This window comes from Cupressus sempervirens, chromosome 3, assembly GCF_028749045.1.
Source record: "Cupressus sempervirens isolate cs-2001-9-10 chromosome 3, ASM2874904v1, whole genome shotgun sequence".
Classification (NCBI taxonomy): Eukaryota; Viridiplantae; Streptophyta; class Pinopsida; order Cupressales; family Cupressaceae; genus Cupressus; species Cupressus sempervirens.
The window spans coordinates 981602947-981675035 of record NC_143120.1 but is presented as its reverse complement, the minus strand read 5'-3'; the positions used below and the strand labels follow the sequence as shown (position 1 = coordinate 981675035).

The window sequence follows — 72089 nt, the reverse complement described above, 5'->3', positions numbered from 1 at the left end:
AATTGATTGAGAAGTTTTAAAGGTAAGGATAGAGTAAATGGGAAAGTTTAATAAAGGGATTGAATTAGTTATGATTCAATGGTGGGGATTCAATGATCATAAGAGGAGTTAAAAGTCTTAGAATAGTTTGTGTTGATTGAGTATTGAGATTCAATGTATCCAAGATGAAAGATGATTAGATGGTTGTGATTAAGCAACCTAACATTAGAGAATATAGTTAAGTGGAAAAAATCTATCTATTTGAGAGATGAACTAGATGGTTACAAATGTTGATCAAAGTCATTTATGAAGGAGAAGATAGAAGAGGATATCGATCATAACTATATTACAAGATCAAGAAAGTGAAGTGAAAAGTTTGTGTGTTAGTGGATCAACCAACGAAGGGGAATAAATTGGGACAAAGTATGAGTGAAACAAAAATTTTAAATACCAAAGGTAGTTGCATTTTTATCAAACCTTTTCATTAATAGTTTCTAGCAGTTGTAGTATAAAATCTCTTATTGAGTGGACTTAACAATCTTATTTGTAAATCATTTTTAAGATGGCATTCCTTTGAATATTTGTAAGTCCTTTAGAGTAGACCACTCAATTGAGTAGTGATAAGGTCTGGATTATCTTTGGTGTAAATCCCCTAACTAGGTCACATTAACAATGTGCATATAACCTTTAACAAGGTTGACTCCTAACCAAACTCACTTGAGAAGAGTGAAAAGTTTGGATTGCCAGTCCCAAATGGTTTTTACCTTAATAGGGATTCCACATTAAAAAAGAATGTGTCAAAATATGTGGATGATTGTATTGCATGTTGTTTTATGTTTATTTTATGATTATTGTTTATTGTTTATTGTTGCAAGTCAGTAAATGAAGTATACAATTAATGGTTAATTTCTCTGATACTCGATATAAGCTAACAATTTATTGGTAAATATTGAATTGGATATTATTGTGAAGTTTAAATCAAGTGGCCGAGTTTGTTTATTGGAAGTTTAGGTTGTTAAGTTGTTGAAATTTGGAAAAAGGACCTAAAGATAACTAATTCATCCCTCTCTTGGTTATCTAACAATTATTACTTATTATCTCCTATTAAGACACATTAGGACCTATTAGAACCTATAACACACATTATGACCTACTAGGACTCCCTAGGTCCCCTTAACACAAACATGTATCATAATTACCTAGAAAAGTACTATAAGGGGTCCCCATGTGTCATTGAGTAATATAAGACTTTTTATACCTAATAACACCTATTACATCCTATTAAGACCTATTAGGACCTATTAGAACATATAAAATACATTATGACCTAGTTGGATTGCATGGGTCCTCTTAACACAAATATGTATCCTAGTTGCTTATGTGTATTATATGGGGTCTCTATGTGTCATTAAGTAATATAGGACTCAGTATTACCTAATGACACCTATTACATCTTATTAAGACACATTACAACCTATTAGAACCTATAACATACATTATGACCTAATAGAACTCCCTAGGTCCCATTAAGACACACATATATCCTAATTACCTAGAAGTGTACCATAAGAGTCCCTATGTTTCATTGAGTAATATAATACTTTTTTTATTACCGAATAACACCCATTTGTTGAGATAATGGGTATTGCACACATTGCATAATATTGTTATATTTTATTTTGTTATGTAATGTTGTGCCTAGATGGACGTGCAACATGTAAAGATTCCCATGGAATATTCTTGATGAGTTGTATTGTAACATTGTGATAATATTTCATGTAATTATTTAATATTGGGGGAAAAGAATTAAAAGCCCAATATTAAATGTGGGGTCAGTGGGTTAGGTAGCACATGGTTTTAGCACATGGTTTATGTAATACCACTTAGTGGTTTTGTGGGACTTGCTACTATATAAGCAACCACAAGGGTAGTTGTTGTAGAGAGAGAGTGACAAGGAGAAGACAAAAGGCAAGAGTCGAGTGGGACAAGGCTTGACAGGTTAGCCAAGGGAGCATTTGTGAAGGTTGAAAGCATGGCATGGGATGTGTGGATTCATGCTTGTTCACATAGTTTGCTCGGTTGTGGCTATGGCTATGAAGGCTTCCATGGTTGTATGGAAATGGTATTTTTGCTGAATAATACATGATGATGGATGCTTTTGGAGGTTGGGTTTTTTCCCTCAACGAGGGTTTCCCAAGGTATATCTTGTGTCACAATTTTGTGGGTATGTTGTCTATTCTCTTGCATGTGGATTTTAATTTCATGTTTATTTCAGATCTATTATGGGTTATGTGGAAACGGTTATATTCTTTATTGCCAAGTTTCCTTACAAGTGGTATCAGAGCTATGGTTTTATTATTGTAACCCTAGATTGAATCCATGGGAATGCATGAGAGGATAAAAGAAAGGGCAAGATATATGAATGATTTATTGCAGATCTAAGGGTTTTGGGTTTGTTGTTATGATGGGATGTTAAAATATTTGGGCATGTGAAATTGTTGGACAAAAAGATTTTTTCGGATGTTTCATTTAAATGAGGGTTTTGGGGGGTAGCTTGCAGAAATGACCTCCTGGGTAAAAATAGACCTCACCATTGGATCCGGGTCGACATTTTCATAAATTTTGATATATAATATGCCCTAGTTTGGCCATGTTCAGAGGAAATGAAAGAGTTTTTTGGTTTCAGCCCATGATGGCCGTCAAATTTAATCCCGTCGGAATTTTCGTCACTGAAAAAAAAATGAAAAATCGTACTGAAACTGGTAAAAAGACTGTCTTAGTAAAACGGCCATAACTTTCTCTCAAAATATTGGATTTCAGAGTTCTTATAGGCGTTGGAAAGCTAATTCAGAGCACTACAAGATGGTGTAGGTTTAGTTCTATCGTTTTGAAATTTTTTCAGGTTTTAAGAGCCCTAAAGTCAGACATTATTTATTTTAAGCACAGATTAGGGCATAACTTGGGCATACGGAGTCAAATTTTGGACTTCGAGTAGTCAACGGAAAGCTCTTGGAGAGCTCTACACATTGGTTTATATTTGGTGCAAGTTTGGCTTGATTTATTTGTTGATATATTGATCTAAATAGTTTATAGACATATTTTGACTATGGTAACATTATGAGTTTATGGCATTGGAGATTTAAGATTTGATGTCATTGTATAATCAGTTCATATTTCAGATTGGTCTCATGATGATATGGTTATCAGTGTTTGGTTTTGGATATGCATGATGACTTGTTGGATCTACAAGTTGTGCAGTGTTGTAAGCGGTCTATACTTACAGGTTGCATTTATAGCTTGGTTATGGGTTGTCTTTGCCCATTGATCTTTCATTATTGATGCATATTCAGATTGGTGGCTTGGATTTGGGTTGTCTATGCCCTAAGTCACATGATTTGCTGAGTATTTCTTCATGTAGAAGGGATGAGATGTTGTTACCAGGTACAATCATGGTGGAGGATTGTGGTTGACTATGCTGACAGGTTGGACATATTGAGAGCCAGATGCTCGGTTCATGGATGTGATCATGGTGTCATGGATTTTGGCATGACATGATTGGATATACAGGTACATCCTTGATGTTTATTAGCTTGGATTTCTGATTTGGTTATGGTGGTATATCTTCTTGGTAGAGGATCATGGTTATTTAGTTTCTTTTGAGGAGCTCATGATGTGCACTTTGAGTTCTTTGATGGTTTGATGTCTTGGTTGATTCTCATGGATAGAGGATGGTATTTTCATCATGATGTCATGGATAGCTTGGATACACTATTTAATGGGAGCTTGTGACGGTGATGGGGTGACAGTGCAGGATTAGTCCCTGGTTTGGTTTATATGTCCCTGGTTTGGTTTATATCTTCTTGGTTTGGAGAGGATGGATTTTATGATGCCATAGGTGACTTGGTACCACGGTTAAGTGGGAGTTTTTTGGCATTGATATATTTATTGAGTGTTTGCAGATGTTGGAGGTTTGTCTTAGATCCTGTTGATGCAGAAGCGTCTTTGACATTTGCATGGTGCACTTTTTATCTTCATGGTGTATGAAGATGGTTAGATCTTGAGGACTCATGGAGTTCTTGGTTATCTTCATGGTATGTGGAGATGGTTCTTCATGGTATGTGGAGATGGTTTTCTTCATGGTGTGTGGAGATGGTTGCATCTTGAGGACTCATAGGGTTCTTGGCAAAGGTGTGGTTTATGCTTTTATTTGGCATGTTATCCTTGGTATGAGGATGGTTTCATTATTATGTCATGGTATACTCTTGATACGCGTTTAGAGTTGTGACATGTTATGGTGTGTTCATATGGAGCATGTTATCTCTTTAGTTGAGATGGTAAGATCATGTTGTCATGTTTATGTTCCTGAGGCCATGGTTGAAACTTTGACATTGATCTTGGTTTAGTTTCTTTGTATTGAGTACACTGATCATAAGCTGGATACTTCATGATATTGCTATGTTGCATTTGGAGTTGGCATGGATTGATTGGTTACAGGTGCTCATCGATACTTAGAGACGGTGGTGATGCTGATTTCTCTTGGATTAGAGAAGTATTTGTTGGGACGATTGATGGTTTCAACAGGAAGTTTGAGGGGCAATCACCTGATATGGACTTGAGAGGAGATTATTCTTAGATGAGTCTTGGTTGGAGACTTGGGTATCTTGATGAACATTCTCATTCTCCACTCTTGGTCTACTTAGCAGTTTGCTACTTGAGAGGTATAGCCCATTGTTTCTCTCAGTTGCATTATATTTATGCTTGTCTTTCATGGATATGGATCTTGAACTACGGCACATGAGTTAGTTCTGGAGGGTTCATTTGAGAGATGGTTTAGCATTGGTTATCTCCATGTGCATATGTTGTTATGCTGGTTGAGTTTTGGAGATGGTTTTATATTGGGCATATTCCTTGGATTAGGAATGGTTATTCCTTGGTTTAGGAATGGTTTATGAGTTTGATCTTCTTGTGAGAGGCTTACACCCATGATGAGTTATATGGTATGGTTTAGGTGTTGTTGAGGCTTCTTGTTGGGGTTTTATGGAGGAGATCATACTTGCACAGTTTACATCTAGAGGTGTGTGTAGAAGGACATGATACAGGTTATGATTTGCATGGTTTCTCTGGTCTTGGTTATCTTCCTAGATGTTCAGTTTTTCCTACATTGGATTTGAGATTGGTTGGAGATTGTGATCACTATTTTGTGCTCATGTATGTCATGTGAGAGATGACATGGTTATTCCTTTATCTCTTTCCTTTGTTGGTTGTGGTGAATTTGGGAGAGCATTGAAGACTTTTTATGAGAGTTGTTCTTGTAGGATATCAATTTATGTATTGTGGATGTCCTTGATACTACATGGATTCAGTTCTTTGAGATGTTGTTGAGTGGATTGGTTATAGATTTCACATTATCTTTTGCAGTGGGAGCTTCTTGGTATATATGTGGCAGGTATTGCTCTTGAGGCTTGTGATTGCAGGTTGCAGATTGGATATGTCGGTGATATAAGATTCACTTTTTATACCTTTAAGGTATGGATAGTTGGATGGGTTTGGCACTTTACTGTGGGTGCTATTTCAGCTATGGATATTTTGACAACTACGGATACATGTGATTACCTTTGGATCAGATTTTTGTGCTTGGAATTTTAGTTGGTACAGGATTTTATGATCTTCTAATGCGACAGGTTGGGTGGCTTTCTCTTTGGATGGCTTCTATGTATGTCCAGTAGCAGTGGCATAATAGGAGGTGAGATCATTCATGTTTGATATGCTGGATACTTTGATTTTTTTGCGGGTACCAGGATGGAGCACTTGGTGTATTTTGATCCATGATGGTGGATGTGCTAGGAGGGATTGTTCCCTTGTTCATTTATGTGGCTACGGATTGACCCTATGCAATGTATACAAAAAGTGGGAGATTGTTGAGATAATGGGTGTTGCACACATTGCATAATATTGTTATATTTTATTTTGTTATATAATCTTGTGCCTAGATGGACGTGCAACATGTCAAGATTCCCATGGAATATTCTTGATGAGTTGTATTTAACATTGTGATAATATTTCATGTAATTATTTAATATTGGGGGAAAAGAATTAAAAGCCCAATATTAAATGTGGGGTCAGTGGGTTAGGTAGCACATGGTTTTAGCACATGGTTTATGTAATACCACTTAGTGGTTTTGTGGGACTTGCTACTATATAAGCAGCCACAAGGGTAGTTGTTGTAGAGAGAGAGTGACAAGGAGAAGACAAAAGGCAAGAGTCGAGCGGGACAAGGCTTGACAGGTTAGCCAAGGGAGCATTTGTGAAGGTTGAAAGCATAGCATGGGATGTGTGGATTCATGCTTGTTCACATAGTTTGCTCGGTTGTGGCTATGGCCATGAAGGCTTCCATGGTTGTATAGAAATGGTATTTTTGTTGAATAATACATGATGATGGATGCTTTTGGAGGCTGGGTTTTTTCCCTCAATGAGGGTTTCCCAGGGTATATCTTGTGTCACAATTTTGTGGGTATGTTGTCTATTCTCTTGCATGTGGATTTTAATTTCATGTTTATTTCAGATCTATTATGGGTTATGTGGAAATGGTTATATTCTTTATTGCCAAGTTTCCTTACACCATTACATCCTATTAAGATGCATTAGGACCTATTAGAACCTATAACACACATTATGACCTAATAGGACTCCCTAGGACCCCTTTAAGACAAACATGTATTTTAATTACCTAGAAGTGTACCATAAGGGGTCCCTATGTATTGTTGAGTAATATAAGACTTATTATTATCTAATAACACCTATTACATCTGATTAAGACACAGTAGGGCTTATTAGAACCTATAAAATATATTATGACCTAATAGAACTCCATAGGTCCCTTAAGGCAAACATGTATAGTAATTGCCTATATGTGTACCATATGGGATCACTATGTGTCATTGAGTAATATAAGACTTGTTATTACCTAATAACACATATTTTGTCCTATTAAGATGTATTACAACCTATTAGTACCTATAAAATACATTATGACCTAGTAGGACTCCCTATGCCCCCTTAAGGCAAACATGTATCCCAATTACCTATAAGTATAGCATAAGAGGTCTCCATGTGTCATTGAGTAATATAAGGCTGGTTGTTACCTAATAACACCTATTATGTCCTATTAAGAAACATTAGAGCCTATTAGAGTTTTTAGAGTAATAGATTTTTTTCTTATTAACTAAGTCATATTAATTTAATTATTAAGTCACTTATTATCTCTAGTTTACTTAAGATAAACTTTGGGTGTATACTAATTAAATTATTTTATTAATTATTATAATGCAACCTAGGTTAGTTACTTATTATGGTTATGATATCATTTATAAGGACGATCTCTCTTTGTAATTAAACATTCATTCACTTTTGATTATAGTAATTTCTCCTTTTGCTCATCAAGAATGTCTCATTTGTGGATTTAGGAATTCTAGCCTCCATAGCTTTTGCTTCTCTCTTTCTGTGACAAGTGTTTGCATGTAGGTGATTCTTGGGAGCTACGGGGTTGATTTTTCATCAACTTCATTATGGTATCAAAGATGCCCTTGTTCTATTTGTGAGAGATTTGGCATCGATTTTAGATCTATGGCTTTCAAAGGATTTTGTATCGGATATGGGGGGAACTATTTTCTAAGCACCTTGAGCCCAAATAGACATCACCATTGAGATCATAGTGCTTGCAAATCCTCATTTATATATAAAATACATCTAGTTTGGATGTTGTTGAAATTTGAGGCAAAAAATTGCACCCAAGTCATATTGACCTAGGCATGCAAAACAAGGTGACACTTTTATTATTATTTTAAAAATATATATGTTGCAAACTTATTTTACAAAAACAATTCTTGTTTTGTAAAATTATTTCCTCTCTACGAGTCCGCACTGGCTTCACAATTTTTTGGGGCAGATTTTGTGGCCCCCTCAACTTCCACGTGGACTTTTTTTGGGGTCTTTTGTGCCAATTTTTTGGGATTTTTGGCTTTGACTGCACATGTGATTGGTGTGGGACTCTAAAGGTGTTTCTCTCTATGGTTTTTTAGCAAATGTGAAGCTGCGTGAGGTAGAACTGGTCCCCTTTCTATGTTGTATTCTATTTGGTATATGTGGGTCTATTAGTGGGAAAATAGTCAATTTTTCCTTTGGTAGGCCCTCCCTCACACCCACTTTGCACCTTATTTTCTAGGCATTTATTGCCTCTCTTTTTCAACTTGGAGACCACCTCTCTTCTGACACACACATTCTTAACATGTGCTATGATAGGCACAATGACCATGATGAAGATTTTTGTAGGTCATGGGGAATTTTTCTAAAACAAATGTTATTTGTTGGTTCCAAGCATTCCAAATTAGTGCTTAATCTACATGGTACTATTAGCATGAATGTTGATGTTATTCCTTTTGGTAGAGTATCCTAAGCATTGGAGAGTATTGACATTTTGCATTCATGACTGTGTTTGTCATTGATGTCAACATAGTAGTAAGTCTATGAAGACTGGCATAGTAGCAAACAAAGATCATACATGTATGGATAGAGTTTTGATGTACAAGTGAAGCATGTTTAAGGACATGTTGTATCTTGTATCCTAATGATGGGGTTAAATGCGTAGAGTCTAAGTCGATGATTTATGGAAGTTATAAGTGATTTGCAAATAGTAGTACAAAGATAGAGCGCATGGAAAATAGTTTCTAATGATCCTATTATATATTCTAGCAGAGATATAATCTGGTGATGCGCAATCAACCAATGAATTAAGACATTCTGATGGTGATTTCAATGAGTATGCAAGACCTAGTATCACATGTGTGAATTTTTTTATTACCTATGATTTGACAGTGTTATTGTAATTATGAATAAATTAATTATCTTGTTATAACTAATTGGGAAAGCCTCAAGGCTGACTCAAGGAATTATTTTGAAGATAGGATATAAAGGAAAGATGTTTCCTTGTTTGTAATGGAGAAATGTAATATATGTTCTATGTGAAGTGTAAAAAGGAGCAGAGTGTTTGGTTGATGTGTGTAAGCAATCCAAGGGATTATTGGATGCGAGATTTGTGATATGGTTACAAGATCAGAAGGAGCAGAGATCTAGTTGACAAGACAGAGAAAGAGGAAGGAATTGCATTCAATTTTATTATTCTGGATGGAATAATACATAGATCATTTGGATAGTGGGTTCATTGGTCTTTCCCTTGAATTTGTTTGGACAGTGGGTCCATCTACTTTCTACAACTCCTAATAGGGTTGGCACAACTTCTAATAGGGTTGGAATCTCCTAATAGGGATTCAAAGTATCCTAATAGGACCTAATATGTATTGAATGTTGTTATAGACTCCTAAAGAGGTTCATCCTCTAACAAGTAATATTTATATTAGTACATCATCTTATGGGTATCATCCCCATCAAGGTTTTCCCTCCGATCAAGGGTTTCCCTAGTTAACATATATGGTATTATTGTGCATGAATATCTTGTTGTGGTTTCTAATTATATTGTTCACACGGTTAAGTTTGATTAAGGTTGATAAGTTTGATAATAGTTGTATAATTGATTCACCACCCCCCTCTCAATTATATTCACGTGCTATATATTCTAACAATACATGGTGTGACCTTATGTGCTTTTCCTAATGGAGGCACTTGCAAAATTTGTCGCACCCAACTAAGGTCCCACTCATATTTTTTGGGGAATTTTGTTTAATGCATGCTTTGCCTTGTATTGCGGGCCCAACTCCACTTGGAGATGCACTTTGGAAAGGCCATGTGGCCCACTTAATTAAAGCAGTTTCTTTTTTAAAAGAGTGGTTTATTTGGTCCTCTAGGCAGTTATGATTGAACACAATTATGGATGGAGTTTTATTAGTGAACTATTCAATGGCTCCTTAGCCTCCTTGTCCTTTTACTGATTTTTTTTTGGCCATGGTGGTTTGTGACATTATTTACCATTCTTTGGTAGTTTCCCAATGATTTGGTAGATTCGGCTATTTTTTGGGGGTAATTGATAGTTAGACATGTTGCTTCAACAATTATCTACCCCATACAGTGGATTCAACTATTGCATTGGCTTGGATATTTTATGTCCAATTTGCACATTTTTCCTACTGCCCCTAGCCACCTTTGAATTCAACAAGCCCCACTCTCATATGAGGTATATTTAGAGGGGTTTTTTTAAGCATCTTTAAACCTTTTTCATGCATGGTGTGATTTTATGATCACCAAAATCCTTTTTCCAACTCTAGTTAAACAAGAACAAATGATTGTTTTTCAGGCTCATGGTATTTTTCCAACAAAGTATTTTTTTTGCTAAATTGGTAATTTTTCTGGCATTTTTTTGCCTCGACGACATTTGACCATCAAATTTATGCTCATCACTTGCTGACATGAGCACTACATCAACATCCTATCACACTTTTTGGCCCTTATTTGGACCTACCTTCACATTTTTACTCATATCTTGGGCATACAAACTTTTTCCGCAAATAAGATATCGCCAAAATTTGGTTTCGAGCCCATCTCAGTGGTACAGGTATTTTTCAATTTTGATGCTTTTTATGGAATTTTCTATTATCAAAGTTAGGGGTTCTATTTTTCACTTTGGGAGACATATCTTGAGCATTCGATCTTTGATTGGAGAATTATTTATATCATTGGAAAGATCTTTCCAAGTTCTTTTTATTGATGCTAGTTGTTTTTTCAGATTCTACTCTAGGAACATTCTATCCAATATTTTTCATTTTTGCATTCTAGTGGATATCTTGGTTGTTTCAGGTCTAGGGATCAATTTGATTGCTTCAAATGATTTGTCATGGGTTGTACTATATATTGTAATAGCCTTATGTCTCTTCTAGTCTAGTTAGACATCATTTGTATGCATTCTTGCAAATGCACTAAGATAAAGTTTCATATTCCATCTCTATTTTTGTTTCAAGAGTTTTGCCTTGTTTTGCCTTCTGATTCGAGCACTGTCATCTAAGAACACTCATGTAGATTATTGTATTCTTGGGATTCACCGTATATGGTGCCTTATTGTACATGCACTACTCTAATTAAAGTGTCATGGGGGTTGATGTTTTGCCTTTGTCATCTTCCTTTGTCCAATTAGTTTCCCTTCTATGATATTAGCCTTATGACATGTCTAAGATTGATCACCTCAGTACACACATATGTATTATTTTGTCCATCTTGATCATGGTTCCTTCACATGCAGTTCTATTGGCCCACTTTTCCAGTTGCATGTCACCTCACCCTTGTCTATATTAGGGGTTTTGTTGTTGTTGTTTCTCATGCTTTCTTGGTTCAATGGAATGAGCTATGTATTCAATATTTGTTCCTATATACTAGGTGGATGCAGGTGCTAGGTATTTATCATTATGGTGAGATGGATGATTTACCATATAAACACTTTACTTTTTATTTCTACTTTAGTGGCAGCCTTTCATGTTCAATTGATCAGCTCTTCAAGCTTTGGTGTTTCATGTCATCTGTATCTTCGATTTCATTTGTTTTCCTTTGTGTGCTTCCTGATTCAATGCAAATTATAGTCTTCTCTACCTGGTCAGATTCTATTTCAGTGGAGGTTCTTTAGATCACCAGTTACTTTTGACAAAGCTTTGTAGCTTCTACATGCTTCAGTGGTGTTCTTCATGATCATCTTTTGTTTATATCTTCTAGGGCATTCCCTAGTTTGGAGGTTTCTTTAGTCCTTCACAAGTTCTTTTTAGCATTATTTCCATCCCTTTTTGGAGTAGGGTTTTTCCCATGTGGTTTTCTCTATTTCTCCTCTTTGCAAAGATTTGGTTGTGCTTAGGTACCTCATCAGGCCTTGTTGTCAAGACCCAAATTTACTTTCAATAGTACTTTCTAGGTTTTTAACTACTACCTACGTTTATCTTAACGGGGGTATTAGAGTAATAAAAAAAATTCTTATTAAATAAATCTTATTTATTTAATTATTAAGTCACTTATTATCTCTAGTTTACTTAAGCTAAACTTTGGGCATATAATAATTAACTCTTTTATTAATTATTATAATGCAACCTAGGTTAGTTACCTATTAGGGTTTTGACCTCCTTTATAAGAATAATCTCTCTTTGTAATTAAACATTCATTCACTTTTGATTATAGCAATTTCTCTTTTTGCTCATCAAGAATGTCTCATCTGTGGATCGAGGAATTATAGCCTCCATATCTTTTGCTTCTCGGTGTTTGCATGCAAGCAATTCTTGGGAGCTATAGGGTTGAGCTTTCATCAACTTCAAGAACCTACAACACACATTATGACATGGTAGGACTTCCTAGGTCCTCTTAACACAAGTATGTAGCCTAATTGCCTATATGTGTACCATATGTGGTCTCTATGTGTTGTAGAATAATATAGGAATTGTTATTATCTAATGATTCCTATTACACCCTATTAAGATGCATTAGGATGTATTAGAACCTATAACCCATGTTAGGACATTGTAGGACTCGCTAGGTCCCCTTAACACAAACATGCATCCTAATTGCCTATATGTGTACCATATGGGGTCTTTATTTATTGTTGTCTAATATAAGACTCATTGTTACCTAATGACACCTATTACACCCTATTAATATGTATTAGGACCTATTAGCACCTATAGCACACATTGTGGCCTAGTAGGATTCCCTAGGTACCCTTAAGATAAACATGTATCCTAATTGCCTATATGTGTACCATATGGGGTCCCTATGTGTATTTGAGTAATATAAGACTTTTTATTACCTAATAAAACCATTTATGTCCTAATAAGATGTATTAGGACCTAATAGAACCTATAAAACACATTATTACCTAATAGGACTCCCTAGGTCTCCTTAAGACAAACATGTATCCTAACTACGTAAAAGTGTACCATAAGGGGTTCCCATGTGTCATTGAGTATTATAAGACTCATTATTACCTAATAACACTTTTTACACCATATTAAGACAAATTAGGACATATTAGAACCTATAACACACATAAAGACCTAGTAGGACTCCCTATGTCCCCTTAAGACAAACATGTATCCTAATTGCCTATATGTGTACCATATGAGGTCTACATGTGTCATTGATTAATATAGGACTTTTTATTACCTAATTATACCTATTAATCTCTATTAAGATGCATTAAGACCTATTAGAACCTATAAAATGCACTATGACCTAGTAGGACTCTATATACGTCCCCTTAACACAAACATGTATACATCTTTGTCTTAAGGGGACATAGGAAGTCCTACTAGGTTGTAATGTGTGTTATATGTTATAGTAGGTCCTAATGCATCTTAATACGACATACTAAGTTTCATCGGGTAATAACAAGTCTTATATTACTCAAAAACATATAGGAACCCCATATTTTACACATATAGGCAATTATGATACATGTTTGTGTTAAGGGAATTTAGGGAGTCTTGCTAGGTCATAATGTGTTTTATAGGTTCTAATATTTCCTAATGTGTATTAATAGGATGCAATAGCTCTTATTAGGTAATAATGACTCTAATATTACTCAACAACACATAGGTACCCCATGTGGTACACATATAGGCAATTGGGATACATGCTTGTGTTAAGGGGACTTAAGTAGTCCTACTAGACCAGGATGTGTGTTATATGTTATAGTAGGTCCTAATTCATCTCAATAGGATGTGGGTGTTATTAGGTAATAATGATTCTTATATTATTCAATGACACATAGGGACCCCATTGGTACACATAGACAATTAGGATACATGTTTGTGTTAAGGGGGGCTAGGGAGTCTTACTAGGTCATAATATGTTTTATACATTCTAATGTGTCTCAATAGGACATAATAGGTGTTATTAGGTAATAAAAAGTATTATATTACTCAAATAAAGATGGGGAACCCAAATAGTACACATATAGGTAATTAGGATACATGTTCATATTAAGGGGACCTAGGGAGTCCTATTAGGTCATAATGTGTGTTATAGGTTATAATAGGTCATAATGCACCTTAATAGGTGTTATTAGTTAATAATAAGTCTTAGATTACTCAATAACACATAGAGACCCCATCTGGTACACATATAGGAAATTAGAATACATATTTGTGTCAAGAGGACCTAGGGAGTCCTACTAGGCCATAATGTTTTTATACATTCTAATAGGTCATAATGTGTCTTAATAGGATGTAATAGGTGTTAATAGGTAATAACTAGTCTTTTATTACTTGATGACACATATGGACCCTTTATGGTACACTTTTAGGTAATCAGGATTCATGTTTGTCTTAAGGGGATCTAGGGAGTCCTATTAAGTCATAATGTGTGTTATATGTTCTAATAGGTCCTTCTTAATAGGATGTAATAGGTGTTATTAGATAATAATGAGTCTTATATTACTCAATGGAACATAGGGTGTGTCCCTATGTTCCATTGAGTAATATAAGACTCATTATTATCTAATAACACCTATTACATCCTATTAAGACATATAAGGACCTATTAGAACCTATAACACACATTATAACCTATTAGGACTCCCTAGGTCCCCTTAAGGAAAACATGTATCCTAATTACCTAGAAGTGTATCATAAGGGGGCCCTATGTGTTGTTTCGAGTAGGCTTATTAATATCTAATAAGACCTATCATGCCCCTTTAAGATAGATTAGAACCTATAACACATGCATTAGAACCTACACCATACCTACTCTAACCTATTAGATTATAAGCTACAAATGGCCATTAAACCATAAAAAAAACACATGGATTCAATTTAATACATAAAGTCATCAAGAAACAACAAACTTATTAATAAATTTAATATAAGACCATTGAACCAATCAAGTATATACATTAAATATATTATAAAAAAATTGAAATATATTTAAAATAAATGAACATGTATAAAACCATCATTTAGCCACATGGATTCACTCATTTACATGTATATAATATATCTATATCTCAATATAACTTTAAAAACAATGTAAACTCATTTCAAAACAAAAAAGCACGTCAAGAAATAATATACTCATTGAACCATAAAAGTCATATGAATTCACTCATGTACATGTATATAATATATGTAGATCAAATATAGTGCAAAACAATGTAAAGTCATTTCAAAACAAAAAATTCATTAAGAAATATTACAATCATTGAGCCATCAAAGCCACATGGATTCACTTTCAAATTTTACTTCAATTTTGAAAGTAATCTTAGAGAGATACAAAAATAAAAAGATAGTCTAAGGCTCTTGATACATATAGTCTAGATACCCCCTATCTTTTATGATCTCTGAAAGTCTTTCACGCTCTTCAATAGGAAACGTCCACTTTTGGTTACCGCATCCTCTTTTTGGCATTGTCTCAAATTCCAATTTTATCATTATGACCAAGTGACAGTAATATAGAACTTTTTTGCCACATGTGTATTCAAAAAATTGAACTCATTTTTGTCAATCTCTTTTTGCTAATAATACATGCCTTTAACAATAACTTAACCAGTTGGATAAGATTTCCAATTATCATCCATGGTTAGTTCTAGCAACTTGTATTTTTCTTTAGTGGATCTAAGAAGATAGTAGTCCACGCCTTCTATATTCTCAAGTTTGACAACCACAATAATAGTATCATCTACATCCACACATGAATCTAATTTAGATATATAAAAATTAATTTAACATCATTCATGTGCATAATAGATCAATTTATTATTTACTATAAAAGTCCAATACATACACACATGTATATGTGTGCATATACATGTGCGTGCATGTGTGTGTACATACACATGTGCACACAAAAACAAACACATGTAACAACTAAATCAGAGACCTGTTCACAATTAGCAGAATATACAATATTGTGAATATTTATGTTTTTATCATCTTCTTCATAAGGAGGATTTCTAAATAACTATTTCATATCCCATTATGAAACATAGCCATTTGCAACACTCCCACATTTACTCATTGGATTATTTTCAACATAGTTATCACAAAAGCATGATTTATCTCTTACTTGAATCAATGGAGGCTTGTGTTGTCTTATATTCATTACTTGATGCATGCTTCTAATACCAACAATGGGTTGACAATTATATGAATTGGATTGATCAATATCTGTCAAGCATATATATATATATGATATTAAATTATCTATCAATAATAAAGAAGTAATTTATATATACAACTTGAAATTCATTAAAAAATAAAAAATTAACTTTAAATTATCTAATTGAATTCAACAATTTTACCTTTCACTTCCCAAAAACAATGTTTGTTATATTTTGTGTCATGACTAGCAAAATGAGATTGACACCATTCAACAGTTTTATTTGAATTCTCTATCGCATTTCCTACCCCAAAAAAAAAAAAAACTTTGAGTCATGTGAAACATTAAAAAAATGAAAACCAATATTTTTCTACCTAAAGTTATGTTGAAAATATAAGAGGAGTAACTAAGAGGGGAAGAGTGAATCAATTACCACTAAAATAATTCCAAATCCCTTTGATGTCAAAACAAACTTATTAACTCAAATCCTTGCACATCTCGGTTAGAACTAGATATATGTTGTAACTCGATTAACAAAGTAATCTTGAGATATTAATGTGTATTAACCTTTAGTAACTTAGTTTCCAAAAGATAAAGTAGTAATCAAATAACGCAAATACATGAGACACTGAGATTTAACATGGAAAATCAATTTGGGAAAACCACCAATGCAACTAGTTATAACTTTTCACTCTTCTAAAGTGAGCCATGTTAGGAGCCAACCCTATTAAAGGTTGAAACACACATTTTTAGGTGTGATCCTATTAAAGGATTTGAATCACCTTGTTAGGAGTGGCCTGGTTAGAGGTCTTAAGGAACTTCAATCTAGAAATTTCACCTTGCTAGAGGATTTACAAAATTATTGCTAAGTCAACTCTGTTAAGAGATTTCTTCACTACTATAATTGTTAGAGAGTAACAATGATTGACCTGATTAATAAAGCAATTGATTTGTAGATACATATCATTTTTCTACTTTATCCTCTAGATCCTCCCTAACCAGAATATTCTTTGCAGCTCATTGGATGTTCTGCTCTTACTTAGATATCCTTCTTTATTCACATCTTATCTTCTTCCACAACTTCCATATTTCAATCCACAACTTGAGCTTTCATATATATGAAATCCAATGTCAATTCATCTTGAATACCTTTACAAGTAAGCAATTAACATCCACTAAGCCAGCTTACATAAAAAAAAAAAAAACAAAACTATTATGTTGTAGGTAAGCTAAAACTAAAACTGGGTCACTCAATTACCACTGGGTTCCTTGGTAATCAACATGACTTGGCTTAAACTGAACCCCTTTGGTAACCAACTTGGCTCGATTAATACTTGAATCCTTCAATTGCCAACTTAGCTCAATTTGCACTTGATCAGTAAACTTGGCTTCTTCTAAAATTTTGCTTAGCTAATACCAGAGTCTTCTGAGCTCGGTTACTATTGGTAATGCTTAGTTAGAGTGTAAAATTTATGCAACATCAATGACGATATATAATTGAATAATTATTTTCAACAATCTTCCCCTTTGGATTTTATGGCAACACAATGTATCATAAGAAAATGAAACTTAGAGCAATCAAAATGATTTATAAGATTTTATAATACCCTTAGTTTCATTTTGATTCTTCGTCCCTCCATGAGAACTCCTTATGAGATTCTCCTTCTGACATCTTAACTTCAGACTCCATCTAATCAAGTTCTCCCTCAATTCTTTTGATAGATATCTCCCTCTTTGACATCAAATACCAAAGACTTGACAAAATGAGTTTATAATTTACCTTATGTATTGATTCATATGCAATGGGCTCTGACTTCTTTGCATCAACTTGATAGATCTTTAATATAGTTTGGTTGATACATCACTAATCTATACTCTAGTGAGCATTAGACAGGGTAATGACCCCTAGCTCTCCTTTGACATACAAAAATGCATCCTTAGGTAATGGTTTGCTAAATATCTCAGCAACCTGCTCCTTTGTGTTCACATATTCCAATCTAACCTCTTTATCTTGAACTAATTCTCTCAGAGAATGATACTTGATTACAATGTGTTTTGTTTTAGAGTGCATCGCTAGATTTTTGGATATGTAGACCAAGAGATGCAATTCTACTTTAGATCTAGTTTTAGACCGTGTTAGAATAATTAATTGTTGCATCAACATATTCTACCTCTACTATAGACTGAGAAATGCAATTTTGCTTCTTACCAGTCTATGACACTAGCTTCTTTCCAAGAAAGAATGCTCCTCCACTAGTGCTTTTTCTGTCATCAATGCTTCCGGCACAATTTGCGTAAGTAAAGACTTTCAACCTAAGGTTTCCTCCTTTCTTATACCATAGACCATAGTCTTGAGTACCTTTTAGATATCTCATAATTCTTTTGACTGTCATCATAAGATTTTCGCTGGGATTTGTAGAAATCCTTGCAACTATACCAATTGCTAATGCACTATCAAGTCTTCTATGAACAAAAAATCGAAGGTTCCTAATCATAGATTTGTAGGTAGTTTGATTTGCCTCTTTTGAATCATCATTCTTGGATAGTTTGTGTTTAGTAGACATACGAGTTTCAACTGGTTTGGAATCTTCCATTCCAAAGGTCTTCAATATCTCCTTGATATATTTTGACTTAGTAAGGTAAATGCCATCCTTCATTTGATGAACTTATAAACCAACAAAGAATTTTATATCTCCAAACATTGACATTTCAAATTCTTTGCTCATTTCTTCTCATAATGATTTACATAAGTCATCATGACCTATAAATAGTATATTATCAACAAATATTTTTGTTAAAATTATCTTATTTTTCAGTCCTTCTTTAATATACAGACTATTGTTATCATTGGTTCTCTAAAAACCAATCTTTACCATATATCCATGTAGCCTCTCATACCATGCTCTAGGAGCTTGTTTTAGACCATACAAAGCTTTGTGTAACTTACAGATCATGTCTCTTTTATTTGGATCAATGAAACCTTCAAGCTGATCAATGCAAACTTCTTCCTCTAGAATTCCATTCAAGAAAGTTGATTTTACATCCATTTGATACACTTTGAATCCTTTGAATGCAACATATGCAAGTAGTGTTCTGACCCCTTCAAGGCTAGCAACAACAACAAATGCTTCTCCATAGTCCATACCTTCTTGAGCATATCCTTTGCACACTAACCTTGCCTTATTCCTTAATAATTTTCCATTTTCATTCAATTTGTTTCTAAATACCCACTTTTTTCCAATTATATTTTTGTCCTTGGGTCTAGGAATAAGAGTCTAGGTATTGTTCTTTTCAATTTGCTCAATCTCTTCATTCATTGCCTTTATCCAACTTTCACTATTCAATGCATCTTTAATAGTTCTAGGTTCAAATTTAGTAAGCAAACATGTACCTTTTAATTTTTTCGTTGTTATTGTGTCTTCTATCTTATCTCCAATTATTTGTTCAGGTGCATGATGCCTTCTGACATATCTAGAAAGTACAGTTTCCTTTCTTCTAGATTCTAGACATGTTTCACTTGGTTCACCATGCTCAAAAGTTCTATGCAAGTCTAAAATTTCCTCTATTTGAGACTCAGTTCCCACAATCTATGACTCAAGTTCCTCTTTCTAGGACTCGACTTGAACTATCTACAAATCAAGTTGCTCTGGTTGCAACTTGGGTTGTACTGTCCGCAACTTGGGTTGAACTACATATTTGGGTGACTTGGGTTGAACTACATATTGCCCAATCACATTTGTTTGTACCTTTGGTAAAAGTATCAAGCTCAAAGTAAACAAAATTTCTATAGTATTCAGTTTCCTTGCTGTTTTGTTCTTCGTTCTTTTCTACAAACTCATCAATTTTTACATGTACACTTTCTATAACCTTGTGAGTAGCAAAATTTCAATATTTATATGATTTGCTTTTGTTGGAATAGCCCAGAAATATGCCTTCATCACTTTTTTCATCAATTTCTCCTTTCCTTATCTCTTTCAAGATATAACACTTGTTTCTAAATACTTTGAAATAATAGATATTAGGTTTATAGCCATACCATAATTCATAAGGTGTATGATATGTGTACCTTTCTTCAGTTGAACTCGATTCAAGGTATGAACTATTGTACTAATTGCTTATTCTCAGTATTTGGATGCAACATTTTTCTCTATCATCACTATTTTTGCACAATTCATGATGAATCTATTCCTTCTTTCTGTAATGCCATTCTACTAAGGTGTACTAGTTGCAGATACATGTCCTTTGATTCCTCTTTCATTGCAGAATTCATTGAATTCATTAGAGATGAATTCTCCTCCTCTATCTGACCTTGGACATTTTAAATTCTTCCTTGTCTCTTTTTCAACTCTAGCCAGATACCACTTGAACTTTTGAAAAGCTTCAAATTTATCATTCAAGTACATTACTATCATCATCCTAGAATAATCATCAATAAACAAAATGAACTATTTATCTCTATTATAGTTTTCTATGCCTGTTGGTCCTCAAAGATCTACATGAACTAGTTCCAAGACTTCTTCACTATTATAATTCTTACTTTTGAAGCTAGTTTTACACATCTTTCCAATATAACATTGTTTGTGTGTGGCCATTTTAGGTTTATTCAGATTTGGAATACCTCTTACTCTTTTGTTCTTACTTATAGTAACCAGATTGTCAAAGTTTACAGGATACATTCTTTTATGCCATAGCCAACTTTCCTCTACTTGTGCCAAAAAGCATGAACTTTTAGTGAGATCTAGATAGAATAGATTACCTTTGTCTGATTGCTAGTTCCAACTAGGTTTCCTTTACCATCCTAAAGCTTGGTCTTCCCATTCATAAATTCTACCTTGTACTCAGTGTTGTTCAATTGTACTAGACTTAGAAGATTGTGTCTCAGTCCTTCTACCTAGTAAGCATTGTCACGTTTGAGTTCATCAGTCAATGCAATGCATCATTTTCCCTTCACATAACATGGTTCATTGTTTCCAAATTTAACACTTCCACCATCATAGTGCTCCAAGTATTCAAACTTAGTTTTATCACCAGTCATGTGATGAGAATAACCACTATCTATTATCCATGTGTCATTCTTGCTAACATGAGAAATAAGTGCCACCTTTTCATCATCCTCATCATTTGACTCATCTTTAATACCAATATATACCATTTCATCTTCATCGTTATTATCAGAATCTTTAGCAATATAAAAAGATTTCTTACCTTTGTCTTTGTAGTCTTTGTAGCTTTTGAAATCTTTATTTCCTTTGAACTTGTTGAATTTCCTATCATCTTTTCTTTCCTTATTTGGACACCTCACAACAATGTGACCAACTTATTCACAAGAGAAACAAATCAATGGAATTTTTCTTTTATATTTACCTTTTTCTTTTGGTAACCTTCTTGCAAGTAGGGCCTTGATAGCATCAAGCTCATCATCTGATTCTTCTTCTTCTTCATTGTCAGAATGTTTGCCTTTTGAGTTTCCTCCCTTTCTTCCAATAGTTAGTTTGGCTTTGAATGTTGATTCTATGTTCCAAGATCCAAGAAGATAGTTATCAAAGTTATCCAACTCAAAAGTTCTTAACCTCTCCACTAGTGCATCCAAAGTTTTATCATTTTTGGGATCACATCTCATTTCTTGAATAGTTGAAACTTTATTTGCAATAAATAGGAATAAGAGTTCTTAATACCTTGCTGACTACTATCACATCATCTATTTTCCCTCCTACAACTCTTATTGCACTCAAACTTGCTTTGATTCTTTCACTGTATTTGGCAATATTTTCATCTTCTTTCATTTTCATTTGATCAAATTGGCCTCTTAGACTTTCTTCTTTGGCTCTCCTCACATCGTCACCTCCTCCATATACCTTTTGCAACTTGTTCCACATTTTATTAGCAATAGAAAAATCTTTGACTTCATCAAACTCAACATAATTGAGAGTAGAAGCAATGCCAATCATCATTGTGTTGTCATTATTTTTATCTACCATCTGCTCCATAGTCAAAGGATTAGGAGGTGACACATACTGGTTCCCCATGAAGCTTAGGTCTATATCTCCAATGGTTCCCAAAGGTAGCTTCATGAATTCCTGCCATACTTTGAAGTCATCTCTATTCAACTTAGGAATCTCTCTTCTGTATGACATCTTGATCTTTAGCTTAGGTCCTTGAAACTTTTTCTACAAGCACCAACAACTCTAATACCAATTGTTGGAAATATAAGAGGGGTAACTAAGAGGGAAGGGGTGAATCAATTACCACTAAAACAATTCCAAATCTCTTAGATATCAAAACAAACTTATTAACTCAAATCCTTGCACAGCTCGGTTAGAACTAGATATTCACTATAACTCGGTTAATAAAGCTATCTTGAGATATTAATGTGTATTAACCATTAGTAACTTAGTTGTAGAAAGATAAAGCAGTAAGCAAATAACATGAAAACATGAGACACCAAGTTTTAACATAGAACCCAATTTGAGAACACTACCAATGTAATTAATTGCAACTTTTCACTCTTTCGAAGTGAGCCATGTTAAGAGCCAACCTTGTTAAAGGTTACAAAACACATTGTTAGGCGTGACCCTGTTAAAGGATTTGAATCACCCTGTTAGGAGTGGCTTGGTCAGAGGTCTTAAGACACTTCAATCTATAAATGCCACCTTGCTAGAGGATTTACAAAGTGACTATTAAGTCAACTCTATTAAGAGATATCTTCACTGCTACAATTGTTAGAGAGTAACAATGATTGACCTAATTAATGAAGCAACTAATTTGTAGATTTAGATCATTGTTCTGGTCTATCCTTGGAATCCTCCCTGATTAGAATATTCTTTGCAACTCTTTGGATGTTTTGCTCTTAATTAGATATCCTTCTTTTTTCACATCTTATCTTCTTCCACAACTTGACCTTTCATATATATGAAACCCAATGTCAAGTCGGATTGAATACCTTTATAAATAAGTAATTAACATCCACTAAGTTGGCTTACATAAAAAAATTAAAAAAAAACTATTCTGGTATAGGTCAACTAAAATTGAAACTGGGTCACTCGGTTACCACTAAGTTCCTTGGTAACTGACTTGACTCGGCTTACATTGAACCCCTTTGGTAACTGACCTAGCTCGGTTAATACTTGAATCCTTCAATGGCTGACCTAGCTCAATTTGCACTTGATCACTAAACTTGGCTTCTTTTGAACTTCTTCTTGGCTAATACTGGAGTCTTCTAAGCTCGGTTACTAGTGGTGGTGCTAGGTTAGAGTGTAACATTTATGTAAAATCAATGATAATATACAACTGGATAATTATTTTCAACAATCTCCCTCTTTGGAATTTATGGCAACACAACATGTCATAAGCAAATAAAACTTAGACCAATCAAAATGATTTATAAGATTTTATAATATCCTTAGTTTCATTATGATTCTCCATCCATCCATGAGAACTCCTTCTCAGATTCTCCCTCTAACATCTTAACTTTAGACTCCATCTGATCAAGTTCTCCCTCAATTCTTTTGATATGAACATGACATATTCAATATCTCCCTCTTTCATATCAAATGCTAAAGACTTGACAAAATGAGTTTATAGTGTCTCTTATGTACTAATTCATATGCAATGGGCTCTGACTTCTTTGCATCAACTTGATAGATCCTAAATGTAGTTTGGTTGTTGCATCACTGATTATATTATTGTTGAAGCTCTGATTAATGGGAAAACATGTAGTTCTCAACAAAATCTATAATTGAAAGAACACAATCAAGTGGAAAATAAATTTAATATTCACAAAACTATTTGGTTTGTCATCATGCACCATGATAATGGTGAATATGTGGATAAATAATAGTATGTAATTTTATCATAAACTAAGGTAGGACTATCCACTCTCCTTCGATGCAATTTTTTTATTCATTTCTAGTCTCATTTTTTATGTATCGTATTCAAATCTCTTCCACATAACTAACTTTGTAACATCAATATTCTTAGTTTGAAATATAATTTTTTGTAAATTTTCATGTTAAATATAGTCACCTTTTGTACATTGGACCTTGAACTCCTCTACATCATTTGATTTATCGCATAGAATGGATTTCACAAATTGGGTTGTACTTCCAGGGACAATTTCATATATTTATTAACTTTTTCAATGAACTTTTTTATATGATTGAAAATATAGATAAAATTCAACATGATTTTTGTAACATGTTTCATGAACCTTATTTATGCATACAAAGCAAGGGCGCAACATCTCAAACTTTCTCTAACCTATTTTCACATCTATAAATTCTTGCTTAATTGCATCAAACCACTCAACTGATGTTGTATAAACAAAATGTTTTGGATGTGAAACATTTCTACCATCTATCTCTTTTTTGTTGTATGTCCCTTGTATTGGATGAAACATGAGAGTGACTAGTCCAATATTCAGTGACATGTCTTTTTACATCTTCAAAAATTATGTCTTTTTTAGGAAGTCTACAAATATTTACCCAGTTGTTTTTAATATTTTCATCTAACATATTTCTCCTCGAAATATATCTTTAAATGACTATTCTCAAAATATTAAGTAAACTAGAAATTGCTTGAACTTGTCTTTTACGTGTCAACCTCTTTCTAGAACTCATAGTAATCAATGTTCTATGTGTATCAATTGAATCAAATCCTTAATGTTTACTCTTAACATCATTCAAAGCATCAAACAAATTTTCAAGTTCTATTTCTTTTACTTGAACTCTTGAGGTTTTCTTATTGTTGACACCCAACAACTCCAGAATTGGTGTCATTTCTCTTTTTTGAATGATCTGACAAATAATTTTGCTTTTCGTATTAAAGATTTATTCTCAAAATGTTTGTGCTACATTTTTCTAAGAGAGAAATTTTATTGTGCTATCAAGTACTCTATCTTGGGATAAAACTTGATTAAAGAGAGAATCTTCATTAAATTCCATCAAATTTTCATGCTAAATTTTTTTTTGATTAATGATAAAAACATCGTCTTGAACTTGACTTGCATTTTCTTCAACATTAATAGGTACATGGTCATAATCACAACTTGTTGATTACAGTTTGTATGCCCTTTCATTTTGTCATCCCTCTTTCAATCATATTTACTTCCTCTATTTCTTTGACTTCCTATTGTGCTTGAAGTATTCAAATAAATCACTTTAATATTGTTTAATAAAAATATCAATTTTCTACTACTTCATCCCAAAGCACGAATTTAGTAGCCAAATAATCACTACAAGTGAATTATTTGATGAATTGGATTGGAAAATGACTATTTTGATGCCTCTTTTATATGAGGCGCTAGCACCCATATGTTCGGGTGGTTGGGGTCAATTCGTACATGGGCTCGAACCAAGTCACACTTAGTTGAGTGGGACTCAACCAAGTCCCCTGATGTGGCATGCCATGTAGCAACCACATCACCAAAATATGGGTTTTAAGAAAAATTTTCACTTTAAGGCTTGATTTGCCTATTACAATTTAACAAAGATGTAAAACCAAATATATTGTTTCATAAATTGTGCAATGACGAACCTAAGCATATAATTTTTATAGAATTTGGATTAGAAATGTATGTTTAATTTATTAAATAATGAAAGTAGGCATATTAAGTTTTCAAAAGAGGTAGATTCAAAAATAAAAGAAAAATAGGAAATCTTATCCAAAAAATAAATTTATATGCTACAATAGAGGAGAGAGTCCTCTTCAAGAGTATATAAATTTGTTTTTTTTTTTTCCATAGAATTGATAGGGGAGCAATGGTGGGAGATGAAAACTATCAATTTCAAAAAAAAGTTTTAACTTTTAAAAGCTATAACTCACAAAATATAGATAAAAAATGAATCTTTCTTTTATCTTGCAGTAGCTATACACATCTTCTAACACATATTCAAAATTCAGACCAAAAAAAATTTATATAGAAATTTTTGGCGAGAGGTAAAAACCCTAACGTTTATCAATCAAAAAATGTCTTTGAAAATTTAAAAAAAATGTCAATTCTTATTCATAAAAAATATACTCATAAGCTTCATCTTGTTTTATGTTTTACACATTTGATTAATTTACATAATCTTCAAATTCCTAACAAAAATATCACTTTTCGGTCCTTGAAGTTTATTAGTTTTACTGTTGTTAACCTTTTCCTTTATAAAAAGGCAATGACTGATTGTAGGTTGAAGCCTGGATTAATTATTATTTGTTGAAATTATTTATTATTATGTGTTAGCTTGACAAGACTCGAGCCTAAGACCTCCCACATGAAAGGCTCACATACCATTGTGTTGTAGGCTTTTGCCTATATATTTTGATTTTTTTTGTTCAAAGTAACATTCTAATTTTTGACAACAATAAAAATTATTAAATAAAGAAAACAAACATACTTAGAATATTGCAACATTCTTCTCTAACAGCTTATACATAATTCAATGTAGTTTAAAAACATTTATCAATGTGTCTTACTGTTAGTTTTGTTGTAGACTAGAACTATAGACATCAATATAATTTCACTACTGAGTAAACTAGATAATTTGTTTTTGTAAAAGTAGTGTGATACATAGATTTTATTGATTTAAAAAATTCCCCCCGCCCCCCTATAACTCACATTTAATAAAAAACGTAATTTTTTTGATTTCACAATTTTAATTTATATTTTAAGATTTTATTATTATTATTATTTTAATTTATTTTATTTATAAATATTATACAAAATAGTAAATTAAGAAAAAATTAAACATTTTATAATTCTTAAGATTATTAGCAAAATATAACATAAAAATAATTAATTATATGTTTAACACTTTTTTTTTTCTTGGTAATAATTTTGATTTTATTAAAAGACAAAGTAATATTACATAAAGTAGAAGACCTTATCTAAACCAGCTTCAAACTTACAATGATGGAATCATAATCATGAACAATCCATCGCAAAAGCCAACTATTGAACTTACAACACAGACTCATTCCATGAGATCTACTTCTACCATTACAAAGAGTTTTACAATGTAAACTTGTATAATGCTCATAGAATTGGACATTTAGTAATGCCTTAATAACCCCATAACCATATCACAAGTGGACCACTAATTACAAAAACTTAACATTTATAGTTTTGTTGAAGAAGAAATTTTGGCATTAGAACCCATAAATTTATTTTTTACACCATTCTCATTTATTCTTGATTGTCTTTGCAATTCACCATTATGCAAAATTATCCTGTAACACCCCACTAGGGAACCCAAAAGAAATTAACCTAAAGTTTCACTAAGTTTGTCAAACTTTTTTTTTGAAAGATAATAACTTAACAACACAGATATAATATAGCAGAAGCATTAGCATTCACACAAGCACATATCATAAAATAGATTACAATTCTTAAGGCTCCCATGACATTGAATCATATTTAAGTTTAATTAATATTAAATCAAACACATAACAATTCCACATCATGGAATAACTACAAGTATGGATCCATTTAAATAATATACAATTGCAGGATGCCACTTGGCAATAAATAGAATGCACAATTATCCATTGTACAAGTCATAGGGTATGAGAGACTAAAATAATATACATCATGAAATAGATTACGTCATCTAGTAAGATCTATGAAATCAAATACAATATACTTAGAGTATAACCATCCATCATAGAAATACAAGACCAGATGAAAATGAACAAAATGAAAGAGACTACAGAATAGGGAACTCCAACCATGAAATCAAACTGTTAGATCTCAGTGGTATAAAAAAGTGCATTACCACCTGATCTCGTGAAACCCAAAAGGTCTAGTCACACCATGTTGAGGAGATAAACTCAAGTCCCAAATAGGATAACAAACTCAAAAGTCAAAACCAACATCTAGATTCAAGGAATCACCTCAAAGAAAACTATCTCAAAGGGTACCAAGACACATGTATCAGCTAAACCTAGAGGCAACACAACATAGGAAATCTACTATGCAAGTGGGCAAGTGTCATCACATGAGCCAGCTCTAAGATTACCCTGGTAGCCTCTCTGGACTCCGACCCCTAGTGTCTATGTGCAGCATCAGTATCCTTTCATACAAACAAGACATACTAATGAGTCAACTGTAAGGTTACCCTGACAGTCTCTTAGGACTTCGACCCCCTAGTGACTTTATGTGGTACCATATCTTATTAATTCATTTTAAACCCATTTGATGAAATGTTATCACTTATTAAAACAACCTAAAATGGGTTACCCAGGCAACCTCTTTAGGACTCTGGCCTCCATTCCAAGCCACTTCCCAACATGACATACAGATAACCTACCCTATGCTTAATAAAAGCAAAAGATCCCAAATGACCATAAACCACACATTAGTTCTTAAACAAGCAACTGGAAAGCACTTATATATTACTGATCATAATCATAGATTCCACCAATACGATCATCCTAACATAACTGATCCCAAAATCAAGTACACATAAACGAATTCCATGTCATTACATGACATCACCAAAACAAATCATTTAATCACCTCAGTCCTATACAAGAAACTGGGAAGCAATCATAGATAACTAATTGAAGACTCAAAAGGTTATATCAGATAAGTCACACCACTCACCTCAATTTCACATAAAAACACTGGAAAGAAATAATCACTATTAGATCAAACTCATCATAACACATACATGACACATACAAAAGTCATTTTCATAATTCATAAGGTTTTAAAAACACATAAGTTCAATGTTCACTATAGGTTTTCAAGTTTTCCTTTTCATTTCCAACACAAAGATTCAACAACAACCAAGGTTTCAATTTTCTTTTCCAAGTGTGACTATTGATAGAGCTTTCAATTTCAATTAGGATTCACATTTCCATTTCTCTAGTTGCCAGATTTACTATGGTTTTCGATTCCACTAGGATTCCAGATGATTCAACAATTCATACAAAGTTATTTAAACATTGTTCATAGTTCAATTCCTTATCAAAACGTAAGAGTTCTAGTTTTCATTTCTAAGTTTTTGAGTTTATAAAGTTTATAAGTTTCCCCAACAATATAATCCATTTCCATTTTTAAATTCAATCACCCAATTACCACTAATTCACAACATCACGTCTCTACTAGGATTATAAAATGAACTAAATAACAAAAATGGATTTTATTAAATTAATTTTGTTCTAACATTCTTTTAACACATTAATTAATTAATAATTAAACTAATTAAATTAATTGATAATAACATAATCCTTTGCTGGGTGCCACTATTCTGTCTCAGGTTTCTGTTGTCACTTCGGCTTCTTTGTCCTTTTCCCTAGCCTCTGGGGTTTTAGGTTCTGGCTGTGATGGTGTTGATTTTCGGTGGCAGAAGGCTGTTGGTTTGGTGGAGGATGGATGGACTATAGTAAAAGGAAAAAATGGAAAGCCACCCATTCCCTCTTTTTACATGGCACTGAGGTCTAACTTGAAGGGCTCAAAAGGGAAAGTCTGACTCACCTGGCTTTTGGCCAGTTGTTCCCTGGCTCTTTTGGCCTTTTGCTCTTGGCAGTGTGTTTCATTTTGGGATTTTAGGAGCCCGATAAAAACCTATTGTTGTGTTTGTTATTGTCTTGTTTTTTGTTTTGCCACAATGGTCACCTTTTGTTTGGTGACTTGTTTCTCCTTTGTTGACTCATGTAGGGTTTTAGGCACCCTTCAAAACCTGGTTGTGTGGCTGATGTGTACTATTTTATTTGTGATGCCACTCTGGTCACTTCTATTTTGTGACCCGTTCTTCCTTAGGACTATAGTTTGTTTGGTTTGGGCTTCATTGAAAAATCTTGATTTGTAAAGGGTTTCAGGGTCCCTTCAAAGCCTGTTTATCTTATCAAAAACGTAATCCTTTAATAAAACACTTAGTAAATCGTAATATGAAATCATGAATAATATATATATTAATAATTAAATTAAAATTAAAATTAATGAAAATTGAATAACTTTAGAACTTAAATACAATCTAAATTAAATTAATTAAATTTAAAAAGAATAGCATTTAAGGTCCGCCGACTGACCCTTAAAAGGGTTGCTGCCGCAACACCTACTGCATGCAATCGCAACTAGTATTGCCACTAGGAGGGGAGGTGGGGTGTGGGACCTGCCTCCCTCCCTATCTTATTTAATTTTTTTTATATACATATGTGTATATATATACACATATACATATGTATGACATATGTATATGTATATTATATGTATATATGTGTGTGTGTGTGTGTAGATAAAACTATGAACAATAATCTAATAGGAAAACCCAAATAAACCAATCAAATTTACATTCTAAATTTCAATTTTTAAACAAAAAATCCAACTAATTACAATTTACAAGCATGAGGGTTTTCCGAAATTTTCAATTCCTCAAACACAGATAACTTTGAAACAAAAATAAACTCAAATTCACAACAGGGTTTCATTAAAGAAATCAAACAATTCAACAATTATCTAAGAATAGATCTATCTAGACACGAAGCAGACTAAAGATTGGAAAAACTAAAATTATTGTGAAATTAAACACTAGATTCTACCTTAATCTGATACTAACCTGTAAACACGCAATCACACAAAGAACATGAGAAAATCCCTTTCCTCTAAAAACTTTCTTCCTTGAAATCGTTTCTCCAAAATTCTAGTTCTTGCAAAATGAGCTCTAGATCTCTGATAAAGGGTATTCCCCTAAATTTAGGGCTTTGATTGTGCAATCACGCGAGGGAACTCGCTAATCAATCTCTTTTAATATCTTATTATTTTTACATCTTCATGCATACTTTTAGCAATTTAAAATATATTAATTAATTAATTTTCTTTCTCCCTTTAATTAATTTATTATATTTTAATTTCATGCATACGCTTTATGCAATTTAATTAAAGTAAACTTTATTAAATAATTGCTTACTCTCTCTTATTAATTCACAAGATGTTTTTAATATAATATTTATTAATTTAACTAATAATGTTATTTAGAGTTTATTATTAAAATGAAACTCCTAAATAAGTTATTATTAAATTAAATAAATATTAAATGCCAAATTTAGAACTTTAATAAAATCTTTAAATTTAATTATTTTATTTAATTAATTTCTTAATTAATTAAATATTAAATTTTATTTATAAAATTTTCATTAAATTATATCGTTAAATATTCTTTTAAATTGATTTAATTATATCAGAAAATCATCACAGACCCACAAAACCAAATACAAAAAGCCATCATAAAGAACAGACTACCAAAACAACCTCCAAGTTCAAAATCACGAATTCACATCACTTGACAAATTTGGAGAGGTGAGACTAACTCAGATACTTGTCCTATTTTCTAGGACAATTGGCTTAGGTTAGGATTTGGACTCAAGAGTTATCTCCCCAATTATATCATTAAAATACTGCGATAGGGTACACTCATCCTAGCAATTTAGGAAAGTCAATACTCGATACCTGCAATCTACATAAAATCCATGCATGTACAAACACATATATTCTAAACTAAATAGGTAATGGCAGGAAGTGGTACATCGTGTAGATCCCAACTATTAGGTGACTGACTTCCTCTCCCAACCACATTTGGAATGTCAAACATAAAGAAAATATACGTGTACACCATAGACATCAAATATGGGGTGAGTAACCATAGAATTGCATATAGATCATTCATTTATCTAATGTCATGAAATAACTAAAATCATTGTATGAACATACATATATCATCATTGAAACAATCATAAACACCTAAAATAACTAAGTAACTCATTACATGTATAAATTGAGTATGAAATACATCTAATCTAATCTGGCACCCAAGTACCACTAATCATAAAATAGAATCATAATACTGACCTAAAAGAATTCGGCCCTACAACAGAAAAGTCAAGTAGGGGTAGGCATTACATATCCAAAATTGGGCTTCAAACCTTCCCTAACCAAACCTTTGAATAAACCATTTCCAATAAAATCTTCGAACAAAATTGGCATTATACCTTTACCATGAAGATGGCCTTTCTTATAAATAACTTGTAGAACAAATCACCATATTTTTTAACATTTTTTACAAAAAATGTAGAGAACTTCAAAACAACATACAACAAAACACCAAAACCAAACACCAGGACACCAAAGGGAAAAGGAAGATCACCTAGAATGCATTTGAGGGCATGAGGGACAAAGCCTTGAATTCTTGCTCTAAGCATGACATTAATGCAAGCCTCAAACTGATCTTCCTCTACTTTTTTGGTTTCCTCCCTTGCACGGCTTAGTTTTTGCAACCTCTCTTCATCAATCGTAGTCCAACCCACACAGGCCATTATCTTTTAAATGTCTTCATTTATTATTTTCTACGTCACTAATAATTTTAGGGAAAACCAAGCCTTCCTCACTTCCTTTAATCTTTTGTGTCTCTACCTTTCATTAAACCTCTAGATGAATGAAGCTTATTGAGTGCTTGAGATCTTTCCTAGACCACTCTTCTTGTCACCCAAGTTAATCCCATTGCTTGGAATGGATAGCTCCAAACTTTTGTCTATTTCCAATGATACCTTGAGAGGAACCAACTTCACCATAATGAGTCTAACTATGTCCTTTCCTTCACCCAAATATAATGCCCATGCCATGATCATCGAATATATATTTATGTTGGTATGATGCAGTTTTCAAATTAGTAAAACATCTCACCCAATAACTAGTTGACCACCTCAAAAAATTTGTGCTGACAATTGAACATTTTATCCAGGTGAACCTTCCTACTATGACCACAAAAAGGGTTTGGTTACTTTTGGCATTTGAGTGTGAATGTAGTTTCCATCTTGCATGATCCCAAAACAACCCCAACACCATTAATTATTTGCAAACCCAAAATGATTTTTTGTTTTGAGGGCACATACCTTATATAATTATGGTGATTATTGATGGAAATAAAATTAAAGGCCTGTCACATCCACCATTGTACTTAACACAAGGACAACCCCTCAAAACCATCGGCTACATGTTACATTAATGGCAGGGAGGATGATAGAAAGCTCAAAGTGTAATAAAACAAAATGTTGGAATGGTTTTATTCCTCCCATCTGTCATCAATGAAATTCTCAATAACACTATTTTAAAAGTTAAGGTTTAATGCAAAATTGGATATGGTGTCAAGTTGTCTATTCCTTGCCTTTTGATGTATGATAAATTAATTCCTCAAATAATGCTAGCTAATCATTGATTCTAGAGATGTAGGTTTGGAGGTGTCATGCCTCCATGTTGCCTTTTGCAATGGCCTTGATTATTATTTGGAAGTCACTTTTGACATATAGGTTTTTGGCTCCTAACTTTTCTGAAGTTCTAATTGTCAAGTGACGCTTCAACTTCCTCAATATTATTTGTTCCATCCAAAAGACATTTGCCTTCACAAGCAATGAGATCACCTTTTGAATCTCTATTTATGAATCTTGAACCAAAAGGGCCAAGGTTCCCTTTTGAAGCACCATCAAAGTTACACTACCATTAACCTTCTTGAGGTCTTTCCCATTGGATAACATCAAGTAGTAGGGGGACAGATTAACCCCAAAACACTCATTCACAAGTCTGAATTTGATACTTGGCCATTTCATTTGAATGTGTCTATCCCCCTGAGTAAAAGAGGTCAAGGGACTAGAAAATCTAGAAGCAACTACCCCTGTTGCTTCTTGAATTACATTCTTGATTCTCGCTTGTAGCCTTTCCAATTTTTCCTATTTATCTTAAAAAGATCCTCCTATTTTGCACCTTCAAAACCTCTCAAATCAAGAGGGATGGGCTTAGAGTCCATATACTCAATATAGAAGAATTAGGGGATGTTTTGGAAAATCTTGAAAGACTTGTTTCTTTTATTCTATAACAGTCCTTACCAACCCAATTTACCTTGCAACTTTAACCAACATTCTTGATTGATTTTGCAGGATACTAATAAGTTATCAATATCTTCCTCTACCTCATTAAAAACAACACATTTAGAAGATCCATGGAATCCTATTTTTTAACTTTTCCATTTTCAAAATTATGCCTCTATTTGTAAGCCATGCAAAGGTTCTTACTTTGGGTAAGCATAAAGATTGGTTGGGCACTGATCCTCTTCTAATGTTATGTCTAAAATAATGTAGCCCAATTTCACTGAGTACTTCCCATTTTTTGTAGTGCACCAAATGGCTTTCTCATCCTTATTAGTCCAAGTAATCAATCTAGAATCAAAGATCTCCTGTAAATGAGTTTTTGCCTTTGTAGGCAAATATGTATTTTCCACATTTTTCCATCCTCTTATGATACCTATGGAGTTCTTCCTTGGTTTTGTATAATCTTGGACCAAGTTATCACCCCAATGCATTTTACACCAATTCCTGGTTAAAGACAAATCTACATTAGTAGATAGATTTCCATGACCATCCCACAAATCCTCCCAGACTTCTACTTTAGCCCATTTCCTAATTGAGAAGTAAGGTGACCAATCACTACCTATTTATTAGATAAGAGAAAATTCCAAATTGTTAAACCTTTTAGTGGATTTTCCATATGAGCATTATATCATTTTCTTGAGTATTTTGATTTTAGAATCCAAGTGTTTTGATTTTAGAATCTATACCCATAATTAATTTGGTTGTGTACATGTTCTAGATAATCTTTGCACCTAAGGCCTCATTTAGTGTGTTTCAATTTCTCAAACATGAACCCCTAACATTTTTGCTTGTGTAGACCTTGATCGAGGCCAAGAGTAGGAGTTTGTCCTATTTTGTGGCTTCATTATAGAAAAACCTCCTCATTTTGTTCTATTTGTTTTATAATCTTCTTGGAATTTTTAAGAAACGTCATAGGATAAATTGAAATGACTTAGATGACAAATTTTAGTAGGAGAATTCTTCCTGCTAAAGAGATCCATCTACTCTTCCAACTATTCATTTTTTCAAAGCAGTCATTAACTAGATCTTTTCATTAGATAGATTTTCTCGCATTGTCAACGAGTGGTACACCTAGGTATTTACCTAGAAGGAATCCCATTCTATTTCCCAAAATTTTACTTATCTCACATTGTTTAGATATTGGGGTGTAGAAGAGAAATATGGTTGATTTATGCCAATTATTTTTCTATCCCTAGGCCATGCTATATGTGTCAATAGTTTCGTGCATCATTCTTGTCTCTCTAAGTGAGGAAGCACCAAATAGTAACATGTGAGCAACAAACTGTAGCTGTGAAACATGCTCAACATTTAAGGCCACCTTAATACCTTTCTAGCTTCTAGCTCCTCATTTGCTTGATATTAGTCTTCCCAGTGCTTCCGCCATAATGATATAAAGAAATGGGGAGCTAAGATCCTCCCATCGTATGCCTTTAGTTCCTTCAAAAAACCCTTGAGGACTTCGATTAATCAACATTGAGAATCGAGGAGTTCTTATGCATGATTCAATCCAATCATTCCATCTATTGTCAAGACCTATCTTTCAGAGAATAACTAGTAGAAAGGTGCGGTTCACCTTATCATAAGTCCTCTTTATGTCTAGTTAACTAGCATTAATTCAATGCATTCTTGATGGACAATGTCCACTACCTCATGAACCATGATATTGCTTTCATAGATTGATCTATTTGGAGCAAACACACATTGTTATGGCTAAATGACCAAACATAACACATATTTTAGTCTATGTGCAATAACCTTTGAGATGATCTTATAGATAGTATTGTATAGTGTATTGGGTCTATATTCTTCAAAGGTTTGAGAGTTCTTTTTCTTTGGGATCAAGGTTATGAAGGTGTTATTTAGATCTTTTAGGATGAAGTTGCCTTGTTTAGATTCCTCCACAACACCCCAAATACCCTTTCAATATATTTTCACTTTATTAAATTTGTAAATTTTTTTGTAAAGTTTGAACAATGAACTATCAACAATCTTGTTTTTTTTTATAAATATAAATCTTATCCAATTTTAATATAATGTAGATCCTATTTAATATTTATAGACATATTTTGAACTTGTTTCATATAAATTTTTAAATAATGTAAATGATAACTCTATATAGAAATCAAATCACACGAAAAATTATAATATATATCCAAAAAGTTATAATTAAACTCTAAGTTATTTAAAAATAAGTTAACCTAATATAAAAACCTTGTCTAAATTCTTCCACAACATTCCAAATATCCTTTCTACATATTTCCACTTTATTTTAAATTTGTAAATTCTTTTGTAAAGTTTGAGGGAATTTTTATAAACATAAATCTTATCTAATTTTAATATAATGTAAATCTTATTTAATTTTTATAAACACATGTCTGAATTTGTTTCATATAAATTTTTAAATAAATGTAAATAATAATTCTATATAGAAAACATATGCAACCAAAAAATTACAGTATACTTCAAAAAAATATATAATGAAATTGTAATTTATTTTAAATAATAATAATTCTATATAGAAGACAAATTATGCTATAAAATTATAATATATTTAAAAAAAATTATCATTAAATTACAATTTAAAAAATAATTTAATCTAATATAAAAACCTTCCATAGTTTGAACAATGAACTATCAACAATCTTGATTTTCTACAAACAAAAATCTTATATGATTTAAATTAAATAATAATTCTCTATAGAAAACAAATACAGGTTAAAAAATATATAATATATTCCTTAAAAAATATAATTAAATTACAATGTATTTTTAATAATTCAACGTAATATAAAGATAATACGCGTAAAAAATTTCTGCACTACCTCTATATTTGAAGTAAAATTTTATTTTGCACAAACTGGGCTACAAGTCTAAAAGGCCTTGTGAAGCAGGAAGAAAAAGAGGAGCCATGGGAGGGCATGGAGGTCTGAACATTCTCCCGCAGAAGCGATGGAATGTATACAATTTCGACAACAGAGAGCGCGTTCGCAAAGACGAAGAAGCTGCCGCCCGGGAAGAACAGCTCAAGCGAGAGGAATCCGCAAGGAGAGATGCCGAATTTCGCTTAGAAAAACTCCGCCAAGCCAATCAAGCAAAGCAGGGCTTCCAAACCCCTCAGACCCTACCTACGTCTTCTCCTTCCCAAGCCGTCGCACAAGATTCCACGCAAGAAAAAGTGCCTGAATCTGATTCCAAGCACATTAATTTGTTCCAGGGTTGGAATGGATTTCAAATGGAAGGAGAGAAGAGTGATCATCGGAAGGAGAAGAAGAAGGACGATCCTCGGCCTCCAAAGAAGCAGAAGAAGATGAAAGAGGGTGAAGGGAGTGTTAGGGTTGTTTTGCCCGAGGATGAGATATACAGGCTGGGCTATGGGGTTGCAGGAAAAGATGTCAAGATGCCTTGGTATCTTTCTGATAGTTTTGTGGCTCAGCAAAAGGAGAATGAGAAAGAGGAGAGGAGGTCCAATACCAAGGAATACCCGGAAAGGAATGGTAAAACTCTAATTTCTCTTTGTTCACAGTTGATTTATATTTTCGTTTATTTGGGAGCAGGATTTTGAAGATTCGAGATATGGTGTCATGAATTTGTATCTGGATACCACTTTGCAATGTTGCTAATTCTATTTCCAGTGATGAATCAAGAGATAGGCATTAGATAAGTTCCTATCTTGTCGCTATTTTAGTTCTGGATTTCGATGATAAAACTAATTTAAGGATGCTTTCTCTTTTTTGATAATATCAGTATCTTGGTAATCATTCTGTGTATTTACTTTCCATGATCAACTCTACTTGAAAATACAAATGTGTTAGGATGACCAGAATCGCTCATCAAGTTTTTTGCTAGGTAATTGCTAATTTGTGGTTGACTTTCGTATAAAAATTCACAAGTTTCAGACAAAGAGTTGCGGGCCCTACGCTTGAACTTGTTTATGTGATAACATACTTGGGCACTTTAAATTGCTGGAGTATAAGCAGAACAGGAAGAGAAAATTAGAATATGTTTTGTATTCTCTGTTAGGTGCATCCAATCAAAATTGAGAATAGGAATACATATTCCCATTTTGCCCCTAAAATGAGCATATGTTCATGCCAAAAGCACCCTTCTCACGTATTCCAACATCTATGACCTCAATCATTTTGCCCATCTTGACAAGCTTCCAAGCGTAGTCTGTGGTAAGATAATCAGATGGGGACTCCACAGACGTATCTAGAGCCTTTCTCCCACTCATTATCTCTAAAAAGAACAACCCCAAAACTATAGACCTTGCTTTGATCTGTAAGCTGACCATACAGAACTTATTCAAGGCCAAATAACCATGAGTACCCGCTATTCGTATGGTGAGATGTGATTGTCCTTCTGCGGTCATTTTGGCGAGCCCAAAATCAACAATGCAGGCATTGATTTGATCATCCAGCAGAATGTGAGTGGCCTTAATATCTTTGTGACAAATGAAAGTCTGATGATTCACTTTCAGGGGTTCATTTCATTTAATTTCTTTACAACTACTGAAAATATTAACCAAAAAGATATAAACTTAATCTTATTTCAATTCTAGTTTTGCACGACCAAACAAGGGATTCACATATTTCCAATCAAATTTCAGGTGAACCAAACGGGACTGGAATTGTCATTTCTCATTCTCATTTCCCATTCCCATTCCCATTCCTATTTTCTATTCTAATTTCCAATTCCTATGCCTGCGACCAAATGGGCCCTAAAAGCTTTGAAAGTTGGAATTGAATATTGAATCATTTTGGTGCACATTTGCCAAAAATATTTTTTAATTTTTCTAGTTTACCAAATCTTAAACTATTTGTGTTTTGATCTAGCCCTATAATACTTTTGGGCGTGTGTTGTTTTGGAACCTGTTTAAAAGCATTCATGTCAAGTACAGACCTAACAATATTTCAATGATCATGTGCAATCTTTGCTTGTGAACCAAAAATTTGGCATGTCCTACTCATCATGCCATGGACTTAGATGATATTAATTCATTTGCTAATTGGACAGCCAAAGAGGCTCATGATGATATCTTGTTCATTGACAAGCATCTGTGTTTGATTGGAGAGAGCTGAAGTAGAGGTGGATGCATTGGAGGACAAATACACATTTGAGGAAATAGTCATTCCCCCTGTTAGCAATGACTTGCCTTCTAGTGCAAGGCTTGATGGAGAGAGGAGAACGTAGATCATTTTTGGCTGTTTATTTTGAATGCACATTTTCAATAGATGAAAAATTAATATTTATGTTTTTTCAATAATGTAATTCAATATATTGTTTGACTTTGAAATTTCAAGTTTTGAGCTTGTGAGGGTCATACGACACAACCTTTGAGTTATGACAATTGATGATCACAATAGACTATTTTTTCTAGATGCGTTATTTTCTAGTTTTGTTGTGTTTTCCTAATGTTTGTTGTATTTTTCTGAGTATTGATGTATGAGCTCTAGGATTTAGTGTAATCCTTTAGATTTTTGTTTTCATTCCTGTTGAAGTTGATGAAAGATCAACCCCACAACTCTCAAGAATCACTTGTATGCAAACACCTGTTACAGAAAAGAGAAGCAAAAAACTATGGAGGCTGAAATTGCCAGATCCATAGACAAGACATTCTTGATGAGCAAAAAAGTAGATTGCTATAATCAAAAGAAAAAAGTCTCAATTCTCAATTCTCAATTCACGATTGAATTTACAATGAGATCCTTATAAAGGAGATCGAAACCCTAAAAAGGTCTAACCTAGGTTGCATCAAAATAATTAATAAAAGAATTAATTATTAGATGCCTAAAGTTTAGCTTAAGCAACTAGAGTTAATTAGGAACTATCTAATTACTCTAACACCCCCCCTTAAGATAAACTTAGGGAGTAGCTAAAAAGCTAGAAACTACTATTGAAAGTAGATTTGGGTCCCGACAAACAAGGCTTGATGAGGTATCCAAGCACAAACAAATCTTTGAAAAGAGGAGAAATAGAGAAAACCACATGGGAAAAACGGAAAACCCTACTCCAAAAAGAGATGGAAATAATGCTAAAAGAAACTAGTTAAGGACTGAAGAAGCCTCCAAACTAGGGAATGTAGAAACAAAAGAGGATCATGAAAAACACCATTGAAGCATGTAGAAACTGCAAAGCTTTGTCAAAAGTAATTGCTGATCTGAAGAACCTCCACTAAAATAGAACCTGACTAGGTAGAGAAGACTGTAATCTACATCGAATTAGGAGGCACACAAAGGCAAACAACTGGACTTGAAGATACAGATGGTATGAAATACCAAAGCTTGAAGAGTTAATCAATCGAATCAAGGAAGCATGAGAAACAACAGAAGAACCCCCCCTAATGCAGACAAGGGTGAGGTGACAGGCAAGTGGAAAAGTGGGCCAAAAGAACTGCATGTCAAGGAACCACGATCAAGATGCACAAAAGAGTACTTATGTGTGTATTAAGGTGATCAATCTCAGATACGACATGAGGCTAATGTCATGGAAGGGACACTCATTGGACAAAGGAAGATGGCAAAGAAAGGCAAAACATCAAACCCCCATGGCACTTTATCAGAGTAGTGCGTGTACAATAAGGCATAAAAAATGGTGAATCCCAAGAATACAATAAGTTGCAAAAGTGTCCTCAGATGACACTACTCGAATTAGAAGGCAAACAACTGAAACGAAAATACAGATGCAGTATGACACTTTATCTCAGTGCGTTTGCAAGAATGCATACAAAAGATGTCTAAATAGATCAGAAGATACATAAGACTAATACAATAGGTAGTACAAGTCATGACGAATCATCTGAAGCAAATAAATTGATCCCCGGACTTGAAACAACCAAGTTATCCACTAGAATGCAAAAATGCATAATACTAAATAGAATGTGCTTGGAGTAGAATCTAGAAAAACAACCAGCATCACTGAAAAGAGGTCAAAAAGACCTTTCCAATGATATAAAGAATTCCCAAATCGGAGATTGGATGCTTAAGATATGTCTCCCAAAGTGCAAAACTGTAACCCTAACTTTGACAGCAGAAAAAGCCACCAAAAATGCATGAAAATTGAAAACTAACTGTACCACTATGATGGGCTCGGAACCAGCTTTTCAGCAATATCTCGTTTGCAAAAAACGGAGTTCATATGCTCGAGATATGAGCAAAAAAGTGAAGGTAGGTCCAAACAAAGGCTGAGAAGGTGACAAGAAATGGTGATGCAATGCTGATGTGGTGTTGATGTCAGCAAGTGATGAGCCGAAATTTGATGGTCAAACGGTCGTCGAGGCAAAAAAAAATGCCTGAAAATAACTCCTATGGGAAAAATATCTGACCACTGGAAACACAATGCCGGAAAAAGGGCCGGTGCCAAAAGAAAAATCCGGTGGCCAAGAGTGAAAAAATCGCCAAAAGTTCACTGAAAAAGGTGACAGTTTCTCATGGCAAGTCTCGAAAAAACAATGCATGCACAACATGTGCATGTGTCGGTCAAAATTCTTGGAAAAATGCTGATTACCCTTAAATTGGGTGCGGGTTCAGATTACAAACTGCAATTCAAAAAAGAATTATCATCAGTTTGTAAAGACTGGAGGGCTTCATAACGGGAGATGTCCAAAACAAAATTGGTGGCAACAATGGTGGGTGTGTCTCACAAATAAAATTGCATCTCCTCATATGAATCCGCATGACAACATCAGTTACAGGCATGCTTGCAAACTTGATAGCAGCTTCTCCACATGAATTGTCCAGATTATCAATCACAACTACTCAAGAAGATGACATTGGGAATACAAAAGAATAAAGCCACAAAAACTCCAGGGTGCAACCCAAATGTTAGCTTTACAGGCCTAGCAATGACTTAAAAGAGCAGAATAGTGCATAAAATACCAGAAGATCAAGCAATAGTCTCCTTTCAAAAAATCACTCTAAAAAGCTCTTTAAACACGCATTCTAGTCTCTGATTATACACCTCCACTTGCATTCCACATGAATCAATCTCCATTCATAATCCACATCATTGTAGTCTAAAATCTCCACCAAATGTGGCAAATTGTGCTGTGCAACCTCCATCAGAAAGTTTCGATCCATGGTGGAAGCAACCCCCTAGATTTTGATGTGGCACCCATAACAGTGGTGCTCCACGTAGAACTGTAGACCCTTGTGAAACTAGTCCATTCATGGCGAGATTAGCAATCGCCTCCTCCCACTCGTAAACTGCCAGGTCTCCAAAGAAAGAATAGTTTTGCTAGAAGATCTGAGGTGACCGCAAAAAAAAAAACAATCCTCCTTATAAAAAAGGGCGGGTGGAAAGGCGACTCTTCTAAGGACTCGACACAAGAGTCAACAAGGCCATATCAAGGTAACATGCCCAAGATCCTAGGCGCTGACAGAGTGCCCGACATGCTCACTCACAGAGCGCCAATATGATGTTGCAACCTTTATCCTATGTATTAAGGGAGTACAAGGTTAGTTACAAAGTTGGAGCTGAAGAGGTAGTGGAACGAACAATGCTCCATCCATTGTTGACAAGGTCTAGTCACGTTGGCATGATCACATCAATGGGGATTGTAGATTAAATTACCTTTTCTCTCTTCATAAGATTTCGCTTTATGAGCTTTTTGCATTCTCTATTTAATAATCAATTAGTAATTATTAAATAACTTTTACCTTTTAGTTTACCCGTTGTAATTTATTAGGTTACCCTTTTTCGGGTTTCGATCTCCTTTTATAAGGATTGATCTCTTTGTAATTAAGTATCATTTCTTTCTCTGAGAATACAATTTGCATGTTTTTAGAGCAAACCCTTGCCTCTTGTTTTTTTCTTCTCTTGGCTTCGTGGATTTGATTTGCATATTTGCTCAAATCCTTCATGGTATCAGAGCCAGATTTGTTGTAGCTTGTTCGGTAGTTGGAGAAAAAGAGAGAATGAGAGTTGACTGATCAGATTTGGAATTTTTCGGGTATTTCTTGAGAAAATAGGGGGTCACTGATTTTGGGAGCAGCTTGAGGCTAAACAGAGCTCACGGATGGATTCAAAAGGTGTCAAAATCCCTGCTTCCATATAAAGTTCATTTGTTTTGGACAATGTTGGTTCGGGAGGCAAAATGTTTTTGCTCGGCAAGGTTGTACAACCTCTGCACGCACTCCGAGGCGTGTTATTTTATCAAAATCACAATTTTTTTTTAAAAAAAAAGGCAGTTTTGAGCCACTGCGGTCAACTAACCGTAGCGGCACCACTACGATTATTGCTGGTGCTCATTGCTTAGCAGCTCTGCTAGCGGTTACATAGCAGCTCCGCCAGCAGTTTCGCCGCAGTTGTGCCTACCCTCCACCCTGCCGCCGCCCATTAGCGGTGGGTTTTTTTAATTTTTTTTTATTATTTAAAAAAAAAATCTTTCTCTTGCTCATACGGGGGCCATGTTGGTTTTTTCACCATAACTTGAGCATACGAATGTCTTTTTTCAATTTGAAAGAAGCGCTGGAAAGCTGGTTCCGAGATGAAGACGATGGATCAAGATTTTTTTGGTTTTGATGCAGTTCGGTTTCCTGTTTGGGCGGTCAAAGCCGGATGTTCAGTTTTTCACTCCAAAGGGCATATCTTGAGCGTCCCATCTCCATTTTTTGAAAATGTGATATTTTTGAAAAGTTGGTTCAGTGCTATTTTCAGAAATACTAGTTTTTCTTCTAGATTTAGCTCTATGCTCTTTCTATCATGTTTTTTTGCTTTATTGCTCTATGGTGGATATCTTGGATGTTTCAAGTCCGGGGATCTTTCTCATAGCATGGGATCTCTTCTTTTGGGTTGTACTATCTTTTGTAACAGCTCTTTGCCCTTTCTGATCATTGTTGATATCATTTGTAAGCATATTTTTGCAAACGCACTAAAAGATAAAGTGCCACTTCTTGCATTTTTCGGGATCTTTTTCATCATTGTGACTTATTGTACTCGCACTACATTATAAAGTGCCATGGGGGGATAGTTGTTTGCCTTTTAGTGCAATATTCCTTTGTCAAGTGAGTGTTCCTTCCAGGACATTAGCACCATGATGTGTCGATGACACGTGCCTTTATAGGTGTCTGTACCTCTTCCTCACTCTTGATGTTCTTGGTTCTTTCTGTTTTGCAAGAGATATTGGTCCATTTTCTTAGTTGCCTGTCACCTGGCCCTTGTCTGCATTAGGGGGGGGGTTTCTTCTATTGTTTCTCATGCTTCCTTGGTTCGATTGATGAACTCTTTAGGCTTTGGTGTTTCATGCCATTTGTTTTTTCAAGTTCAGCTGTTTGCCTTTGTTTGCCTCTTGATTCAATGCAGATTACAGTCTTCTCTACTTGGTCAAGTTCAATTTCAGAGGAGGTTCTTCAGATCAATAGTTTCTTTTTGATAGAGTTTGCGACTTCTTTATGCTTCAGTGGTTTTTTTTATGATCACTTTCTATTCCTATTTTCTGGAACATTCCTCTAGTGGGAGGCTTCTACAGTCCTTCACTAGGTTTTCAGCTATCTCTTTTTGGAGTAGAGTTTTTCCCATTGGGTTTTCTCTATTTCTCCGTTTCATAGAGATTTTTTTGTGATTCGGCACCTCATTAGGCCTTGTTGCGAGGACCCAAGTTTGCTTTCAGCATTGCATTGTAGTTTCCTTGCTCGTTCTGCATTGTTTGTAACTGCATTGTTGCCCATCTTAAGGGGGGTTTTAGAGAAAAAGGTTAATTTAATTTCATTAATTAAATTACCTTTTCTCCCTTCTTAAGATTTCGCTTTATGTGCTTTTTGCATTTTCTATTCAATAATTAATTAGTAATTATTAAATATCTTTTACCTTTTAGGTTACCCTTTTTTGAGTTTTGATCTCCTTTTATAAGAATTGATCTATTTATAATTAATTATCTTTTTTTATCTGAGAATACAATTTGCATGTTTTTAGAGCAAACCTTTGCCTCTTCTTGTCTTTTTATTCTTTGTGACAGATTTTCTACATGCAAGTATTCGAGGGCTTCATGGATTTGATTTGCATATTTGCTCAAATCCTTCAATTCCTTCTTTAAATTTTTGTTATTTACTTGCAAGTTTTGATGTTGGCACCTTTTTTCTGCAAATTGTGGCTTTTAGTCCCCTACTCTATTGATCGTTCTTGCTTAATATTTTATTTTTCCATTTTTCCAAGGCAATCAACTCTTACCTGGTTGAGGAATTGATTATAGAAGGTTTTAAAACTAATTATGCATTGATTGGGTCTTCTAGGGCCCCACATATCACGAGGGATATCTCTATATTCACCTATTTTGCATGGAAGTTAATAGGAGTATTATAATAATTACATCACTACAATGTAATTGAAAAATTAATCCATCTCAATGAAATATTGAATAAATACCTTAATATGAACAAGTTATGGGCCTTTGAAGTTGACCTATTAGATCAAATACTACAACAACCTGATCTAACGGATGAAGCTTGGAATTTTTTGTTTTGTTTCAATTGCTCCAAGCTGGCCAAATAGATAATCAATTTATAGGTTATTATGCAATAGTGAGATTCTTTTTGCGCCAAAGTGCTTGGAAAACCAAGCTGTTTTTAAATACAAATTCAAATCCTACAAGTTTATCTTAAGCTAAATTTACTTCTTAACGTCCAAGGAGGATGAAAAAAAAGCCTCTCTTAGTTAATTTGACCCTTTTGAATGCTTAGAGACTACTTATATCTTCTCCAATGGCCTCCTATAACGAGTGATATAAAAACACGCAATTTACACGACTATAAACCCTAACTGAGAGAATCATGAACATTATTCTAGATTAATATAATTGAGATTGAAACTACTTTGCTTTGGTAACATGTTAGATTTAATAAACAATAGCAATCATTCAATAGTCCTGGGAACAAGAACAAGAAAATGACACTAATTCATATGCAAACAAAAACAAGAATGGAAAGGTTCCATTCTAATATGTATTCAAGATTCAAATCAAAAGGGAATAAACGACAATGTATAGATTTTGGAATGGACAAGTCCAGATGACAGTTGACCTAGAGAAGTTGAGTTACCCTTAGTTATATGTGGTGACTGAATATGTAGGAGCAAGTAGTAGTGATGTGAAGAGAACTCAATTTGATGAGGGAGGTATAGCACGTACAACTATCAATCAAGGAATGAATGAGCTGGAGGTGGCAAAGAATTTCATCAAGGTAGTTGACATGTGCTCTTATTCCTAATGCACCCAAGAAAATAAATGAAATAATCCAAGTAAACTTAATATAAGGTGCAAATCAAATAACTGCACCAACATGTTGCACCAAATTGTTCTTAAGCAGCTGAAGTGTAGCTAGATCCTGATAGACAATGCCTTAGCATGTTTTTTCTAGTAGACGAGTGTTGTGTTCTTAATCAAACTAGTTCTTGCTACCAAGGAAAACTAATTGATACAGAATGTTGTATGCAAAAGTGTGAAGCCTTTCAAAATCTGCAAGGTTTCTTGCTTATCACTTCAAGAAACCCTATCACTCCAAGTTTACCACTCCTGTCTTTCAATATAGTATCTCTTTAATAAGCTAAACTAGCCAATATGCTACACCTTCCTATTTACTAGTTGGTATGTGGAATCTGAAATGTACAAGATAGAAGAATGATACAAAGAGTAGAGTAGTGCCATAATATATGGTATGTGAAGGGTCTTAAGCTTGTCTAATGGTGTACCTGTGTAGTGAAGGCAGTCCGGAGTACCAATATACCACAAGGGTGCATGGAACTAGGAGGCATGATTGCCCCTTTGACACCGTGCTTCCACCCATGTGACATTTACAGTCTAAATGATAGATCAAAAGAAGAAAGAGAGAAGAAGATTGTGTAGAGAGAGGCATTTTTGTGTGTTTTCTTTTTAAATTCAGCAAGAATCAGAGACACTAATAAAGCAAAGTTGAATTACAGCAAAACTGAACAATACTGCAAATCTCACAAAAAATGAACTTTACAAACTCAAGAATGCCCCCGACATAAATAGCTGAAAGCCTGCACATCAGGAGGCACTCAAACTGAAATCTGACCACACCATTGAAAAATGCGCAGTTTCAAAAAATATTTTCATATAGAAGGCCTCCAGATGTGAAAATTGTGCCTTCTAGAAAATCATTCTCTAGAGGGTTTGTGGGCAAGCAACTTAAGCTCTAAGGGGCTAATCAAATGACTTGGGACTAAAAACTATCTCTTCCCATGTGACAAGGGGCTTAACACGTCAGGAACCTTTCAGAAGCTCTATGCCTGCCATAGAACCATGCATTGCAAGGAGGCAACTACACTTTAAAATATATCAAATTAGTGAAAATAAAGTAAAAAAATATAATGTTTGAATTCTTGAGTTTCCAAGGGTATCTCTTTATTGTGTTTTTAGCTTGGTTTGGAACTTATGCACAAGTTCAGTGTGAATGTGTGGAAAGAGTTCAAATGGATTTATTTTTTTCACTTTCAACTTAAAGAAAGACATGCTAGGTAGTTTTGTTCAACTTTGTTCCTTTAACAAGTTATACATTCTTGTACATGACTAAGAACATCCTTCTTGATACCCTTCCAAGAGTATTTTTCCCTTTTTTGTTTGTAGGTTTTGTATCATCCTTGGTGATTGCTAAAAGATTGTTATGGTATTTCCTTGATGGTCTTATATGCCATTCTTAGGTTGGGCACAAGGAGTACCCTACTCTTATATAGAATGAGTTTTTCTACTACTTTGGATTCCTCCTTGGGCAAATTTCTTTCTAGGATATCATTAGCTTGTAGGTCTTTGACATATTGGACAATAGTTATCATTCTTTCAGTCTATTGTGATGCTTTTTGGGCAGTCCAAGCGGGGTCGTCGTGGCAAGGCATTTGCTACGACATTGTTTGTCCCTTTCACATACTCAATATCAAAGTCATAAGTTGAATCTTGCTTATCCATTACTACTGCCTATCTTTTAGATCCTTTTGATTCATAAAGAACCTTAAGTTGCTACAATCTATTTTAGCATTGAACCTCCCACAAACTAAATATTGTGTGAACTCGGTTAGGGCGTGCATGATGGCTAACATCTTTTTGTCACAGATTGAATAGTGTCTCCTAGTTTCAATGAGTTTGTGGTTTTCAAATGCAATTGGATGTTTGTTTTGCGTGGACTTCTCCAATCTGTAATGCCCCGCCTGGAGATCCTTGGAACAAGGATTCAGTTCAAGCCAAGATATTTTTTTTACAAGTATGAATGCACATGACAACATCATACAGGGATCACAAAGATCACAACAAAAGACTTCAAGAATCCGAGCAACCAAGGAATCTCCAATTGCCACTACCAAACATAAACAACAAACCACGGAAGGATGCAAACAAAAACAAATCCAATAACATACCGAATTCAAAATGCAATCCCAAAGTATTTGAGAATACCATAAAGGGTAACCAAAACACTTCCAAAAAACTTCCGGTCAAACCGAAAAGTGCTTGCTGTCCGCCTGTGTAGGTTTTTCCAAAACCTAGATGATACTTTAGTACAACACTGTGTGATACTTTCCAGTATCGTACAACCTTTCTAATGAAGGCATGCGATATCTTCAAGGATTGGGCGACACTTCTTAGGAAGGCGTGCGATATTTTACTAGTATTGTACAACCTTTCTTCAAGAGGCATGTGATACAACAAAGTGTCACATGATAGAGCTTACAAGGGCATGCGATACATCGCACAATTCTTCTCCTTTGGACGTGCAATACTTTAAAGTATCGCCCACTGCTGATGTATGGTCGCCCAAAGAAAGAAAGAATTACTCTAAGGGCCAAAACAAGGGATAAAATGAGAAATCAAACCTCCACACCGGGGAGTACCGGATCCACATAGATCGAGGAATGAACACTCAAGTGCATAAACAAGAAGATGCCATGAAATAAGAAGAGGAACTTCTATCCATCTAAACCATAGCAATAAAAAGGACATACTAAAAGCAACATCACAGTGTACAGAAATAACATCACAATAATTGAACAACCAAACTAAGTGTGTGGTTTTGCCCAACCATTGATAACATCATAAGACTATCATGGGTCCTAGCCATCCCTCATGCATAACATTCCAAACCACCGACCAGATCATTGGAGCTATCTTATGAGGATGTCACTACTAAAATATGCTATAACATAAGAATAAAGAAATCTAACATGCTAGAAGTAAAGCATAAGATAATCCTACAAATCAAACTCATCATGTACCATATGCTAAACATCATAATAAGGAAATGCGTCAAATAAACTAGCATCATCTAAATATGATATCCAAGCATTCCAATGAAAGCATAAATCACAAGAAAGCCTACTTTGGAACCTGAAGTATCAAGTGAAAACATCCAGCAGTGGTCGCACTAGGACAAAAGGCCGTCTCTGTACATCGGTCCCTAGTAGTGGTATGGGTAGTTATGCGTCCCAACCATGTGGAACCCGTAGGTCCACTCCATAAGTGTTATTATCACTCACACATTTTATTTAGTTATCACTTACTTAAAACTTCCTTTACCAACCCTATGGCATCATGACATCAGGCTGCGAGATAGAAGCCCCCTCCATATGCTACCCTACCTTACCCATGCTCATCCAACAATGAGTGCCCATAGGCATGCAAATTCCCAACCCAACTCCAATGATCATAACTTTCGGAAGTACCAGGGAAGATCAGGCCTCGCAAGTCACTCGGTAGATGTACGCGCACATACTCGTGTGTTGTGCACCACCATCACAAAGATCATAACACAAGGATTGGATGAGAACACAAGCAAAATATCACTCAATCAAAACAAGCTCGAGAGGATGGATTCTACACGAATCCCAAAAAACAATAAAACCATACATCATGAACTCACTCAACTGGTCTCAATCCAAGAGTATGGATTCTACGCGAATCCCAATGATGCAACAAGACCAAACATCATGAACTCACTCAACCGGCCTCAATCTGGGAATATGGATTCTACACGAATCCTAGTGTCCTCGAAACAATAACAAAGGTCCAAAGAAACAATATCACCAGGTATAAAATCACTCAACCGAACACAAAGTCAGGAGAATGGATGCAACACGCATCCCAATGCAAACATAAAAGAGCAACAATGGTCTGACTGACATTCAAACGGATGATCCAGGTCCACGACCAAACTCATGCCAAGAAAACTTGAGAAAATAGGGCGGCACACAAAATGAAGTAAAAACCCCCAAAATTGGAAAACTTTGAAATTAAAACCCATTTGTCCTTTGGGTACAAAAACCTCGAAAGTCCAATAAAAATTGGGTTCAGACACCGTATGCGAAAAACGACCAGCATAACGGTGTGAAACCCCAAACCCCCATCTCGGAAACAGGGAAAATGTTCATACCCAACCAACCGGGTAGAACCAGCAAACAGAAATGGAGGGGAACATTAGTTCTCAGCCTCTTAACAAACGGCTACCAAAAACAAAATTAGAAACATAGTAGAAACAATAAAACGAGAGAGCCCTACTTCACAGCCAAAAGGGCAAAATAGGAATCTAAAACATCAAATAAAAATCTCGCAGAAGTAGTCGAAAATCGCAGCAATCCAAAGTCTCCCCAAGCTAGATCCAACGAGACCAATCTTGTGATGATTCCACGCTCGTAGCTCCCACAACGAACAAAACAGTAAATCGTCATGAAGAGGATTTTGGGTTTTACTCTCAAACTTTCTAATTCAAAAGTGAGAAGTGAGGAATTAAATTCCTTTTGGGATACTTATTCACTTCTCGAGTGAATAATCGATTAGGGCAAATAACCAGCCAACTTAGTTAAACCCTGAATCGATCCAAAGAAAACAAGTTATTCCTAGTAATAGGAATTTATTTATAACAAAGCTGTCAGAAATTAAATTCAATAAAATTAAAAGCCCAAAAACGAAAAAACACAGAAATTTCCTTAACAACTTTCATGACAATGCGAACCTCTAAATGCACAGACACACTCACTGGTCTAATCACATAATGCAAATGAGTTCGGATTTAATAATTACCAAAATGATTAATTAAACAATTAAAATAAGGATACGTCGACCATATAGGGTTGACATTGGTAAAATATGAATAGTTGAATCACTAACTCCATGTGCCACTACTAGGGATATAAATTCTGCACACTAAACAACACAATCAAGTGCAATTGCATATAATAACATAACCGAAGCAATAAATGTATTAAATAACTAATTTAACCATTTATTCAATTATAATAGTCCATTTACATCACACATTCGCATATAGCATAATGAAGTAAATAACCATAGCATTAAATCTATCACATAACATAATTAGAGATATGTCCAAATACCAGATAACCATATATCATCATAAAACACACTATCATCTCAAAATGACATCATCATGCAATATGATTAACTGAAATCAAAGCGTAACATCCGACCCTCAGGTCATCCCAAATGTAAAACATAACATGAGTGACAAGTATCTCTTGGATCAGAATATAATAAGGTAAATATCTGCAACACAAAACCAATGAATCCAACATGGACAATCTATTTTTAATTATTTAAGCAATAATAATGGTAGTTTTCACAACATGAAAAGGCACTTAAAACACATAAGCAAACATACTCATAAACATGACTAACCATTGCTAGAGGAACCTAGTCCAATGTAGTAGGTAGTAGTACATAGTGCAATCTCTGCACACATCTTTGGTAATCACAGAACAACATCATGGTACCACATCGATCTTCGTAACCATTGGCACAAACCTCAGTGAGCCATAAATCACATCATAATCTCATAAATCAGCCACAAGCATAATTAAAGCAACTGATACAACATAATAAATCCAATCACCTCAAGGGTGTAGACCACTCATGGTCCTTGTTTACCGTATAGGGTAAATGGTTTATTAATGCATTCAAACAATAGACAAGAACATGTAACACATAGGTATTCTTTTTATTATTCGCATGTATACAATATTCGATGTGATTGATTACAATGATGATGCTTCCAAGTCCATTCTGGACGGTGTACATATACCTTTTCGAAGGGGTGACTCAACTGTTACGTGTCTGTCCAAATACAATTCTACCTGTTGGCTACAATATACATTTTATCGATAACATCATCCCCTCCCAAAAGAAAAGTTGTCTCCGAATGACAATTACAAAATATCCAAAACAGATTAACAAAACGGAATACATTAATTGATTAACTGTAACACGATAGATTTGTTTCTGTCACATCACATTCACATTCCTCCCGTGCTTGGACCAAATTGGTCTCCATAACATGTTGCATCTGTAGCCTCTGCTAACACAATACTGTCACCTTAGCCAATTTGACTTTGATATCCACCCGTGTTGCCTTCTCTACTTCCAACGCCTGGGTACGCTGAACTAAGTGTCGCTCTATTGCCTCCAGCTGGATGATCAACTTCTCCTGAGCTCTCTATGCATCCACCAAGATAGCCTCACGTCAAACACCTATTCTGAGTGCCTCAAAGCATATCACCCTTCTCAAAAGGCTTGCTCCAGTGCTCTCTCCACCTTTGGCATACAAACACTCCACACCTACAGCAGCTCCAGGTCTCATCAACTAGTCACACTTCTTACGACTGATAATTGAATTGACTGGGGGTCTAGGGTGCATCGCCTCCAGCAGGGTCGAGGGGTAGCACCCCTGCAGGGTTTTGGGGTAGAGCCAAGACCAAATTAACACCCTCAAACCCACACAAAAGTCCATGGAACACACTATTTTTGTGATTTTCTTCTAGTCCCACACTTTTTCTACCAATGACTTATGTTTTCTTCATTACCTGTTTATGTCTGTCCCTCCGGTGCCATACGTTTTCCATTCTCAACTGTTTTGATCTGTTGTCTTTTTTTTTTAGAACCCCTTATCACCCTTCGTCTGTGTTTACCAGTGTATTGCAATTTGCTTCCCTTCAAGTACAACGATCTCAGACTTCTGTGTTATATAGCTGACTATGCTTATGCCGTACAATGTACAACTACACCATTCACTGCCTCTAGTTCTTTGTATGGTCACCACAGAGTATGACTAATCAATACTTGTGTTCCTCCTTAGTGCCGTACGACCATACGGTGTACTTCCTGTCTCCTTTCTCCGTCTCCCTTTCCATACGGTGTATCATGTACCGCCTGTGGAATTTCTATTCTTCTGTTTAGCTGTATGGTGGATTAGTTGTCATCTCCTAAATAGGGCCATACGGTCCATGTGCTTTCCTTAAGGCTGTACGATGCATTAACTTGTGCTCTCCTTGAGTCTGTACCTTCCTTAGGCTGTACGATGGTTTACCAAGGTTATGATGTGAGGTCGTACAAATATTCCCTTTTCTCCCTGTTGTACGATGATTTCCTACTGCCGTACGATGTTCCTGTCCCTCTTTTGCTATTGCAGTACGGTCTTTACCAATAGCCGCCAGTGTTCCTTCCTCATTACTTCTTTGTGGACCGTATGGTATCATTTTTCGTGGCTTTTTGCTGCTCCTCAGTGCTCTCTACGGTACCTTCTTCCTCTCATTGTCCATACGGCCGTACAGTGTCTTCCAAGTGTTTACTGCTCAAAATACTCTCTGTTCAACAACATTTTTTACCTTTTTTCCTGGTAGCCGTACGATATCTTTTGTACAGTGGTGGATTCCTTGGTTTTCTAGTCGTATCGTACGGAGATGATTCCATTGACTAATTTTCTCCTATTTATATCTTATTACGTCTATCAACATAAAAATAAAAAGATTTTATTTTACACTTAATTTACATATATACACCAATATATATATTTTTTATTGTCTCTTAGTTGCTCGTCCACGAAGGTGTATTTTTTCTTTCATGATAGACATTCAGCTCCGACCCATTCATTGCATTAGCTATTTCATTCCCGTTGAGCGTCCATAATTTTATTGCTTTGTTATTGCCCACTTCACAGATTTTATATGGCCTGATCCACTTTATTTTAAATTTTCCTGATCTGATCTCATTGCGCCCATTATAGTTCAACACTAGCTGTCCCGATTGAGATTTGTACAACTTCAAGTGCTTATCGTCCCATGCCTTTTGCCTGTTTTGTGTAATCTTCGTGGCCCATACCATGAATTCCGTCAGATGCCACTCCTTGCCGTTAATAACTATATTCTTGATTTTAAAACCTTCACTCCGTACAACTGCAATATTTATTAAGCCCATCCTCTTTGTTTCTTGTATAGACCGTACGATGTGTTTTCCTCGTCGTCAGTACCTTTCTACTAAATCCGTGGTGCGGTGTAACCTTTTCTTTCCACACGGTCCGTTCACTGTGTACTGCACAGTGGAATCTTTCCTTTTGCTGGGTTCGTACGGTATGTTCCTCCCTTCAGCTTCAGCCGTAACCGCCTTTCCTTCTTCCACTTCTCTATGTTCCTTCAGACATTCATTTTCCTCTCCTTTCTCACCTTTGTTGACCCTTAACATATTACAGCTCGGAAAGAGCTCGTAATCCTACATCTGCCAGTGGAATAGGCCATTCATTGAGTCTAGGTCGTCATCATTCGACCCTCCTAATCTCAAACACTCCTTCGTCCGGTTCCATTTGCTTCTTACGTTCGTCCTCTCCTTCTGAAGTGGACGATCTGACTTCTCCCACCATTTGTGTGTGTAAATCAAATAATAAATCTCCATCCTTTGCTCTCCATTGATAGTTTCTTCTTCTAGTCATGTTTAACCTTTGCTTGTACTAGCCATCCTCGTCCAAGAATGGCATCATATCCCCTTCTTTTTAGTGGGATGACTACAAAGTTGAGCAGGAACGATTGTGTTCCAATAGTTACTAGTTGTGCCATCAGGATCCCTAGAGGCTTGATGCCATGTTGGTCTGCAGTTAGCAATTAGAACGTGGGTGGTCACAGCGTCAACTGTCCCAACTTCTTCCAAGTATCTTCTGGTAGGACATTTACCTTTGAACCTCTGTCCACAATTGTGTTTGAGAGGATCGTTCCCAATATACCCATTTCTACGACCGCCGGATGCCTTCCTGATGTGAGGGCTAGTAGCATTGGGTTTGCTGCGCTTGTTCCGCTTCCCTTCTCCTTCCTAGGTTCTTCTGGTAGTTTAGCAACCGGGGCCATGTTTGCAAGTGTCGTTCATAGTTGGGGCATTGTGAGGATCAGATCATTTAATTTTATTGGCACTTCAATTTGTAATATCCGCCTTATGATGCTCTATTTTGCGTAGTTCCTCATTGAGGTATCCGTAGTGTCCCCCTTCTCCGTTTGTGATTTCTCTGTTTGTATCCCTTTCTCAATTTGTGCCCATGCTTCTTCCAATCTCTTCTTATCTTCCATTGGGTCTGGGTACAGCTTTGCTTGTTTACGTGTAATTGCCAGGACTTCCTCTTCGTTCGTTCCCGATTCGATGTTGATCAAATTCACTCCTAATTTCAATTTTGAGCACTTGGCATCTTCATGGTCTCCAAGACCACACCATCTGCATAACAATTGCGGTGTGTTCGTTGTTGTACAGTTTCGTGCAAAATGGCCCCACAAGTTGCATGCCCGACATTGAACCATCGGTCGGTTGTTCGCATCATACTGAATCTGACTACGGCCCTCGTTATTATTGTTGTTTTGTCCCCTTTTGTTGTTTCTGTACCCACTCGAGGTGGCACTGTCATTGTTTGTGTTTTTGTTTCCTCTTGACGTGGATGCTTCCTATGTCAGGAGCACTTGTTGATGCCCTCTTGTTTTCATATTGAACGGGCATTCCTTTGTGGATGTCCCGCAATTTGGCAGATATCACAGAACTGATTCTTCGGACATGATCACTTAGTGTGATCTTCTGTCTTGCATTTTGTGCACCATAGCTCTTTTTCTCTGGTCTCGCTATTCCCTTTCTGCATATCCTTAAACTCTTTCATCATCTTGATCATATCCTTTTGGAGGGCTCGAACCTTCTTAGAGGGCTCGAACCTTCTTACTGCCCTTTTCATCACTAACGCTTTCCTTAGAAGAGGATTCATTCGAGTCGGATGATCTGCTTTTCTTCTTTTTTGTTTTCTGTTCACTTTCAAGTCTAACACTCGATTGTACGCTTCAGTGTACGATGATGGTGGTACAATCTTCATTTTCCTTTTTAACTCCAGGCAATCCTTCTATGAACCATCTCTTTTTTAGCCCGTCTGTTGGCTTACTTTCCATTTTATTTACTAATTCTTTTAGTTTTCTAGCATATACACAGACTGTTTCATTTCTTCCTTGTTTTGTGCTGTAGATTTCTGCTATCTTGTTGTCATCTTGTAGCAGTTAAAACTCTGTAATAAATTCCTTCTACGTTTTCCATGTGGTTAGCTTTGTCGGATCGGTGTCTGAAAACCAATTGATTGCTACACCTCATAAGGTGGATGGAAATTGCCTTGCCCATTTGCCATGGTCGTTTTCTTCATTCGTTGTCCAAATTGTTTTGCAAGTTTTGCAGTGTATGATTGGGTCAGCTATGCCATCTTTGTCGAACTTTGGTAACTTTTCCTTTGTACAGGCCATTGGTACCCTTTCTTTCTTTTATTGTGCGTTGTTGTCGCTACCTGCGTTGTTTTGTACTCCCGTGCTGCTCTGAACACTTGCTTTACGGACACCTACGTTCTCGAGTGGCGTGAAGACTTTCTCAAGGATTTGGTTGTTTTGACCAAACAGTATTTGCTCATCAGGTGTATCAGGGACGAAGAGTTCTCCCCACGCTCGTGTTCCTTCGACACTCTGAGCCGCGCTGGTTCTTCCCCTTCCGTCCGGATTCCCCCTTGGCGTATACCAGTTTGCCAATTCTTCCTTTGTTCCTTCGATCACCCTTCGCCTTTCTCGCCTTTTAAAATACAAATTGTAGTCTTCTCGTAATCTTTTACAAATGTGTCATGGATTCCTTTTTCCTAAGATTCTCTATTCTTTTTAAGGTATGAAGAGTGCTTTTCCTTTGTCTTCTATAAAAAGGTTTAGGAGGTTGACTCTTTGTATGGTACTTGCCCTTGGCAGGTGTGATGTCTCCATCTAATGCCTTTTGAATTGCATCATTAAGTGATGAAGGGTTGAGGGCACTGCCCAAGCACTAGAGAGATTCCAATCTTCTTTGACATGCTTCCGGTACCATCATTGAGAGTTTTTGGAACTCAGTGACATACTCTTCTATGGTTCCTTATTGCCTTACAAGTGTGTTTTCCCTAAAGTACCATTCAAGGTGTTTTTGGTCAAAATCTTTGGATGGGTTCTTGGGTGAACTCGTTGTAGGTTGTTGTGTGTTAGTGGTCTTGACTCTTGGGTAATGAGGCCATGTTGCCACCAATCATAGGCTGTCCCCTCTAGGTGGACCGTGACAAATTTTATGGTTTTCTTTTGTCATGGAGCTATGTGTGACAAAGTGTCCAATTTTTTAACCCAAAAAGGTGTCATAGCCTTCTCGGATCTATCAATTTCGGAGAAGGTTATCTTACTATTCCTTTCTTTTAAGTCTTTGTCAAATTGCCATCTTCTCTTATTTGGGGCAATTTGGTTTTAATCTCACAACAATCTTTAAAAGAGACATCCTTTATTTTGGAATCAAATCTTGAGTATGCTTCCACAAGTTCTTCCAAACTATCCATAGTTTTGTTGTTTGTTTTTTAGTCCATTGTGTTTCCACCTTAGGTAGGAAAAGGGTCTTGTTGGTCTTGGGGTTGATACCCTTGCTGGATTATTATGTTTGGAATAGTTTGAGTGGGTCTCCCGCCCATTGTATTGCTTGGGCCTAGAATTAGTGTTATTGATATTTTGGATTGCTTTGAGGAGAAGTTGGGCTGTTCTATTGTTTTTCTCAATGAGAGCTTGAGAAGGGCTCTCAATTCATTGCCCAATTGTTCATTCATGTAAGATTATTGGTGGATGCAAGTTTCCTTCTACCTCTTTCCAAGGCACTTTAAGCCCTTTAGCTAGGTTGCATCAACTACCTCCCATAGGATGGTAGGAAGGATGCTTTTGTAAATGTGTACAAGAGCTCTGATAGAGTGATATATACAATTTTTTGATAGTACTTTACTGAAGATTTGATATGAACAAAATAGATTTGTGTATATATATATATAAATGTATTGCAAATACATATACTTAATCTAACATGCTTCAATTTGATTGAAGCTACATTTTAATGTCCCTCTTAGCAAGGGAGAAGTGAATCAACAAAAGAACTCATTCTCTTGATATGTGCACTAGCATCAACCTCATTGATGCCTATTAGGGGAATAGGTTATTTGATTTTTGGCACTCTAGGACGTTGACTTAATGTAGTCTATCAGATAACAATAAATCACAATGTCACAATCTATATTATGGCACATTGTGATCTCCGACACTTCGGGACAACAACTTAATGAAGTCTGATCATGATACATTCGTTGCCATGAGTTTTGGCGCTCCTGGACAACAATTTAATGAAGTCTGTCATGATAATAGATCAAACTATTGATAAGATCATCACCTTACAATAGCTAAAACTATTGATAAGATCGTCACCTTACAATAGCTACCTTCTAATTAGATATATCAATGAAAGATTGTCACCGTTCATGGCATATTACACAAATATGAAATAGTAACTCTTTAAACATAAAAATGAATGTTCATATTTAGTACAATAATTTAAACCAAGATTCATTCTTAGGAGTTACAATCACATTTGAATCATCCCAAGTTTACCTCTGAAGTGCTCCAATTTAGGCTTAGAGAGAGGTTTAGTAAGTACATCGACAGTTTGCTCATTAATGTTGATTTATTTTAGCTTGAGAACATCTTTATCTACCATATCACTGACATAATTGTAAGGAATTTCAATATGCTTGGATCAGTTGTGGAAGACTGGATTCATTGACAGCTTAATATAGCTTTGATTGTCACAATGCATTACTATAGGTTTTAAGGGTGTCCCAAATAGTCCAACTAGCAACTTCCTTAACCATACAACTTCTCTAGCTCCGACGGAGGCAACTATATATTCTGCTTCTGTAGAACTTAGGGCGACAAATGACTGTTTTCTGCTAGACCAAGAAATCATAGCTGAACCAAAACTGAAACAATATCTTGTAGTGCTTTTGTGATCAATTGAGCTGCCGACCCAGTCAAAATCTGAGTACCCATGAAGTTGAATCTCAACTTGATCATATTTAAGACCAAATCCAATCCTAAGACCAAATCCAATCTTACCACGTAAATATCGTAAGATGTGCTTTGCTGCCATGAGATGGATCTTCTTAGGTTCACAAATGAGCTGACTTAATGTATTTGGTGCATAACAAATATGAAGACAAGTAATCACAAGGTACATTAGTGATCCGATTATTTGCTTGTAGTTAGTAGGATCAGTAGGTTTAGATTCGACCCTATCATTTTTAATCTTGTGAAGATTTGTTTCTATTGGTGTAGTCAAAGGCTTACAGTCCATCATTCCAAATTTGGTCAAGATGTCAACCGTGTATTTTCCTTCTTAAGAAAATGGAGTTTTCCTTTTGCCATACTTCTAGACCTAAGAAGTATTGTAGATGTCCAAGATCTTTCGTGTCAAATTCATTTGCTAGATCCTGTTTGCATTTTGCTATAAGATGGTCTTCACCTATTATTAGTAAGTCCTCAACATATAATACAAGAACAATCATATCACCATTAGAGACTTCGAAATATATATTAGGATCAGCTTCCTTTTTGGAGTATCCTAGTTTTGAGGGATAATCGTCTATCCTTCCGTACCATGCCCTAGGGGCTTGTTTAAGACCATAGAGTGCCTTCTTTAATTTGCACACAGTTATTTTTCAATAACACCATTTAGAAAAGCTGTCTTAATGTCCATTTGATGTATCTTCCACCCTTTAGATGTTGCAATGGCTATAATGATTTTGATAGAGGTGTATCAAGCAATTGGAGCAATTTTCTCTTCATAATCAATTCCAACTTTATGAGAAAATCCTTGAGCTACGAATTTGGCTTTGTATTTTTCAATACTGCCATTTGGTGCATGTTTGATTTTAAATAACCATTTGGACAAGACAACAGATTTATCTTTAGGTCTAGGTATGACGCCCCATACATCATTTTTTAATATAGATTGATATTCTTCAATCATTGCATCTTTCCAAGGTTGACATGATAATGCTTCTTCAACACTTGATGGTTCTAAATTGATGAGTTCAGATACTAGAGCAACATAGCATGAATGGCTTCTTGTTTTCTGGCTTTATCTAAACACTTCATCAGGTTCTACTTGATTTGCTTCTATCATCTTTCTTGCCCAAAGTGGTCTTTTCTTACTGTTAGGGTTTTTAGTATTTTGTGTATTAGAATGATCTTCGGAATTGTTCTCCTTCTGATTCTCAACTATGGGATTCTCATTTGATTCTGTAGTTGATTCTATGTTTGAATCGTCAACCTTCTTAGTAAGGTTATAAGTAGTATCTTCAAATTTTACATCTCTGCTGATTTCAATAGTTCTCTGTCCAGGAACATAAACCCTGTAACCTTTGGGGGATTCACTATACGCTATAAATATGCTTTTCTTCCCCGATGGTCTAGTTTAGTTCTCTTTTCTTCTGGAATATGAATATATATGAGACATCCAAAAATTCTTAGGTGACTTAAATTTGGCTTGTTTCCTATAAATACTTCTTTAGGGGTTATGTTCTTTAAGATTGAATGAGGATATCTATTTTGAATGTAAATTGCGGTATTCTAGGCAGAATGATATGTGAAGGTTTTGGTCATGCATCATGGCTTTGGCAGATTCTATAATACATCCATTTTTCCTTTCTACCACTCCATTCTATTTAGGATTATAACAGACATAACACTCCCTCTTAATCCCAACAGAGGTGATATTCACCCCCATTGTCTAATCTTAGTGTTTTGATTCTCTTTCCAGTTTGATATTCAACTAATGCTTTAAACTTTTTGAATTTGGATAATACTTCATTTGATTCCTTTAGTTTTAGGAAGTAGATCCAAGTTTTTTTAGAGAAATCATCTATAAAAATTACATAATACAGGCACCCACGTAGGGAAGGGACAGACATAGCACCACATAGGTCGGTGTGAATAAATTCAACAAGTACGGTTTTGGATTTATGTTCACTTTTGGGAAACGATCCTTAGAATGAAGATGGCCAAGTCTTCTATGCCAGATTTCATTTGAGTTTGAAACTTCATGGTTTAATGCTAGGTTTTGATGATTACAAAGTTTGTACAAGCTTCCATCTCTGAAACCAATGGTGATTGCATTCTTAATATTAGAGTTCTTGGGCCAGGATAGAACTTTATCTTCTTGAAATGTGATACAATACACTTGATCTGCTAGGCCTGAGATTGAGACCAAATTTCTTCTGATGCCAGTAACAAATAATACATCCTTTAGTTGAAGAGTGACTAATGTTTTTTGTTGTATTGAACATGTTCCAATTCCCTTTATTGAATATGTAATCTCCTATTATTACTTCTTCAGTGGAGTGACCTTCAAAAGTTTCAAATTTGTTTTTGAATCCAATTATATGACGAGATGCTCCACTATCTATTATCCATGTATTTTTGCTGGTATTTAGCTCACTTGATAGAGCTAGAAAGAGTGCTAAATTTTCATCCTTTACTTCTGCTGGGGCAGCTTGGATTTTCTTCCTTTCTAGGCAAACTTTGTGAGTGTGACCAAATTTGTCACATTTGAAGTATTGTACTTTAGACCAGTCTCTTTTCTTGTATGTTTGATTTCCTTTTCCTCTTTTCCTTTTGAATTGACCCTTCTTCCCGTCATCATTTGTATTTGTTTGAAGGGCTTGAATTTCTCCCTCTTGATTTACACTAATTCCTCTTGAAATCAGTCTTGACTCTTCTTGTGTACAATCATTCTTTAGTTGATCAAATTTTGGCAATTCAGGTGTAGAGCTCATTCCACGGATAAAGGTTTCCCAGGACATAGGTAACCCTTTTAAGGGTTATTAGAGATAGTTCTTTGTCATCTACCTCTTTTCCAATGGTTGCAAGTTGGTCTTTTAACTCTGCAATTCTCAGGAAATAAGATGCAATAGTCTCTCCATTGTTCATTTTGATATAAAGCAGTTGTTTCAAGGTGAACAATCTGCTGGTGTTATTGATTTCAAATGTGTTTTTAATAGTCATGAATGTATCATATGTAGTTTTGAGATTTGATATGGATGGAAGTATGCTATCTTTAACAGAATCTATGATAATCTTCGTGGCTTATTATTATGCCTTTTCTAAGTTGATTTGTCTGGATCATTTTCAGGCATTTTCTTATCTTCTTCCATATACCCTTCTAACTCAAGTTCTCGTAAAATAATCATAATTCAAATTTTCCATGAAACAAAATTTGAAATACCTTCAAGTCTATCTTCCAGTCGTACGTAGTTCACCATGATTTTAATCTGAAGCTTTGGTGATAACTGAGTATAAATGCTCTATCAGTTTGGCTCTGATACCATGTAAATGTGTACAGGATCTCTGATAGAGCGATATATACAATTTCTGATTGTACTTTACTGAAGATCTGGTATGAACAAATATATATATAGATATATATAATATATATATAGCACTTAGCAGTGAACTTGTTAATGATTGAATGCTGAAGACTGATCACTGCTGTAGATACTTGAGATGTAATGTTTTTGATGTCTCTTTGTACAGCAGCAATGGTATTATATATAAGTAGGCCGAAGTCAAGTCTACGTAGGGTCATGTCCCTACGTGGACCTAAACACATTTCTTAATCCTTGTAACTAATGCACAATTCGTCGGTACATTCTGCCGATTAACATTGCAGACTATATGAGATGCCCGATGAGAATAAGGAAAGCCCGATAAGGATAGATAATTATTATTTGATTATCATATATATATATATACACGAGCGTATTGCAAATACATATATGTAATCTAGTATGTGCTTCAATTCGACTGAAGCTACATTTTAACAGCTCTGATACCAATTGTAATGTCCCTTATGAGGACTAGACTGGACTTGCTCTGGAATTCCTAAATGAGATTTAGATCAACATCTTGATTTAGAGCCTGCATCCAGGTTAGTTATTAATAGATAACTAAACATATAATATACCAATGCTCCAAAGAGAATTCTAGTTGTTGTTATAATACTCCTAGCTACATGAGATTCCTTTAATTCTTTGTCCAAGACCACGTCCTCATTATGAAGCACTTGGGAGTTCATACAAAGCACAGGGAGCCTATTCATCAAGCCCAGGAGCTTGTTAATGATACCTGCCATTTGGCCTCTAAGCACCTCTGAGGGTTTCCTCTACTTGAATAGACATTATGCTACTTGCCCTCCTCATATGCCCTATCTCACCTTTATGATAGGATGGTGTATTGGCTATAAGCTTAAAGGATTCTTCATCCACATTAAATGTACATTCCTACTTCATTATTAATCATATGTAAGAAGCAATAGAATATTTGCAGAAATTTCATACTTATTATGATGATTAAAGAAGACATATAATGAGTTATCTAAATTATGTGATAATGCATTATAATTTATATTCGTAGCACAATATCTGATTGACATGCAACTGCTTTGTGATATATATATATATATATATATATATATATATATATATTTCTGAGTTTGTAGTTTGTATTAGCTTGAATGCCAATTGATCTTCTTCAATCTTACTAAGCACATTCTCCTCTTACATGACTCAAATCATTGTGAAGTGTGGTGTCTTTAGGTAGTAGCTGCCTTTCCATGAAAATGCATCTCCTTCCAATCGCTGCTCCTTCAAACCTTAATTTATATTTTTTTCAATCCTTTATTATGTTTACACTAATTTGGTTGTATTAGAATGTTCAATAATAATGACTGCTTTTAATAATCATTGCTCATGATCGCAGCCTTAACTAACATTGAATTATCCTAAGTGAATTGCTGTCCATTACTGATTGGCAGATTTGATTGCTGATGATTGCTAGGCAAAGCTTAATATTGTTCATTTTATTCTTCAATAGATGGGGTCATGATGCAAGTCAAACATCAAGGGTAAGGGAAAGGGTGATGATCCATCCACACATCCAGGTGAAAATAACCTGAATATAATCAAGTGTTTTAGTTGTATATGTTTGGTTATTATGCATCGTAGTGTCCACACAAGAAGATCCAAGGAAAGTAATATCTTAAGATCGTAAGATCATAGCAGCCTCTGCAGAAATTTATATTCACGAGTTTGAGAAAGTATTTTATGGTTTCTTGTCTGTCTTCCAGCATGATTTGAAGATGTGGACAGTGGGGACTCTACTACGCATGTGACATTAGTTCGAGAGTATCTTCCCAATTTTAGGGAACTTAATTCTGGGGTTTGATTTGAGCTTAGCGATGATGGCAAATATCAAGTAGTAGGAGTTGGTACAATTCTCTTCTAACTATAGTCTAGGACTTTTGTAGACTTTGTTGATGGTCTGTTTGTGTCTTAGGAATAATTTGCGTTAAGTTTCAAACTTAAAATGATGGAGGCTAAGGGTTATGATGTAAAATTCAAGTCTAAATATTTCTTACACTAAAAGAATCTAGCCTAGACATTGTATACATGATAGGGTTTAGAGAAAGCAATCTTTTTTGGCAACAGAGTGAATCAATTCTAATAGAATGCGTAACACTGGTTTGGAGCCTTCTAGCTCCCAGCTTCCAGGAATCTTTGGAATAATCGATTTGGCATGATGTCATGGTGAGTGCACTTCTATCATGACAAATGATGTATAAGATATTGTGCCAACACTGGAAGGAAAGTCAGTTGTGAGCTCTAGTGCGCTATACAAGGCTCTACAAAATCAAACATGATGTAGATGGCAGCATTGAAAAGTACGTAGTGAGGATTTTGTCAAGAGCGTTCTCTTAGGATCAATTCGAAAGATTGATCAATTTACAATTTTATTCCACTTGCCATTAAGAGGAACAATGTATGGAAGGCAATTTTTGAAACAAAAGTCTCAAGTCCACAAGAATGCACTAGTGAGTTCTGTGGAAGGGCTATACAACTGGAAGACGACAACGATGAGGTCGTCTTGATGGAATACATAGGGCACTCTTGTAACCATCTTTGTTAGCCTGTTTACTTTCCAAACTAGTAGATAAGGATGTGCTCATTCTCATGCCCATTACCTTGAGCTAGATGGTCCTTCATCCACTCCAAAGATGGGTTGAGAAAAAGCTAAGGCTAAAAAGGTACATCTGACAAGCTTTAAGAAGCAATCACCACAGTAGTATCAAAATCACCAGTTTCCATAGCCAGCAGTTTTGTATTTGCCAAGGCAAAAATGGTATCATTGATTTTCTGACAGTGACAATGTTTTCACAATAGTTTTTGGTGGCCTGCCACATTTCAAGTTTCAGTAACTCTTCATTTTTGCATTTTCTAAGTCTTAATGCTTTCCTTCGGCATACAAATATTTTTATGCATAATGTAAGTGTGAATTGAGCAATTAAGAAGAGCATTCTGGAGATTTAGGAGGCAGCTGTGGTCTTTTATGAGAGGTTGTTGTGATCTCGGAGGCAGAGAACCAGTAAGTTATTGCTGTCTTTCAAATCCAAGAGATTTAGACCAATTTATAAGTGCCACTGGAGTGATTTCTAAGTGAGATCTACTCATAAATTGCTGGAGATTTCGTACAATGGGTTTCCTCTGGGATTATTGTCACTGTTATTTGTTTTACTCTTATCGTGTTCTCTTTAATTTTCCAGCAATTTCCTTGCTTATTCTTGCAAGCTAGTTTCAATAAAGTTTTTTGCTTAATGATATCCGTCGTTGATAAGCTATTGAACAAATATATTCCATGGTTCAATTATCAATTTGACTTCAATTTGAAATTTATATTCTTTTAGTTTTTCCTTGCAGGCTACTTGTTAATTAGTCATTTCATTTTATGTTTCTCACCTCCTCAACTTTTTCACAGGAATCAGGTTTGGTTTGTAATTACACTAGTTATAAAAAGGATAGTTTCATTTATTACCCTGTTGTTCCATGCAGACGAGTTTGGTTACTTGATTTATGTAACCCATGGACTCAATGTTTCTGCAGAATTTTGGCAGACTATGCATCGCATTTGTTGGTGAAATTTTTGAAACTATTCCGCTACACATTGATATTCAATCTTGGTTCCTGATTTGGTAGTTGATCCAAAGTTGATAGCATGCAATATGCTGAACTGTTCTAATGGGTTTTTTTTAAATGCTTTAGAACAACCAAGTGAATATGATCACATTTGCATTGATGCTTCAGATTATGACATCAGACATCTTTGGATGTTTGCCGAGATTCCAAGTACATTTTTAAAAAAATGAAAATAAAATTTTAATGTTGGTCGGTAATTGCTTTTGACTGGAGCTTTGAACCAGTGAGGCTACATTCTTGAGGGACCTCATCCTCAAATTTGTCAGCATTTCGTTCTTTGCTGTCCTCTACCAGCACCGTGCCATATACCTCCTCAATCCTTATCACTCTGACTCCAAATCACTCAATCTACCTTATCCCTCCATTACCTTATCACTCCAAACTCCTTAATCATATCACTCTTTATGACTCCCGAAATGACTGCAACTATTCACCTTATAACTCCTGAATAGGACCGGGAACCTCGAAGAGCGCGAAACACCTTATCACTCCAACTCCATTTTTCCTCCTTAACACTCGGCAGCATCGTTCACGGGCAACAAACTGGGGACCACCACCATCACATTGGCACGGGGACACTTACACCTCTGAATTCCACGTCAACTCCACTGCATGGCCGGGCATCACCAACGGACCACCATCACTGGGGGAAATCACGACATCAGCCCCACCAGAAATCATAACACTACACACTCCGCCCGGATTCGAACATTTGACCTCACCTAAGTGAGGCTTGTGACTTACCGTCACACTGCGGGGTCATCCCCTCAAGTACATTCTTTTTTACTCTGGGTTGAATCATTCCTTTACATGGATGCAACTTGATTGAAAATGTTTAACCCTAAATGTTGACTGACTTTAATGGCTCTTCGTTAATGTTTTGAAAGTCAAGTCAATACTGACTGGATTTGCATCGAGGCTCCAGACCATGACATCCTAAATCTCATCTGAATAGAAATAGGCTGAGATTTCAAATACATTGTGTATTGAATTAATTAGTGCTGGACTTCTAGTTTTGTTTTACTAATGTCAATTTTAGGATGCCTAAGCATTTACATTGATATGGAAAACCTCATTCTATTGGATGGATAAACTTTGTCATATTCCAATTAAAATACAGAATTTTATCTTTCTACTAATTGACAGCAATGAGTGTGGTTTGTTAATGTCTTTAATGTTGACTGTGAAATTAGGTGAAATGAGGGGGAAGAAAAGGTCATTGCAAGAACTCAGGGAAGAGCGGTTGAGGAGGGAACAAAAGGAAAGGGAAAGAGCTCAGAAATTGTTATTTCCAAGCACCGGTGATTCCAGGATAAAGCATGATTCTAATGGTCAGAATCGGCTACCATATTATAACTCTGGATATGGTAATGCAAGATGAGTATTCGGCCAAGGATGGTTTATTGTGTTATATGGTGCCAATCTTTTTCTTCTTTATTATTAAAATGTAAATTGATGATTCCTTTTAAACAAAGATTGTGATCTCTTGAAATTAAGAAAAGTTTTGTTTGTTTTATAAAGCCTTTACATTTTTACAATGGGCAGATGGATTACAAATCTTAAGGATGTATTATAAATATAACAAAAAAAATGATGCAATGGATGAAATAAAAGAATTTACGTACTGGAGCACACTTCTTGCTTTAACAAACTGTGAAGATCATTTCGTACAGAAAATGACAGATGAATTTACTTATATACTACAGATTTTTGTATATTTAATAGAGAAATAGCTGAAAATAATCCTTCTTTGAGATACAATAAGAAAACATGTTGCAGATTGATATGATTGATACAAAGCCTCATGTCTGACGTTAAGCTCAAAGCTAATTGTATGCTTTGAAATTTGTGGAAATGTTGATTGAAACTATCCAGTGGAAAAATGGTGTTTTTACCTGGAGAATAGCTGAATGGTCATAGTTTATGGAAAAGGAGTAATTATATTTTGTTCGATTTTCATGCGTAGAAAATTTTGTGATTGGCCCAAGTGAGATTGTAAATTTAGCAATTTTATGCATTGAACGTTGTTATGTGGCATTTGTTTTGAAGATGTGCATTTATGCACCATCTTTTGTTATTTGCTTGTTTAAAATAAAACTGTTGCATCAGGCCACGTTGGTACTGTAATCCAGTTGCACCAGAAAGAGGATTAATATGTTGGGTTGCTGTTCATTGTATTGTTTTAGGTATTGCTCTTATGAACCAGTGTTTTTATCATGTTGGTCTTTGTATAAAACCCTCAAGCCTTATACAAAACCTAAGTGGACTGGTTTCAAGACTGTTGTTCTGAATGAAGTAATTAATCATTTCTTGTTTTCTTTTACGCAAGGGTTGATCCTTATAATGCTTTGTAATTGGCTACTAGTTTTGCCGCTGGTGGAAGTTGGCTTAGCTGGTCATTTTCATTTCATGCGGCCCTGCAATACCTATAATCTTGAGAGTAGTTTGCATCCAACATTTTGTTCTATTGTTAAGGTGTCTACCAGTTGTAGTCAAACAGTTGAATGTTCTTTTTAACCGGGTGCCAACCTTTCTTTCAGCTTGCAAGTAGTTTGCACAGCCAATCAATCTATCACTACCCCCAGGACTGTAATCCTAAATGTCAGCAACATCTACAACTTCAATAAAGTTCTGTTGCTATTTTTTTAGCGACTTAGTCTTTTTCTTGTTGGATGACATGTGGTGCAAACAAGGTTAGGCCAGTTGGATATGTGGGCTTTTTACTAGGTTTTAGAGCACCGTATGCGTTTTTGGTTCTATTATAAATTGTCATGCCCAAAATTATCGGGTAAAAACACTAATTTTTTTTGAAAGCTAAACTTAAGGAATCACATATTGGCAGGTGCATGTTGCAACCATTTTATTGGATAGTTTGGGTGTTCGGGATACATCCATCCAGGGTCTTTGAGTAATAGTTGTCCATTAGGATGGTACATACTCAAATCATTAAATTGAAAGTGATCCTTAAGTTGGTTGATTTGGCATAGAGTAATATAGTTGACAGTTTTCAGATTGCATTAACGTTTACAACTAGGTCTTGGTAACACTGGGGTAAATAATCATGTGTCGTGTACCTCTAGGATGTAGTTTGATTGAATATCTAATTCTAGCTTGATGACATTGTCAGATAAATTTCATTTGGTATCACACATAAGTAATCTGAGAGGAGATCATATTACATTTAGTAGGGTTCAGGTTATAACACATGGGCTAGATAATAATAGACTTCAGAGCAATAGGTTTTCCTGAGGCCTTACTGTGCAAGTGTTGATATGTCATAGCACTTTTAATTCCATAACCTAATTTAGAAGTAACGTTGCATTCATAAATGTGGGGTACCAAGCCTTTATTAATATAGGTTCACAAACTTATTAATGAAGGTGTATAGATGATAGGTATGCATATTTGTTCTAATACACATATATATGCTTCCCACATTTATAAGGCAATACATTATTTTTTTCATTCCAAATCCCATATTTCAAAATAGATGTTTTAATGAACTCTTACATTTCTACATGTGCAACTCATACGAGCATATACTAATTATTTCACCATGAAAATATAATATAAATCACCATGTTATCATATGACTATCGACTTACTATAATATCCCCTTCATTACACACTTTTACCCTATCTTTTAATTAAATTCTACCCCTTTAAATAACTTACTAAAATATTAAAGCTCCTATACTTATCAACATTATCACCAACAAATTTGCTTACTAATTCATTTAAATTATACTAATTACAAATGGTCTCTCTTTATTACCAACCAAATTAATGTCAACAACTATTAACTAAGTTATCAAAATTATTTACTAACTAAATAATACTCCCCTTTTACCAATTTACATATTTCTAGAAACTAGCTAATGAATAAATACTACTAATCATCGACTAATATCTATTAACAACCTTTTTCCTATTAAGTATGTAATTTGCATCATTTTCATCTAACTTAATTTTTACCACTAAACACTTACTAACATTAGTCACTAACTACTTAATCCATACTAATTACTAACTATATACTAACACTAATTTCAAACATGTTAATCAAATATGGCTATACATTTACTACCTATATTACATTACCTATCAACTAAATCTCCTCCTAACATACCTACCATACCACTCTAACCTAGCCTACATACTTAACACATCCCAAGTGGGATGCCCCATCCACTAGAGCACCACCCAAGGGATGCACGTGATCCTGGCACCGCTATGGTGCAACATATTTGCACCGGTCAGATGACATCCTCATACACAATCATAAGCATAAGCATCAGCAGGTTCTCTATCGATCCAATCAAATTCGTACTTTGCTCTGCAATTAAAATAAATATACTTTCAGAACTAACAAAGTGCACGGTATAGGTTTTAAGAATTACCCTAATTTCAATTTAATATATTATTTTATTCTATTTCTAATTTGTTTATGTAATTTAAAAAAAAAATTTAAGTCAATTTATTTAATCAACTTTTAATTTTTTTCACATGATAGATATATATATATATATATATATATATATATATATATATATATATATATATATATATATATATATATATATATATATATATATATATATAAGTTGAATATTTTTTTTAATGTTTCTATTATTTTAGTGTTTTACTTGTGTTAACTATTGTGTAAGATATGATACATTACCATAAAAAAGAACTAGCATAGTAAAATTAAGAAAATTAAGAAAATTTACAACATGAATGTTTTTTAAAATAACATTATTTGTCATGAAAATTTGCTTCAACTTTGTATTGTTTATCACATTCTTTAATAAGGGAAGGTAAGAATGAGTCACAGAGTGTGAGAAATATTGATGCTAAAAAATATACACAATTGAATTTCATGAAAATAATATGAAATTGTATATTAAATGAATATGAAACATTTATTACAATATCGATTTTGAAAAAAATAAGTGATTGTAAAATGAAAACATAATCATATATTATATAAAAATACTTTTGTAAAGATTAGTTTTCATATATTTATATTATCTTTATAATCAAAGTAGTATATGAATCCAGTCAAACTTTATATTGGATCTTTCTAAAATGAGTCCAATTTTTTGATCGTATCATATATCATTAAGCTTTTTTATATTTATACTTGTTTAAATTTGTAATAATATAAAAATAATAAGATAATAAAAATATCTTTAAAATAATATATTTTTATTTTTATATTAGATTTTAATAAAAATATCTTAGAAATTTAAAAGTTTTAATTTTTATTATAATGTTTATATAATTTTTTTTGATGCAGATGTCCGTATATTAATTTTAATATTTATATTGTTGTAATTCTTATAATTTTTATTAATAATTATAAATTATGGTTTAAATTTTAATAATAATAATCATATTCTTGTAATTTTCATTATTTTTAAAAATAATTATAAAAAGATAACTGAAAATTTATGATAATGATCATTTTAATTTTAACTTTAAAATATTAACTTTACAAACTTTGAAATAGTTTTTGTAAAGCTTGAAACTAGAGAACATTGAGCAATAACATTAAAAATAACATCCGCATTCTTCTAAATCTTCTATTTTTATTCCTAACAACTACAGTATAAAAAATAAATGCAAAATATCATGATGCTAAAATTAAATCTATTACAAAGATGATACAATAATACAAATAAGTTCTAAAATGTTATTAATTATATATTTTTATAAATAAATGAAATTATCAAACTTTATCTATTATTTTTTATAATTATAAGTTTTACTCTATTTATATTTCTATTTAAAAAATAATTATTTTCTTCTTCAAATATTTTACACTTAAAATTTTAAATATGCTCAAAATATATAACTAGGCTACATAATTTATTTATTTAATAATGTGTACATTTTTAAAATTAAATTCTTCTTAGATTTTTCTTCAATTTTTAATTTTTTTTTTCCTTATCCAAAATCAATAATAAT

At 34.6% G+C, this 72089-nt stretch overlaps 1 protein-coding gene across 1 annotated transcript; it reads left to right on the top strand.

Annotated features, from left to right (window-relative positions):
* The first annotated feature begins 36799 nt into the window (after nucleotides 1-36799).
* Nucleotides 36800-67751, top strand: LOC149570039 (uncharacterized). Its single transcript, XM_089822692.1, has 2 exons — nucleotides 36800-37439; nucleotides 67313-67751. The coding sequence occupies exons 1-2, from the start codon at nucleotides 36854-36856 to the stop codon at nucleotides 67498-67500; spliced, it is 774 nt and encodes a 257-aa protein (XP_089678818.1). The 5' UTR covers nucleotides 36800-36853; the 3' UTR covers nucleotides 67501-67751.
* The last annotated feature ends 4338 nt before the right edge of the window (nucleotides 67752-72089 follow it).

Coding starts and splice junctions, on each gene's coding strand:
- LOC149570039 (XM_089822692.1), top strand. CDS start 36,854: ATGGGAGGGCATGGAGGTCTGAACATTCTCCCGCAGAAGCGATGGAAT. Junction 37,440..67,312: donor GGAATACCCGGAAAGGAATG/GTAAAACTCTAA, acceptor CTGTGAAATTAG/GTGAAATGAGGGGGAAGAAA.